This window comes from Dendrobium catenatum, unplaced genomic scaffold (genome assembly GCF_001605985.2).
Source record: "Dendrobium catenatum unplaced genomic scaffold, ASM160598v2 fragScaff_scaffold_1481, whole genome shotgun sequence".
In the NCBI taxonomy this organism is placed as follows: Eukaryota; Viridiplantae; Streptophyta; class Magnoliopsida; order Asparagales; family Orchidaceae; genus Dendrobium; species Dendrobium catenatum.
The window spans coordinates 210,172-282,260 of NW_021319943.1; the positions used below are offsets into that span (position 1 = coordinate 210,172).

At 33.9% G+C, this 72,089-nt stretch overlaps 2 protein-coding genes, 1 long non-coding RNA gene and 1 pseudogene across 3 annotated transcripts; all 4 read left to right on the top strand.

Annotated features, from left to right (window-relative positions):
* The first annotated feature begins 9,049 nt into the window (after positions 1-9,049).
* On the top strand, positions 9,050-14,980 carry LOC110097898 (annotated as a pseudogene).
* Positions 14,981-23,559: 8,579 nt separating this feature from the next.
* On the top strand, positions 23,560-24,378 carry LOC110097899 (disease resistance protein RGA2-like). Its single transcript, XM_020824535.2, has one exon. It carries the CDS (start codon positions 23,585-23,587, stop codon positions 24,302-24,304), a length of 720 nt encoding a protein of 239 aa, XP_020680194.1. The 5' UTR covers positions 23,560-23,584; the 3' UTR covers positions 24,305-24,378.
* LOC110097897 (putative disease resistance RPP13-like protein 1) lies at positions 24,310-28,039 on the top strand. The gene is made up of 5 exons (XM_020824533.1): positions 24,310-24,315; positions 24,371-26,350; positions 27,621-27,647; positions 27,881-27,920; positions 28,029-28,039. Exons 1-5 carry the CDS (start codon positions 24,310-24,312, stop codon positions 28,037-28,039), a joined length of 2,064 nt encoding a protein of 687 aa, XP_020680192.1.
* A 445-nt stretch (positions 28,040-28,484) lies between these two features.
* Positions 28,485-30,671, top strand: LOC114581018. The gene is made up of 4 exons (XR_003702823.1): positions 28,485-28,576; positions 28,810-28,836; positions 29,091-29,118; positions 30,573-30,671. It is a non-coding gene; the product is annotated as an uncharacterized LOC114581018 (long non-coding RNA).
* Positions 30,672-72,089: the final 41,418 nt, after the last annotated feature.

The window sequence follows — 72,089 nt, forward strand, 5'->3', positions numbered from 1 at the left end:
TCTCTCTCTCTCTCTCTCTCTTTCTAACTCAAGTTAGTGACCAATTTAAAAAATATTCTAAGCACTCTTAAAGTTTTGAATATATTTACAGTGACTGACTCAAGCCCGATCCAGATGAAGCTTTTGATTGTTCATTTGGAAGAATAGCATTTCAAAAAGGCATATAGATGTATGTACATGTCCAGAGACGATAGAGTGGTATCACCTATGAAGATAAGGTAGGTATAGATGAAATCATTCTAAAACAAAATTAAGTTATCTTCTCTCTTGCTCTATCTCCATTTCTATCTGAATGTTTGAACTAACAAATTAAATAATTTTTCGGGATTATATCATTTTTTCCATATTGAAATTAATTTCTTTTTTGGGCATTATAGCTGTGTATAGAAAATTTTAACACTAATTCAAAATAAATTCTAATAGTTGGCATGATTGGTACCACCAGTTGTTGAAATTAAATAAAGTTATCTCTTGCAATTCATTAACACTTTCATTTTGTCTTTTCCTCCTTCCCACAGTAATAGGCACTTATAAAAAAGTTTATTCAAAAACATTTATTTATGTAATAATTTTAATCTATTTTTTATATTTGTTTTCCCAGCCATAATAATTTATTTTTCAAATTAATAATTTTGTTTTGATCGATTATATTATTCTTTAAAATAAAATAGTCATACTTAAAAGCATAAAATTAAAATCAATGAGATTTAAAATTTTATTAATAATCAAAGTATAATTTAATAACTTCAATTAACCAAATTAATTAATGAATTCTTACATAATTTGATAGAAAGTGTAATAATGTTAGTATTGCTACTTCTTATTTATATTAACTATGGATAACAAATTCTAATATTGATTTTAATGATTTGAAGGATTTCGACAGCAGCCTTTTGTATTTGGATGAGCGTCTACGGACAACGATATATGCTAAAGTTCGCATCTTTATTCCATTTTTATTATTTTGATACAAACTAGATTTTCTTTTTAAGTAATAATCCATATATAATTGTACTTTGCTTTTGAAAAGGATGCAATGGCTATGAAGAAAAACAAAGAAGACAGAACATTTCCTTCATATATCATTATATGTATTTTCCTCTCTAAGGCTAAGGATGCAATGGCTATGTCTTCTCTATCCCAAAAAAGTTTTGAGGTTCTATTTTTGCTAATAACATTGACACTACTTAACATTAACAATACATATAATTTGGATCTTGTTTGACAGTGCAATCGTTGGCATTGGAAGGAGGATTCAAAAGATGAATTAGAAGAGGATCTATAATCAAAAACTCTTCATCTCGTTTCAGGTGATTTTAGCCACTTTACTACTTTTAATAATGCTATAACATAATTAAAAGCTTCCAGTAGCTGCCATTACCTTTGTATTGAAATAGTCGCTAGCAGTATGCATGATTTTATTACTCCTTTTTAATTCATGAGAAATGATTTGATCAATTTCAACCACCAAACAACAATATTCACTATCACAATGTAACCAACTAAATTATTTGTTTTAGTGTTTTTTAATCCAATAATGATGGTGGGACCAATGGCATGCTATCAATTATGAAAATAATGTACTGGTATGAAACCATTCTATTACAAAATCTAATCACATTAATTAAGCTTTTTTTTCTCTATCTTTCTCCACCTATATCTCTTAAAGTTTTGAAATTATTTATAGTGACCGACTCAAGCCCGATCTAGATTAAGCTTTTGATAATTCATTTGGAAGAGTTTCATTTCAAAAAGACTTTACAGATGCATACACACGTCGGGATGAGAGAGTGGTACCATTAATGGCAAGGTATAACCTATAAAGGTAAGGTACGTATCGATGAAATCATTCCAAAACAAATTTAAGATATTTTCTCTCTCTTTCTCCATCTCTTTCTCAATTTTTTATTTAACAAATTAAATAATTTTATGGGATTTTATCATTATTTCCATATTTAAAATAATTTCATTGTAGGGCATTACAGTTGTGTATAGAAAATTTTAACACTATTTCTAATATAATTTTTAAATAAGTTCTAATAATTGGCAAGATTGGTCCCATTGGTGATTGAAATTAAAAAAGTTATTTCTTACAATTGGTTGGCACTTTCATTTTGTCCTTTCTATCATAAGTCACCTTCCCATAATAATAGACCTTTTTTAAAAAGTTTATCTAAAAACATTTTTTATGTAATACTTTAATCTATTTCCTATATTTGTTTGCCCAGTCATAAAAATTTATTTCTGGAAAAAATGATTTTGTTTTGATCAATTACATTATTCTTTAAAATAAAATAATTATCCATAAAAGAATAAAATCAAGAAGATTTAAAACCTTACTAGTATTAAAAGTATAAATTAAAAACTTTAATTAATCAAATTAATTAATGAACCCTAACATAATTGTATAGAAAGTGTAATAATTTTAACTTTGCTATTTCTTGTTTATATTAACTATGGATAACAAATTCTAATATTGATTCTAATGATTTGAAGGATTTTGATAGCAGCCTTTTGTGTTTGGATGAGAGTCTACAAACAACGAGATACACTAAAGTTCGCATCGTCATTCAATTTTAAGTATTTTGATACAAATTAGATTTTCTTTTTAAGTAATAATCCATTGATGGTTGTGCTCAGTTTCTAAAAAGGTTGCAATGTCTTTGAAGAGAAACAAAGAAGAAAGAACATTTCCTGTCTATATCATGATATATATTTTCCTACCTATGGCTAAGGATGCAATGGCTGTCTTCTCTAACCAAAAAAGATTGTGAGGTACTATTTTTTGCTCACACAATTTGTTGAAATTAAAAAAAATTATTTCATTTTATCCTTTCTAGGATAAGCAGCCTTCCCATAATAATAGGCCTTCATTAAATAGTTCATTTAAAAAAATTTATTTCTATAATAATTTTAAAATATTTCTTATATTTTTTTACACAGCCCGAAAAAAAAATTATTTTTGGAAATAATTATTTTGTTTTGACCAATTATTTTATGTTTTAAAATAATATAATCATCCATATAACCATACAATCAATGAGATTTATAATTTTGTTAATATTTAAAAGTATAATTAATTTAAAAACTTCAATTAACCAAATTAAATATGTATTTTCCTATCTACGGCTATGTCTTCTCTATCCCAAAAAGGTTGCGAGGTACTTTTTTTGCTAATAACATTGCCACTATTTAACATTAACAATACATATAAACTGGATTTTTGTTTAACAGTGCAATCACTGTCATCGACAGGAGGTTTCAGAAGATGAATTAGAAGAAGATCCATAATCGTAAACTCTCCAGCTCGTTTCATGTAATTTTAGATACTTTACAAGTGCTTTTAATAATGTTATAACATATTTATTAGCTTTCAGCAGCCACCATTACTTTTGTAATTGTGTAGTAGCTAACATTATGATTTTATTAACCCCATTAATTCATGAGAAATGATCTGATCAATCTCAACCTTTCCAATACAAAATATAGTCACATTAATTAAGGTTCTCTCTCTCTCTCTCTCTCTCTCTCTCTCTCTCTCTAACTCAAGTTAGTGACCAATTTGAAAAATATTCTAAGCACTCTTAAAGTTTTGAATATATTTACAGTGACTGACTCAAGCCCGATCCAGATGATGCTTTTGATTGTTCATTTGGAAGAATATCATTTCAAAAAGGCATATAGATGTATGTACATGTCCAGAGATTACAGAGTGGTATCACCTATGAAGATAAGGTACGTATAGATGAAATCATTCTAAAACAAAATTAAGTTATCTTCGCTCTTGCTCTATCTCCATTTTTATCTCAATGTTTGAACTAACAAATTAAATAATTTTTCGGGATTATATCATTTTTTTCCATATTGAAATTAATTTCATTTTAGGGCAATATAGCTGTGTATAGAAAATTTTAACACAAATTCAAAATAAATTCTAATAGTGGCAAGATTGGTACCACTGGTTGTTGAAATTAAAAAAAAGTAATCTCTTGCAATTCATTGAAACTTTCATTTTGTCTTTTCCTCCTTCCAACAGTAATAGGCCTTTATAAAAAAGTTTATTCAAAAATATTTATTTATGTAATAATTTTAATCTATTTTTTATATTTGTTTTCCTAGCCATAAAAATTTATTTTTTAAAATAATAATTTTTTTTGATCGATTATATTATTATTTAAAATAAAATAGTCATCCTTAAAAGCATAAAATTAAAATCAATGAGATTTAAAATTTTATTAATAATCAAAGTATAATTTAATAACTTCAATTAACCAAATTAATTAATGAATCCTTACATAATTTGATAGAAAGTGTAATAATTTTAGTATTGCTACTTCTTGTTTATATTAACTATGGATAACAAATTCTAATTTTGATTTTAATGATTTGAAGGATTTTGACAGCAGCCTTTTGTATTTGGATGAGCGTCTACGGACAACTAGATATGCTAAAGTTTGCATTTAATTTATTCCATTTTTACTATTTTGATACGAACTAGATTTTCTTTTTAACTAATAATCCATATATGATTGTACTTTGCTTCTGAAAAGGATGCAATGGCTATGAAGAAAAACAAAGAAGACAGAACATTTCCTTCATATATCATTATATGTATTTTCCTCTCTATGGCTAAGGATGCAATGGCTATGTCTTCTCTATCCCAGAAAGGTTTTGACGTAATATTTTTGCTAATAACATTGACACTACTTAACATTAACAATACATATAATTTGGATCTTGTTTGACAGTGCAATCGTTGGCATTTGCAGGAGGATTCAAAAGATGAATTAGAAGAGGATCTATAATCGAAAACTCTTCATCTCGTTTCAGGTGATTTTAGCAACTTTACTACTTTTAATAATGCTATAACATAATTAAAAGCTTCCAGTAGCTGCCATTACCTTTGTATTGAAGTAGTTGCTATAGCAGTATTCATGATTTTATTACTCCTTTTTAATTCATGAGAAATGATTTGATCAATTTCAACCACCCAACAACAATATTCACGATCACAATGTAACCAACTAAATTATTTATTTTAGTATTTTTTAATCCAGTAATGATGGTGGGACCAATGGCATGCTATCAGTTATGAAAATAATGTACAAGTATGAAACCATTCTATTACAAAATCTAATCACATTAATTAAACTTTTTTTTTCTCTCTCTTTCTCCATCTATATCTCTTAAAGTTTTGAAATTTTTTATAGTGACCGACGCAAGCCCGATCTAGATGAAGCTTTTGATCATTCATTTGGAAGAGTTTCATTTCAAAAAGTCTTTACAGACGTATACACACGTCAGGATGAGAGAGTGGTACCATTAATGTCAAGGTATAACCTATAAAGGTAAGGTACATATCGATGAAATCATTTCAAAACAAAATTAAGATATTTTCTCTCTCTCTTTCTCCATCTCTTTCTCAAATTTTTATTTAACAAATTAAATAATTTTATGGGATCATATCATTATTTTCATATTTAAAATAATTTCATTTTAGGGCATTACAGTTGTGTATAGAAAATTTTAACACTAATTCTAATATAATTTTTAAATAAGTTCTAATAATTGGCATGATTGGTCCCATTGCTGAATGAAATTAAAAAAGTTATTTCTTACAATTGGTTGGCACTTTCCTTTTGTCCTTTCCATCATAAGTCACCTTCCCATAATAATAGACCTTTTTTAAAAAGTTTATCTAAAAACATTTTTTATGTAATACTTTAATCAATTTCCTATAATTGTTTGCCCAGTCATAAAAATTTATTTCTGGAAAAAATGATTTTGTATCAAAATTTCATCAATTATATTATTCTTTAAAATAAAATAATAATTCAGAAAAGCATAAAATCAATAAGATTTAAAACCTTACTAATATTCAAAGTATAATTTAAAAACTTTAATTAACCAAATTAATTAATGAACCCTAACATAATTGTATAGAAAGTGTAATAATTTTAACTTTCTATTTCTTGTTTATAATAACTATGGATAACAAATTCTAATATTTATTCTAATGATTTGAAGGATTTTGATAGCGGCCTTTGGTGTTAGGATGAGAGTCTACGAACAACTAGATACACTAAAGTTCGTACCGTCATTCAACTTTTAGTATTTTGATACAAATTATATTTTCTTTTTAAGTAATAATCCATTGATGGTTGTACTCAGTTTATAAAAAGGATGCAATGACTTTGAAGAGAAAAAAAGAAAAAAAGAATATTTCCTGCCTATATCATGATACGTATTTTCCTACCTATGGCTAAGGATGCAATGGCTATGTCTTCTCTAACCAAAAAAGGTTGCAAGGTACTATTTTTGGTCACACCATTTGTTGAAATTAAAAAAATTATTTCTTAATAGGCCTTCATTAAATAGTTCATTTAAAAATATTTATTTCTATAATAATTTTAAACTATTTCTTATATTTGTTTACACAGCCCGAAAAATTTTACTTTTGGAAATTATGATTTTGTTTTGACTGATTATTTTATGTTTTAAAATAATATAATCAGCCATATAACCGTAAAACTAATGAGAGTTATAATTTTGTTAATATTTCAAAGTATAATTTAAAAACTTCGATTAACCAAATTAATTATTGAACCCTTACATAATTTGATAGAAAGTGTAATAATTTTAACATTGCTACTTCTTGTTTATATTAACTATGGATAAAAAGTTCTAATATTGATTCCAAATGATTTGATGGATTTCGATAGCAGCCTTTGGTGTTTGGATGATTGTCTATAATGAACAACGAAATATGGTAAAGTTCTTATCTTCAATCCATTTTTAGTATTTTGATACAAATTTTTCTTCTTTTTATGTAATAATCCATTGATAGTTCTACTCAGCTTCTGAAAGGATGCAATGGCTTTGAAGAGAAACAAAGAAGAAAGAATATTTACTGCATATATCAATATATGTATTTTCCTATCTATGGCTATGCCTTCTCTATCCAAAAAAAGGTTGCAAGATACTTTTTATGCTAATGACATTTCCACTATTTAACATTAACAATACATAAAAATTGGACTATTGCTTAACGGTGCAATCCTTGTCATCAACAGGAGGTTTTAGAAGATGAATTAGAAGAAGATCCATAATTGTAAACTCTCCAACTCATTGCATGTGATTTTAGATACTTTACTAGTGCTTTTAATAATGTTATAACATATTTATTAGCTTTCAGCAGCCACAATTACGTTTGTAATTGTGTAGTCGCTAACATTATGATTTTATTAACCCCATTAATTCATGAGAAATGATCTGATCAATCTCAAACTTTCCAATACAAAATATAGTCAGATTAATTAAGCTACTCACTCTCTCTCTCTAATTCAAGTTAGTGACCAATTTGAAAAATATTCAAGTCACTCTTAAAGTTATTAACATATTTTCAGTGATTGACTCAAGCCCGTTCCAGATGAAAATTTTGATTATTCACTTGGAAGAATTTCAATTCAAAAAGGCATTATAGATGTATGCACATGTCCATAGATGACAGAGTGGTGCCAATGGAAAGATATCACCTATGAAGATAAGGTACGTATAGATGAAATCATTCTAAAAAAAAATTAAGTTATTTTCTCTCTTGCTTTATCTCCATTTCTATCTCAATGTTCGAGCTAATAAAATAAATAATTTTTCGGGATCATATCATTTTTTCCATATTGAAATTAATTTCATTTTAGGGCATTATAGCCGTGTATAACAAATTTTAACACTAATTCTAATGTAATTTCAAAATAAATTCTAATAGTTGGCAAGATTGGTACCACCGATTGTTGAAATTAAAAAAGTTATATCCTACAATTCATTGGCACTTTCATTTTGTCCTTTCCTCCTTCCCACAATAATAGGCCTTTATAAAAAGTTTATCTAAAAGCATTTATTTATGTAATAATTTTAATCTATTTCTTCTATTTGTTTTCCCAGCCATAAAATTTTATTTTTGAAATTAATTTTTTTTTATCGATTATGTTAAAAAAATAGTCATGCTTAAAAGCATAAAATTAAAATCAATGAGATTTACAAATTTATTATAATCAAAGTATAATTTAGAAACTTCAATTAACGAAATTAATTATGAATCCTTACATAATTTGATAGAAAGTGTAATAATGTTAACATTTCTACTTCTTGTTTATATTAACTATGGATAACAAATTCTAATATTGATTCTAATGATTTGAAGGATTTCGACAGCAGCCTTTTCTATTTGGAAGAGCGTCTATGGACAACGAGTTATGCTAAAGTTCGTACCTTTATTCAATTTTTAGTTTTTTGATACGAACTAGATTTTCTTTTTAGTAATAATCCATTGATGGTTGTACTTAGCTTCTAAAAAGGATGCAATCACTATGAAGAAAAACAAAGAAGACAGAACATTTTCTTCATATGTCATTATATGTATTTTTTTGTCTATGGCTAAGGATGCAATGACTATGTCTTCTCTATCCCAAAAAGGTTGTGAGGAACTATTTTTGCTAATAACATTGCCACTACTTAACATTAACAATACATATAATTTGGATCTTGTTTGAGAGTTCAATCGTTGTTATTGGCAGGAGGATTCAAAAGATGAATTAGAAGAGGATCTATAATCGAAAACTCTCCATCTCGTTTCAGGTGATTTTAGCCACTTTACTATTTTTAATAATGTTATAACATAATTAATAGCTTCCAGTAGCTGTCATTACCTTTGTATTGAAGTAGTCGCTAGCAGTATGCATGATTTTATTATCACTTTATAATTCAAAAGAAATGATTTGATCAATTTCAACCACCCAATAACAATATTCACGATCACAATGTAATCAACTAAATTATTTATTTTAATGTTTTTTAATGCAGTAATGGTGGTGAGACCAATGGCATGCTATCAATTATGAAAATAATGTACAGGTATGAAACCATTCCATTACAAAATCTAATCACATTAATTAAGCTTTTTTTCTTCCTTTCTCCATCTCGATCTAGATGAAGCTTTTGATCATTCATTTGGAAGAGTTTCATTTCAAAAAGGCTTTACAGATGTATACATATGCCCAAGGATGAAAGAGTTGTATTATTAACGACATGATATAACCTATGAAGATAAGGTATGTATCGATGAAATCATTCCAAAACAAAATTAAGATAGTTTCTCTCTCGCTCTTTCTCCATCTCTTTCTCAATTTTTTAGCTAACAAATTAAATAATTTTATGGGATTATATCATTATTTTCATATTTAAATTAATTTCATTTTAGGGCATTATAGTTGTGTATAGAAAATTTTAACACTAAATCAATTATAATTTTTAAATAAATTTTAATAGTTGGCAAGATTGGTCTCATTGCTTGTTGAAATTAAAAAAGTTATTTCTTGCAATTTGTTGGCACTTTCATTTTGTCCTTTCCACCATAAGCCTCCTTCCCATAATAATTGGCCTTTATAAAATAGTTTATTTAAAAATATTTATTTATGTAGTACTTTTAATCTATTTATTATATTTGTTTGCCCAACCATAAAAATTTATTTCTTGAAATAATGATTTTGTTTTGATCAATTATATTATTCTTTAAAAGAAAATAATCTTCCTTAAAAACATAAAATCAATGAAATTTAAAACCTTATTAATATTCAAAGTATAATTTAATAACCTTAATTAACCAAATTAATCAATGAACTCTAAAATAATTTGATAGAAAGTGTAATAAGTTTAACATTGTTACTTCTTATTTATATTAACTATGGATTACAAATTCTAATATTGATTCTATTGATTTGAACGATTTCAATCGTGGCCTTTGGTGCTTGGATAAGCATCTACGAACAATGAGATCGCTAAAGTTTGCACTTTATTCCATTTTTAGTATTTTGATATGAATTCTATTCTCTTTTTAAGTAACAATCCATGCATTGATGGTTGTACTCAGCTTATGAAAAGGATGCAATGGCTATGAAGAGAAATAAAGAAGGCAGAACATTCTCTGCATATATCATGATATGTATTTTCCTGTCTATGGCTATGGATGCAATTGCTATGTCTTCTCTATCCCAAAAAGAGTTTGAGGTACTATTTATGCTAATAACATTACCACTACTTAACATTAGCAATACATATAAAGTATAAAATGCGTTGCCTTAATCTACTTTAATTATATATTCATTCTCTTCTAATTTTTAAGAAAATTTTCTTCATTGTTATAATGATTTAAATAAAACCTTTCTTCCTCACATAATTTGATATAGACATAGTAGACAATCATCACTATTAAATAAAATTGTCCTATTAAGCCCAAAGGAGCTTCTTATTTTGTGGATCTGCCTAAATTTAAGTGGCTTGGACAACATTGTACTTTATTTAACAAATGATTATTTTTATATTGTAGAAGTTAAAAAAAGGTTAAAAGGTATTGGAAGACTTGACCACTTGCACTGATTAAAAAAAAAACCATGTTTAAGGAAGCGTAATTAGTGAGAAAATGTCAATAATATCGTCCTATTAAGCCCAAAAGAGCTTCCAATTTGAGTGGATCTTACTTTTAACTTCACTGGTGTGGACAACATTGCACTTTATTTAACAAATAATTTAAATCCATGCAAACATTATAAAAACTTGCTCAAATGATCGACCATAATAAAGGCAAATTAGAACTACAAATCAAAAAATGATTATATATATATATATATATATATATATTAAAAATTTTAATAGATAGGAATGAAATATGTAATTCATCATATGTATTAAAGATTGTTTTATAAATGTTGTTAGAATGCATTTGGACTATTATAATATTAAGAATATCTTCCAAACCACTCCAATATTTTTTATAATACCATTAAAACATTTAATGTAATATGTGATTAAATTTCTTCTTCTTTTGGCTCCTTCACAGCTGATTGGCAATCTTGCCGGCTGGCTGACCGCCGTGTAATGGCTATGGCGTTGTTTTCTTATCCGCGCCTACAAAATCCTCCTTCGTGTTTGCTTGAACATATGATCCAGTGAGTGAACAAGTAGAAGAATTCGCAATTAGCTCATGTCTCACTCTTATCTACAGTATAAACTTTTGTTCAGTCACAACTGCTGAGGGCCTAGGAAATGCTAAGGATGGCTTCCATTCTATTCACAAAAGGTTTTCTGGCTTTCATGCTTTGCAATGTGGATTCTGTACTCCTGGCATGTGCATGTCTCTTTACTCTGCTCTAGTAAAAGCTGAGAAAAGTGAAAGGCCAGCTCCTCCTTCTGGCTTCTCAAAACTCACTGTCACTGAAGCTCAGAAAACCATTTCGGGCAATCTTTGTAGATGTACAGGTTATCGGCCAATTGTTGATGCTTGCAAGAGTTTTGTTGCATATGTGGATTTAGAAGATCTTGGTCTCAATGCATTCTGGAAAATAGGGGAAAAATCTGCAAGTGTTGAGAAGTTGCCCTCTTTTACTGTTGCTTCTACTTTCCCAGAGTTCTTAAAGTCGGAAATCAAGTCCGTTTTGAATTGCAATTCAGCATTTCCAAATGGTTCAGTCAATGGAAGCAAAACGCAACTGGATATCTGTTTTAATGCTATGCCGGCAAGTTTGTCGGATGATTCTTGGCATTACCCTAAGACTGTTGATAATCTTTATAAGCTATTGAATTCAAAAGAATTTATTGGTGGAATGTTCAAAATGGTTGCTGGCAATACTGGTTCTGGTGTCTATAAGGAGGAAGACCTGTATGATAGATTCATTGATCTAAAAGGAATTTCTGAGCTTTCTTCAATCAAATGTGATGACAAAGGCATTCAAATTGGCGCAACTGTGACAATTTCAAGGGCTATTGAAGTTCTGAAAGAAGAAAGAAAAAAAAATTGTTTTTAATAAAATTACCGAGCACTTGACCAAGGTGGCCTCAGAATTTGTTCGCAATACTGCAAGTATAGGAGGAAATTTGATACTGGCACAAAGGAAGGGGCTCCCATCAGACATTGCCACCGCACTGATAGCTGTTGATTCAACTGTCTGTTTACGAACAGATTCAAAAAGGTTGGCCATTAAATTGGAGGATTTCTTAGAGACACCGCCCTCAATGAATTACACAACCCTTCTTCTGAGCTTCCACATTCCATCCTGGACTTCATGTCCCAATTCAAATTCAGACACCAATGGTTCTATTGAATCAAAACTGTTATTTGAAACCTACAGGGCAGCACCAAGACCCCTGGGAAATGTAGTTGCATATCTCAATTCTGCTTTCTTAGCTCACACTTTTGCAGATAAAAATTCTCATCATATTATAATAGATAATCTGAAGTTGGCCTTTGGTGCATACGGGAGCGCACACGCAATAAGGGCTAGGGATGTTGAAAAATTATTGATTGGCAAGCCTTGCACATTAGCCATTTTACTTGAAGCAATTATACTGCTTAAGAAGATTATTGTGCCTAAACAAGGCACTGCACATCGAGCTTATAGGTCAAGTTTAGCTGTTGCTTTCTTATTTGATTTTCTTCTTCCGCTTTGTAAAGACATGAAAGGAATTGAAGAATTAAGTTTAGCTAATGGTCCTGCGCCTGCAGAGAATTTTGATGATAGTAGTGGTGAACGCTTCGGCAATCATGATCTGCTTTTATCCTCAAAATAGCTATTGTCTTATGGGACACAACATCGCCCCATTGGTGGGCCAACAAAGAAAATTGGTGTGAGCTTCAATCTTCTGGTGAGGCATTCTATGTGGATTACATTCCTTCTTCGAAAGACTGTCTTTTTGGAGCTTTCATTATCAGTACAAGACAATTAGCTCGCATCAAAGACATTAGCTTCATAGCCACAAGGGCAACACAAAAAATTATCACTGTTATTTTGGCTGCAGACATCCCCAAAGGAGGGGGAAATAGTGGTTGTTGTAACTTGCTTGGAGTGGATCCATTATTTGCAGATTCTGTTGCTGAGCATGTTGGTCAGCCACTGGTGTTGTGATTGCAGAAACACAACGGTTTGCCAACATGGGAGCTAAACAAGTTCTTGTTGACTACAGCACAGATGGTTTGGAACCTCTTTGTTAAGCAAATTAAACAAAGTGGGACCACTCATGATAACATGAAGTTCTCCACTTCTCAAGACAGCTACAGAAAACAGAGTAGCCGCCCTTGCAGACTGCAAAAGGAAATTATGGATGCATCTCAACCGTTGATGGACACATCAATAGTTTAACTTTATTAATTACCTTTAGTCTTTAAAAGATCTGGGCTGATTGTAGTGTGGCAAGAGACTCTTGTAAAAAGCTGAATATCAAATGTAAGAAGTGTGAGGAAGACGGTAAGGTTGAAAACTAGATTTAATGCTCTCTGTTCATTCTTGATCGTTCCTTTCAGTCTTCTGGAAATGTATTAATGCTTGTTCTCAGATATTAAATGAAGAATTTATCACTCTTATTTTGTCCATGGGAGAGGCTGTGCAAAGATCCAGCTTCTTTGACGTTCCCCCCCCTTTTTTGTCCGGAGCAAGTTGGTGATTTCCCCAAAGGAATGCTTGAAGCTGATCACAAGATTCTCTCCGCTGAGATTACACTCCCTTCTCAATATTACTTCTACATGGAGACACAAACAGTTCTTGCAGTACCAGATGAGGATAATTGTGTCGTGGTGTACAGTTCTACTCAATTTCCAGAGGATACTGGTGTTATAATTGCCAAGTGCCTGGGTGTCCCCGTGAACAATATTCGTGTGATAACAAGAAGAGTTGGAGGGGTTTTTGGTGGCAAGGCAACAAAAGCTGTACCTGTTGCAACAGCTTGTGCTTTGGCAGCGTACAAGCTAAGGCGTCCTGTCCGCATGTATGTTGATCGTAAAACTGATATGATAATGAATGCAGGACGGCATCCAATGAATATAAAGTACGCAGTGGGTTTCAAGTCTGATGGAAAAATTACAGCTTTACGTATCGATCTGTTAATAGATGCTGGCATCTTTCTAGATTACAGCCCACTAATAAAACGTTCTGTAATTGAAGCTTTATTGAACATGTCGCATTAAGCCTCCATATTGACACATACCAGATTAGAAAGAAAAATCTTCACAGCATCGAGAGTCTCAGGTATTACTATAGAGAATTTGAAACATAAGCTTCTGAATACACATTGCCATCTTTGTTTGATAAACTGGTTACCTCTACAATTTATAGTCATCGTGCGGCAAAAATTCAAATTTTAAATAGCTCTTCTATGTGGAAGAAGCGGGGAATTTCATGCGTACCCATAGTTTATCCAGTAACAATTAGGCCAACCCCTGGAAAAGTTGGCATCCTCAAAGATGGTTCAGCTGTTGTGGAGGTTGGAGGAATTGAGTTGGGTCAAGGGCTATGGACAAATGTGAAGTAGATGGCTGCTTTTTCTCTCGGAGAATTATGGGGAAATGATATTCCAGATCTTCTTGAGAGAATAAGGGTTATTCAAGCTGATACTTTAAGTTTGATCCAGGGAGGATGGACTGCTGGGAGCACCACATCGGAGTCATGCTGTGAGGCTGTTCGTTGTGCTTGGAGTGTCTTGGTTGATAGGATGAAGCCTCTAAAGGACAGGTTACAAGAGCAAACGGGCTCAATATCTTGGAACAATTTGATTTTCCACGCAAGTCTTCAATCAGTGAACTTATCAGCAAGCACTCTTTGGGTTCCAGATGAAGGTTCTAAAAGGTACCTGAATTATGGTGCTGCTGTGAGTGAGGTGGAGGTTGGTTGATCTTCTTACTGGAGCCACTACCATTTTGCAGACTGATATAATCTATGACTGTGGACAGAGCCTAAATCCTGCTGTGGATCTGAGACAGATTGAAGGCGCTTTTGTTCAAGGAATTAGATCAGAAAAACCTAATATGGTTTTCCAGTTGCAGGTTCCTGCAACCATGCCGGTGGTCAAAGAATTATGTGGGCTGGACAATGTGGAGAGGTACTTGGAAGCTTCTATTGCAGCTCAGCAATCAGGACTAGAACAGCCAATAAGGTTTTGAATTCTGAAATGCTTCTACAGCAGTATATGAATCTTTCTTCCTCATTTTCCTTTCAGCTCAAGCAGTTCGGTTTGGTTATTTAGCTTGTCAACGCAGCTATAGAATGCAATTCTCCTTTTGTTTTGTTTTTCTTCCTTTTTCAGGCCCAGGGGCTTCATGAGTTTGATGTACTCTTAATAAATTGTGGCTACAAAATATATCAAAGTTTTTTTCCCAAAAAAAAAAAAATTAATGTAATATGTATTATCAATAACATAATACAATAATTTAATGAACATAAAAGAATAATCATATCGAAATATGAAGAAGCTGTGTAAAATTTTGTAAATTTAAATTTTTGTTTTAAAATTGTGTTATTTTTATTTTTATTTAATTTGAATGAAATTCAATTATTTTTTATTATAGATTAAATTATGGTTGGTCATTTAAAGAGAAGCATAAACTTAAGGTAAAGGTTGTAGAGATGAGCAAGGAGACGCTTTATAATTAGAGATATACTACAAAATCAGTATATGCATGAAAAGTTTGGAGTAGTTCATGTGGAAGAAAAAATTAGAAAGAGTTGCATTAGATGATTTGATATTATAAAACATCTTCCTTCTAATGAACTGATATATTTGTCTTATGTTAAAAAAAGTTGTAGACCAAAAAAAAACTAGACTTTAAAGTATTAGAAGTGATTTTCTTATTTTAAAAAAAAAGTGATTTTCTTATTAGATTTGAATGAGAAATTGAATCTTAATATGACATATATCCTAAGACCATACATTTGTGGTGACTTATACCTATGTTAGTCCCTTAGCATAAAATATTTACTGAACGTATTCGAACACTAATTATGAAGTGTATGAATTTTAACGTTGCTATTACTTCAACTATGACTAACATATTCTAACACTGATATTTTGATTCTAATGGTTTGCAGTTTTGACGTTGGCGCAGCAGAACAAAGAGGAAATAATCGGATGTGTTGGAGCTCACCAAGTCTTGCCGTCCTTCCTATAATAAGCCTTTCGAAAATATATCATTATAAAATATTTACTTTTGGTATGGTGGAAGTTGTTATTTTGTTATGTGAGACTGTAATTCCTCTTTATAAAGAGGTTTAAGGACATGTTATTATTTAGCAATAGCAATAGTTACAACAACTTAATTATATTAACATTATTTATGCTCTAAAATTCTTCTTCTCCATATTAGATTTGGTTGGGGGTTTGTCCTCAACTTGTTAGTTGTATCAATTTGGTGATTCCATAACAAATGCAGCTTCTTTTGCACCCATTTATTTATGCTCTAAAATTCTTCTTCTCTTTGCTTCGCTGAATAAAAAAATGTTAAAACAAGATAATAACTTCATTGATTTCTTCCATTCAGAATTTTTCATTTATAAGAAGTTTCATATTCTTTTCAAACTCTCACAATAAGTATTATGCTAGATTTTTGTTACCATTTCTATTTTTTATTTGCTCTCTTTAATTTTATTTATGTTTAGATATGAAATTAAAATTGATTTTTTGTCTTGCTACTATTTAGACAATAAAAATCTATAAAAATTTCAACCAATTTGCTATAAGATATAAAATAGTTTCTTCCTTTCATCCACGGATACATTCACAACAGACCACCGGCAAGATTCAAAGACTATGACTTGGGATTATAAATGAAAGCGCATTTTACTTATTTTTTTTATTTTTTTTATTTTTAGAGTACTTATTATCCATTGGAATAAGTGTCATAAATTTATTTGAGATGTTGATGAAGGATACTAGAGGTGCACATGTACCTTTCTTTTGTATTGTCAATATGAATATAAATATTGATGACAAAGCTCTCTTGGGTATATTGTTGAACTAATTTGAACCAAGCCAAACCAGGCCCACTTGAACCAAATTGATCTAAACGCTTTGTACGACCCAACCTACGTTCTCTTGAATTAGATGTTATCATTGTTTGAAACATGCTGCCTCTTCATTTCATTGTACTCATAATTATGAAGAACAAAAGTGTTGGGGGATCATAATCTTTCTCCTGTTTCTACCATTGCACTAGTCAAGCCCTTTCTCCTCATTCCTTTGGGTTCTCCCCACAATAACCTTTAGAAGATACTCCCTCTTGACCATCTTCTTTCTCCTTTGACTGAAAGCCTACAACTTAGAACTGCCTCAATTTTTTTGCTTTTTCTTTTTGATTGGTCAATAGTCAACGATTGCAAAGCTTTTTCTTTTTCCTTCCCTTTATTGAGAAAAACCTTTAAACCTCGTCTAATTTTTCATTTTTCTTCCTCCCTCTATCTCGTATACATCTTCTTCTTACATTTTGTTTTAATATTTTTTAACAAAATCATGAAAAAGGGCGTACTCGTTAAAAATAGCAAATGGAAGCACTTAAAGGATTTAAAGCCAAACTGAATAATAAAAAACTGTAGATAACGTAAGACAAACTAAAACAAGATTCCAATCAACAAAAGGAAAAATCAGAAAAGAACAAAAAAAATAGCCCATCACAGGTTGAATGAAAACCCAAAAGAGAGTAATAGCACTACTCAAAGTGAAGAATTTTAGTGGCTACCGGACTCAATAATGAGCCCACGCACACCCACAGCCAAGCTAAGCAAGTGCCATCCATTGTACGCCACAAACCATGAACCAACACTAAACTGCAATGAGGAATGACTACCAAGGTTGCCAACAAGCAAGGGCCAAGGAGAAGGCGCACAAAAACCTCCTCATCATTGTCTGAAACTAACCAGAAGCAAGAAAAGACAACCACCAACTCAACAAACATAACAAAATAACAGGCCGCAAACAGCCATAGATGAACCATTCTAAAAGAAAAGGAACAAGCATCCAACCCACATCCAAAAGGAGTAATCATTTCTTCTTCAATTTACATTTTTATGGTTCCTTTTTTTTGTAAAGAAACCAACGTCTGGAATTTGAAGAATACTTAGATCGAAGTTATCCCTATAGTCTAAAATATCCTCACTAAATTCCTCCCCATCCGCAGAGGAAATGTCATCATTTAATCGATCTCCATGCATAACCTCACAATCCCTCGTATTACAAGTTAGGTGAGCTATCAAAGCATCAATGGAAAGAACGGATATGGGAACATCAACGACACCATAATTTTTCGCCATAGGATCATCACCATTAAGAAAAGAAGCACATAACCGAGCTGGCGTCTCCAAAGAATTAGCGTCCTTACCACAATTAAGAGGCAAAATCCCACCCATGGTTGAAACACAAACACGATCCCCATGGTCTAAAGGGACAGAATCATCAAAAAACTCAGTTTCACCATCACTAACATCAACATTAGAATTAGGATATACAGTGGAACTAGCTACCACATTTAGTAACCAATGATTATGCTCGTAAGACTCAACACCATCATCATTAATACCACAAGAAGGAACCTTACAAGCTTTAACAACTACCTCATAATTTGCAAAGGAAGGTGGAACTAACAAAGCAATAGATAACGGCACATCACTTCCATTAACAACATGCATAGGAGGATAAAGCAAAACATCAACCTCCTGCACAAGAACCATTACCTCAAGAACATCATTAACCAAACCATCAGGAAGGAACCATAAGCTTAGGATAGCATGCAACCTCATCAATCTCAGGAAACACCATAGAAGTTACCTTAAGAACGGGCAAACTCAAACTACCACCATCAGGATTGCTTCTTAAATGATCAACCTGCTCCAACATCAACTAACTCCTTTATATGATCAAAATCCACAACACTCTCATTACCCACAAGAAGTTTTGAATGTGGAATATTGTTAAGGGAACAACATTCCAACTTCAAATGACCAAGAGATTTATTGTGCGTGCAATAAGAAGGAAATTCTTCATTGATAACAGCTTGAACATAACCCAAATTTTTATAACCAACCCACACCAAGTTCGGATAGTGTTTGGTCACATCTAGCTCAACTAGAACTAGAGTAATCGACGGCCTAGAACCACAAGCTATAGCATGGTCGGTTTTAAGAGGCCGGCCAAAGAGGGAGCCTAATCCATTAAGGATACAGGGTGAAAAATGGTGAGGTCTAGGATAGGGGAATGATACCCAAATGGGAATTAAGAGAAATTCCACCTCAACATAAAACATTGGAGAACACTTAAAAATCCTCATATAGCAATTGTTCACAAAATAAGACTGGTGAGCAAACACCCTATAATAATCCAAATTAGTAACCATCTTAATCAGAACATGCCTCATATTGAGAATGGTCATAAAAACTTCACTAATAAGTTTTAGATTGAAAAAAAAAAATTACGAATATGAATTACCTCAAGTGATTGACGTTGAGAAAAAAAATTACCAACATTGGCGAACGCAAAGGGTGCATCAAGAGCTAAGATTTTGCCTTCCGAAATCTAGAGTGACGCATGCCACAATGAGATGTAATTTTCAACTTAGGAAAACTCAAAGAATGAGAGTCATTAGATAATGAATCTTTGAAGGATGGACAGGAAGCTATCGCCATGAGATATTGGACATAGAATGCCAATTTAAAAAATGGAAAAAAAGGAGTAATCAGCCGTGACACGTTCACTAAAAAATTTTTTTTGTAGCTAATCATTTAGCGGGAAGAATTGAAAAACTCAACAGGAGGGAGGAGAAAGAAATCATAGTGACTTGGTCTCGGGCATCTACCATTATACCCACAATGATTGGCCTACATTTTTTTTTCTCACCAAAGACTTAGAACCATCATCAGGAACATTCTACTCAGGCATCCCGCACGGAGCAGCCACAAGTTTAGAAACATTTAGAGTGGGATGCAAAATAGGGCAGACATCCTTAGAATGACCTAAAGAATTACAAAGCATGCAGAAATGGGGAATATTATCAAAAATAACAGTTTGAACATAACCCGTTTCCACAGAACCAACCCAAATCTTTTCAGGATATTTCTTTGTAACATCCGATTCAACAAGAATACAAGCCATAGATGGACGGGAACCCAAAGAATCAGCCATATATGACTTGAGCGTGCGACCAAAGAGAGAACGCAAACCGAAGAGGATCCTAGGAGAAAAAAGATGGGGCCTAAGATGAGGGAAGGAAACACATATTGGCATAATAGGAGAATCCACCCCAACATCCAAATTGGGGGACCATTTCACCAGTTTCGTGTAATAATTTTGAACAAAATAAGATCTATGAGAGAAAATCTAGCAATAATCAAAGTCATTCACGAGTTTAATCAAAACATTCCTGGGGTTAAGAACATTGACTGAAATTCCCCCAACAGCTTCAAATTAAAGCAAAATTTACGAATGGCATCAACCGAAGGTCGTCTACCTAGAAAACGGCCAACCAAAGAAAACTCAAATGGTGCAGCAAGCGATTGAACCTCTTCCTCAGAAATTAACAGAGCCGGTAAACCCCGATGAGAAGATACACGTAAATCATGAAAAGAAGAAGAAGAAACACCAGATAAGGCTTCCTTGAATGAAAGAGGCGCAGAAGACCCATTCAGAAATTCAGGATCATGAAGGCGAGCAGACGTCATAAGCAGGAAAAAACAAACACAAAAATACCTAAGGATCTAGAGAAGAGAAACTTCCCCACAATGACAAACATCATTGAAGCGAATGGGAGGCGGAAACCCTAGCAGAGCAACGAAATAGGCGTCCATTATATACGACTGTAAGTTTATTAAATCAGAGTTAAGATGATCCCATATTTAATTTTTAAAGTTTCCAACTTGATTTTTGCCTCGAGATTCGTGCTTGATTAGGATAATTTATCAATTACTTAATTTTATTGTGGGCTTATTGGTGATGATATACATTGAAAATGGTGTGCATGTTGAACATTATCTTTGTTTGTGATGTTGGATGTCGATGTTCTTAGCAACATCAGTATTTGATTTTAGTGTCAACATTGGAGATTGGCCTTGTTCGCAATATTTGACATTAATTGAATAGATGTTCATGGTCGTTATCGATAATGGGTGTCGATGATGGTGTCAATGGTGAACTTCAACCTTGCTAATGACAATAAGTGTCGTTAGTGGCAATATAAGACATCAAAGTGCTGTTGAGGGGGAGCATTAGTCTTGTGGGCTATGTCGGACATCAACCTTGTTTGAGGTGGTACACATTAGTTTTGTTAGTGATGGAGAGCATTAGTATTGGTGGAAACAATGTATGTTGGCATTGGTTGTGATGAAAAGCTTTAGAGATGGTAATAATGCTAAGTGTTGGCATCATGTCGCAACATTGGGATTATATATTGTGTTTGAAAGTAATGTTTTTTATTAGTACTTTTATTGAAACCTTTTTGTGGCATCAATTAGTCTCATTAGGTGTGTTGAAGCTATGTCTACTAATAAATTTTTAGAAATGAATATTTTAATCATTTTGAAGAAAAAAACTACTTGATTGGACAATCCATATTATTATCCTTGATAATGTAATATTCTTTAAACATTTTATTTATTCAATAATATCAAAATCGAGCAATCATGAGCTCGTGATATATCTATCATCAAGATGCTCATTTTAATTATAAGCACATTATATTTAGTTATTATTTCATTCATCAAGGAATCTTATAAAAATTTAAAGTGCAATTTTGAGGTGTTAAATTAGGGTTGCAAATGAACCAAGCGTATGACGAGCTACTCCTGCCTCATCCGGCTCGGTAAGAGCTCGTTCATGTTCGTTTGATAAGGCAAACGAATGAGCTTGAACACTTTTGACAAATATTAAACGAGCTTGAACAACTTGGGGTTCGGTTCATTTACATTCATGAACAGTATCGTTCAACACTCGTGAAAAAGCTAGTTAAGATGCTTGATTAGAGATCAACTAAGAAGCTCGAATAGAATTGCATTAGACATTAAAAAAATAGATATAAATTATTAAATTATTGCTCTTTGAACTAATCTAATAAAAGCAATTGGAGACTTAGGCTTCGTTTGGGACGGCCTTTTTACTGCTTTCTAAAACGGAGTTTTAGTACAAAATTTTTTATTTTTGTACTAAAACTCCGTTTTAGGAAGCAATAAAAAAGCGGTCCCAAACGAAGCCTTAAAAAGCAATACTCTTCAATTTAAAAAGCAAAACTCTTCAATTGTTACTATATATAACTAAAGTTTAAAAGCAAAGATTCCATGTTTCTATCACTAAGACATTGATTGCAATATGTTATGCTGAACTTTAGTTAAAGCCACTAAATTATTCATATTAAATTTATCGAATTATAAACTTTCATCATCATCCCACTTAACGTTAAAGATATTGGAGGCTTAAAATCATGACTGATCGGTGGCTTTATTATTGAAGGTTTAAAACTATTAATTATAAAGAATAACATATCGAATATACTTGTATCCTCTCTCTCTCTCTCTCTCTCGAATTGAAATACATTTATTTTTATTTAAATTTACTTCATATTTATTTAATTATTATATATTTTAATATTTAAGAAATATTTCAATGATATGTATAATATAAGTCCATTCGTGTATTTTTTTTTTTATTATAGGCATATACAAGACTTTCTTTGGCGTGTCCCTTACAATTTGCTCATTTATGTTAAAAAATCATATTTTATAGGCTCATTAAAAAAATTAACTTTAAGCATGGAACAACCTTTTTTTAATTATTATTATTATACAGTTTTTTCGTCCATCTTTTCCTGATTATCTTTCTTTTCATTAAATCCTCTCAATTATTGATGATTAACTTTCTTTTTATTAATGCAACTAAACTTCTTTCCCAACTCCCAAAAAAAAAAAACAAGAAACATTTCGAAATCACTCAAAATGGTGTTTGATTTTGGAGAAATTATTACATACTTCAATCGAAATCGGCCACATCGTCTGTACACTGTATAAAATTTGCACAAAGTTTTTGTGCAAATTGTACATCGTAGTATGTGTACAGAATGATGTGGTATGGTCCTTTCATGATCTTGTTTTAATTCCCTTTTATCATCTACATCATTGGAGGTCTTAAGGTCTAATGAAAGACCTCTAAACTAACTTAGCATCTGCTAATCACTCAAAATTCATTATTTCTTCTTCTTTGAATCATCTCCAATCCACATTGAAGCTTCATCAATTATTCAGCTAAGGGTTTGGAAATGGCAGGAACAACCTCTTTGATCATCTCCAATCTATTGTCTTCCTTGGAAAGGTTGTCTCGTTTTATGCCTATGTTTATTTCATTGGGTGCATCTTCCTCATCATCCATAGCACAAGAAGAACTAAATGTTACTGAAGTTTATTCGATCCAAAAAATATTAATGGAGGATTTGAGCCGGTTGTCGAGGATGCTGCAAAGAATTCAGGCAGCCCTTTATGATGTCGAAGAGAGGGAGATCACTGAGAAGGCTATCCAGCTCTGGCTTAGCGAGCTTAGAGAAGTTGCTTATGACACTGAAGATATCTTGGATCAATATGATTATCAAGTTATCAAAACCCAATTGGAAGGAATGACAGTAGTAGTTGAAGCAGAGCCTTCTCTAAAGGGAAAACGAGTGGATGATAATGATGATGACGTTTAAGGCTACCAGGTATGTCTTGCACTCCTAATTTCAATTAAAATTCTAATTATTAAAAAGTGAATGGATATGTTTATCAATCTGTTGATCATGCATGAAAACTATGATCAGGTATCATTACCTCCCTTTAATTCAATTAAAATTCCAATTTCTTGTGATATGTCCATGAAGATCATTGAGGTCATAAAGAAATTTGATGAGATTACACATGATAGAAAAGCTCTTTATCTTAGAGAAGAAGATGCCCCTAGGCGACCTCGTTCCAATGATGCTATGAAGAGGCCACTAAGTAGTTCTCTTGTGCTTGAATCTGATGTTTTTGGAAGGGATGAGGAAAAAAGAAAGATAATTCAATTGTTAATGTCTCATTCTGAGAAGGAGAACATTGTTATTCCCGTTGTCGGCATGGGGGGTGTGGGAAAGACGACACTTACTCAACTTGTATACAATGATCCTGAGGTATGCCAGCATTTTAGCCTAAAGGTTTGGGTTTGTGTCTCTGAACAATTTGATGTTCTGAGAATAACAAAAGAAATTGTGTCATCCATTCTGGATTCATCCAAGTACAATGATAATAATAACTTGAATTATCTTCAATGTAAACTCAAGGATGCTTTGTTAAATAAAAAATTTCTTCTTATTCTTGATGATGTCTGCAATGAGAGAGTAGATATATGGGAAGCCTTACGAGCCCCCTTTTCTGGTACTGGAGTGAGAAAGATTATTATAACAACTCGATCTATATCAGTTGCTCACATTATGCAAACAGTGTCCCCACTTTAGCTTGAATGCTTGCATGAAGAGGAGTCATGGTTATTGTTCCAAAGACATGCTTTCCATGGTTGGAAGTTTGATCAACAACTTGGGAGGAGAATTGTTAAGAAATGTGGTGGATTGCCTTTGGCTTTAAAAGTTATTGGGGGGTTTCTACAAAATGAACTTAAGGAGCAAACATGGAATGATGTGTTTAATAATAATTTATGGGATCCCAAGGAAATTATTTTGTCTGCACTAAGGATAAGCTACAATCACTTGCCATCATACCTTAAACCATGCTTTTTATATGCATCTCTGTTCCCAAAGGATCATTACTTTGAGAAACTAGAATTGATAAGAATGTGGATCGATCAAGGTTATATTCAACTTACAGAAAGAAAATGTTTGTGGGAAGATATTGCAGTTGAATATTTTGAAGACTTGGTGAGAAGGTCATTCTTTCAATGCTCAAAACACAAACAATTCGTTTTACATGATATGGTGCATGATTTAGCTCAATCTATAACTAGAAATGAGATATGTTCTTCATTAGATTTTGATGAATTGAAGAATTTCCCCCAAAATGCAAAGCATGTATTCATAAAAGATGCAAAGTTTGATCAGGTTATTCCACATGGGAATATAAGAACACTTTACATTCATGAATTAGATCTTTTCTCTGCGGCGGTACATTATCAAAATTTTTGTTCCAAGATTGTATTCTCTCATTTGAGCTGCTTGCGTGTTTTGAGATTTTATGCACCTTATTTTAAATGCAGCTTTGAATGTATAAATTCGATAGGTTACTTGCAACAACTCCGTTACCTCTCTATCTGTGCAGTTGAAATCCATATGACAGAACACTCATTATGTAGCCTTTACAAGTTACAAACACTAATACTCCAATCTGAATTTATAAGTATGCCTCCCCATGCAATGGGAAAACTTATCAGCTTACGTCACTTGATGATTAGTGCAAGATGCAATCTAGTTGCGGTGCCTCAATCATATTTCGGGAGAAAAAATCTCCTTTCTTTTAGATTTAAACAAAAAGGATATGAGTTTTTGGGATCTGCAAGAGAAGAATTGTTTGAATCTACATTTGACGTAATAAGAGATGACCCCTATTCTAATATTAGATGGTTGAAACCCCTAACAAATTTACAAAAATGCCTGAAGCTTTATAGGCTTGAAAATTTTTTCGATCGTGAAGATGCAAAGAGTGCCAATTTACAAAGTAAGCCATATGTCGAGAGTCTATCACTTATATGGAAATGTCGTAAATATGATAAATGTGCAAGGAATGATAAAGCTATTCTTGAAGGCCTCCAACCCCACACAAACATTAAAGAGTTGACAATAAAAGGCTACAATAGTAGCAGCTTCCCAAGTTGGTTTGGAAATCCTCACTTCTCCAATTTAACAAAAATAAGGTTGAGAAAGTTCTACAACAATGAAGAATGCAAGTTTCTTCATTTGTCCAAGCTACCATCTCTCACATCACTTAAAATTAAAGTTAATGAAGGGATAACTAGAATTGGGCAAGATTTTTGGTGTTATAATTTTCCTCCTGATTGGCATGAGAATTACTCTATAGAGGCACATATGGATTTTCTTTCATTCGAATATCAGACACATAAAAGTTTGCATGAATGGAAAGAGCGGCCAATGGAGAGGAATGGAGATTTCTTGAGCCTTAAGTGTTTACACTTAATAAATTGCCACAAGCTGCAACTGATATCAAACCTCCCATCAAGACTTGAGACAATTTATGTGCGATCCTGTGAAAGCCTTGAATATATTAAACTTCCTTACAGCTCACGACATCTTTTTAGGCTTCAAAAAGTGAAAATTCATCATTGTCACAATCTCAAGTCAGTGATCAACTTGAATAATCTTCTTGGCACTCTTAAACTTTTGAAGTTAGATAGTTGTTACCGACTTAGGCCCGATCTTGATGAAGAATTTGATCATTCATTTAGAAGAGTTTCATTTGAAGAAGGCTTTGCACTTGTAATTGAATGTCCAAGGATGAGAGAGTGGTGCCAATGGCATGGTTTCACCTATGAAGAGGTATGTATAGGAAATCAATTCCAATATAAAATTTAGGCTTTGTTTGGGAGGACTTTCTTACTGCTTCTTAAAGCAGCTTTCTAGTATAAAACTTTTAACTTTTATACAAGAAAGCTGCTTTAAAAAAATAAAAAAACCTTCCCAAAGGAAGCCTTAGTCACATTAATTCAGCTATTTCAATATAATTTAGTCATCTCAATTTCAATATTTGTGCTAACAATTTAATTACTTTTGGGGGAATTATGTCATTGTTTTTTTATTTAAATTAAGAATCTTAATACTTCAAATATAATTTATAAACATTCTAAAGACATAGTTTGATATGAAATAAAGTATAGGAATTTTAATATTCCTACCTACTACTAATTATATTAATTCTTTATTAAAAAAGAAAACTCAAATGCAGATTCTAACAGTATTCTAACATTACTAATTATTACTGTTTATATTATATTAATTATGAATAAAAAAACTCTAACAGTATTCTAATTGTTTGCAGGGCGATTAAACGGCGGATGATAGGGCTTCGTTAAAGTCACTACCAAAAAACGAGAGTTTTCGCAGCGGTTATTTGCACCGGTTTTGAAAACCGCTGCGAAAACCAATTTTGCTAGTCTTTATCAGGTCGATTTCGCTAGTCTTTATCGCGGTTAAAACCGCCATAATTCTGTATATTCGCAGCGGTTAAGACCGCCGCAAAAAAATGCTAGACATAAACGCTACCCCGCCGGTCTTGAAACCGCTGCGGAAGGCCGTTGCAGCGGATAGCAAAAACAGCGGCTATGCAGCGGTTCGCCGACCGCTGCAAATTAAATTTTAGCGGGTATAACCGCCGGGAAAAGTCAAATATTATGCTGCGAAAACCCTATTTTTTGGTAGTGAGTATTTGGTTGGCACCTTCATTATCTCCTTTCTATAATAATCTTTCATAAAATAAATCATTTAGAAGTATTTTGTTCCCTTATATATTCGATAAGGATCTTCGGACTCATTTGATTGACTACATGGCAATAAAAAAATTTGTTTAAGAAAAAAATAACTTTGACTGATCATTTTAAGCTTTAAAATAAAACAATCATCCTAAAAAAATGTAATTAAAAATATAATTCCTAATTAACCTTCAATTAAAAAAATTAATTAAAGATTCTCTCTCTCTCTATATATATATATATATAGTTTGAGTATGAAATATAAGAATTTTAACATTACTACTACTTGTATTACTAAACTCTAAATAACAAAATCTAATACTAATTCTGATGGTTTGCAGGAATCTGATGACAGCTCTTCTGAGGAGGTATGTGTATGAATTTTAAGCCTCAAAATGAAATCGTCATCCTTGAAAATTAAAAATCATTAAGATCTGTATTTTAATTAATATTCAAAATATAATTTCTATCCACCAATTAATCAAATTAATTAATGAATCGTTACATATGTAGTTTGAATATAAAATATAAGAATTTTAACATTGCTATATTAATTAACAATGAATAACAAATTCTAACACTACCTCTCTATGGATTGCAGGTATCTGATGACAGCTCTTCCGACATATCTGACGAGGAATGTGTACGAATTTTAAATTTGAAAATGAAATAGTCAGCACCAGCCAAGGTCCGACAATGATATGGATAGCATATTCTAACACTAATACTTTCATTCTAATGGTTTGCAGATTCAATGTGAGCTCCAGCCCAGATTCGACGACTTTATGTGGAAAAGGTTATGTTGTAGTTCACTTAGCATTTCCAAAATAAATCAGCGTAAAATATTTATTTTCGATATTATGGTATGAATTTGATTTTCTTTAATTTAGTTTAATTAATTTCTTTTATTTTCTTTAGTTTAGCCAAATTTCTGAAGTGATGCTCTTAAGCTACTAGTAAATCTTGAAATTGCATGCTCGTTATAGAGGTCAAAGGCAGTGACATGAATTTATATTGGAATATATGTTGAACTCTTCTATTGAATGTTTTTTTTTTACCCGTATGATAAGCCTCCTTTCTATAATAAGCCTTTCTATTATGAAATGTAAGGAATTTAATTTTGCTATTACTTGTTTTAATTAATTATGAATAACAAATTCTAACACTAATAATTCTAATGATGTGCAGGAATCTAATGACGACGAGGAATGTGTATGAAAATGAAATCCTCATCCTCGAAAATTCTGACACTAATTCTAATGCCTTGCAGGATTTTGACGACAACCATGTCTACAAGGTATGTGTATGAATTTTAAGCTTGCAAATGAAATCGTGGTCCTTGAAATTAAAATCAATTAGATCTATATGTTAATTAATATTCAAAATATAAGTTCTAAGCACCAATTAACCAAATTAATTAACAAATCTTTACATAGTTTGATTATGAAGTGTAAGAATTTTAACATTGCCATTACATGTATAAATTAACTATGAATAACAAATTCTAACAATAATTCTATTGGTTTGCAGGAATCTAACGACAACTCTTCCGATAAGGTATTTGTATGAATTTTGAGCTTGAAAAAAGAAAACGTCATCCTTGAAAATTAAAAATCAATGAGATCTATATTTTAATTCATATTAAAATATAATTTCTAACCTTCAATTAAAAATTTTAATTAACAAATATATATATATATATATATATATATATAGTTTGAATGTGATGAGTAAGAATTTTAAAATTGCTACTACTTATATTAATTAAGTATGAATAATGAATTCTAATACTCATTCAAATGGCTTTGCAGGATTACGATGACATCTTTGGCTATAATGGTATGTGTATGAGTTTTAAGCTTGGAATTGAAATTGTTATCCTTGAAAATTAAAAAACAATGAGATCTATATTTTAACTAATATTCAAAATATAATTTCTAACCTTCAATTAACAAAATTATATATTGTTGCGTCTACGATGATTCACGGCGGTAGAGAGATATGAAGTTTAACATCTTAGCGTTGTACGAAAATCCTGCACGAAATCAGATAAGAGAGTGTGTAGCATTCATAGGAGACACCAAGATTTTTACGTGGAAAACCTCTGAAAAGGGGGAAAAACCACGAGGCCTAGCCCAGTTTGATTGAATCCACTAGTATTGCAGTTGATTACAAATGAGGCCCTTCCTTGGGAGAAGGCCTTAGCTTGATATACATTTTATAGAGTACATTACATGATGTGAATATAAAGAATCACTATTGACGTGCTCGTTTGGTTGGGAGGATCATAGTCTAGTGACGGAGGTCAGAAAGGCTGTAGTCTGCGGACGACGTAAGTCAGGAGGACCGTAGTCGACGGGCGACGGAGGTCGAAAAGACTGTAGTCGGCGGGCAACATAAGTCAGGAGGACCGTAGTCGGCTGGCGATGAAGGTCGAAAGGACCATTGTCTTGCGACGGAGGTTGGAAAGGACTGTGTCTGACGATGAAGGTCAGAAGGACGGCATCAGGTAGAAGTCCAACAATGGAAAGAAATTCATCTTCGGATATACGTCCAATGAAAGTCCGATAACCGGTAGAAGTCTGACATCGAGTAGAAACTTGGCGAAGAGTGAAGGTCCAGTGTCGGGTAGAAGTCCGACATCTGTTGGTGGCTGAGGAAAACTCCGGCATCACTTTGACTGTAAGTTTGCTGTAATCAGAGTTCATGTTATTCCGGATTTAATTTTTGAAGTTTATGGCTTGATTTTGCCTCGAGATTCGTGCCTGATCAAGATTATTTTATGATGACGTATCATATAGATTGAATATGAAATGTAAGAATTTTAACATTGCTACTACTTATATTAATTAAGTATGGGTAGGAAATTCTAATGGTTTATGAGCACCGATGAATTCTAGATTTCTTAGGGAAGTGATACATGTATGAATTTAAAATCAATGAGATTTATAATTTTATTAATATTTAAAATATGTATTTTGTATGCTTCAATATTCAACCAAATTAATTAAAGAACCCTTGGTTTGATATGAAATCAAGTGTAAGTATGTTAACATTGCTACTACTTTAGCTATGAATAACATATTATAACACTTATAGTTTTATGCTAATGGTTTGCAGATTTTGATCCGGAGCCAGCGATTGCGCTAGCGAAGTTATATTTTGGAAGAGGTTGTGTTGTTGTTCACTTAACCTTTCCAAAATAAATCATTGTAAAACATTTATATTCGATATTATAATATCAATTTGATTTTCCTTAATTTAGCCTAATTAATTTCTTTTATTTTCTTTAGATTAGCCAATTTCTGAAGTGCTGCTCTTAAGCTACAAGTAAATCAGGAACCTGCATGCTCGTTATGGAGGTCAAAGGCAGTGGCATGAATTTTATATTGGTATATATGAACTCTTCCATTTTTTTTTAACCCAAAACACAAATTTATTCATAGCAAATAAAAAGGAGATTACAACAGCTAAAGGCCATATGTTGAACTCTTCCATTGTTTTTTTTTTTTCCTCTCTTTTAGAAGGGCTTTGCCCATATGCATGTAGCCTTTCCATGATCATTTTCTGAAACTAATGCTCTGATTACTATTCAAAATTTTTTGTTAAAATGAAATGATATTATTATATAGAAAAATATTTGAATATTAATTAAATATTAATAGTTTGATTTTAATGCTTTGCAGTATTGACCGTGGAGCAGCAACTTTTGGAGCTCACTAAGTCTTGTCGTCCTTCCTATAATAAATCTTTCTAAAATATATAATTATAAAATATTTATTTTTGTTATTGTGGGAGGTCTTATTTTTTATGTGAGACTATAATTCCTCTTTATAAAGAGGATTAAGGACATATTATTTAGCTATATCAACAGTTAAAGCAACTTAATTAGAACATTAAATGGTGGTGTTGTGGATTTGGTTGATAATCATGCTCTGTGATTTCGTAACAAATGCAGCTTTTTTTGCACCCATTCATTTCCCTTCAACCTCTTCTGCTCTTTGCTTTATTGAATAACAAATGTTAAAACAAATTCATTGATTTTTTCAATTCAGAATTTTTTATTTATGAGAAGTTGCATAATATATAGATTGTATTCATTATAATATATATCCATCAAACCATATCTTATATAATTACGTGGGCCAATATTTGATTGGAAAGTTATCTCTTTGACTGAGCAATTTGAGATGGCCCTAAATCGGAGGAAAGAAGTTGGAGTTTTGATCCATTTGTCTCCCTCCCCTTCAATCATGTTATAAAATTTTTTTACTTCGGGCATTATAAAAACTCCCTTGCAAATCCATTTCAGAAAACTCATTTCATCATAGAGATAAAGAGAGGGAGTAGATAGAAAGGGAGGGGAGGAAGGCAATGGGGCCCGTCGACTCACCATCCCCAGCTCGCCTTCACACTTGCCCTTGCAGCCTCGTCCTTTTGCCTTCTCGTGCTTGCAAAGGTGCACTTGCACCACGGACTCTCCCTTCCCCGCTCGCGCTCGCACTTTCCCTTGCCCGCTCGCGCTCATACTTGGCCTCGCCCTTACTCTAACCATCACCCTCGCTCACTCATGCTTACACAATCGCTCTCAACCTCACACACTCACCCTTACCAGCTCGCACTCGCCCTCATTTTTGCATTATCCTCGCCCTCGCCATTACCCTCACGGCCTTTCCCTCACTCACTCATGCTCAAACAATTGCACTTTCCCTTGTGGCCTCTCCCTTTCCAACTCGTTTTTGCACTCGCTCTAGCCCTAGCCTTTAAGGCCATTCCATACACACTCATGCTTGCACAATCACACTTTCCCTCGAAGCCTAAGTAAGGGTAGGGTACATAGGTAAGGAGTAGGTGTAGGTAGGGGGATATGAGTAGTTGAAGGTATAGGTAGGTAAGAGTAGGTATGGGTTGGGGGATCGAGAGGTGGAGGGTGGAAGTAGGTATAGGTGAAAGGGGTATGTAGCTGTAGAGTTAGGTGTAGGTGCATGGTTGTGGTAGCTGTAAGTGTTAAGGGTAGGGTAGACAGTTGTATATGTGTAGGGGGTAGAGGTAAGAGGTAGAGTTAGGGATAGTGGTAGGGGGGTGGGGGTGGGGGTGAGGATAGAAGCACTACATAAAAATCATGTATTACCGACGAATTTTTCGGCGAATTTTGAAAGCTTACGGTGAATTTTCGGCGAAAAATTTTTCACCGGTAAAACACAGGTCTGAAAAAATTTTCGGCAAAAAAAAATTGTCGGATTTTCCGGTGGATTATTTCCACCGAAAATTTGTCCGATCGCGTGCCGGCGGAAAAGTCGAGGGAACAATTAAAAAGAAAATTTCAAAACTTGTCATCCCAGCCCAAACGCCAGCATGCCCGCAAGCCCACGCCTAAACCCACATGCTCCACACCGCTTATGCTGCCAGCAACATGAGTTGCGCTGCCCGCTAGCCCATCCCAGTTTTTGTGAGGAAACCAAGGATTGGCAGATGGAGATAAGGATGAGGATGGCACACAGCATGGACCATTAAGAAAAGCATTATAGTTAAGCTGATGACTTTAATGATGCTCTTATTATAAAATTTAAAAGTAATCTATTTATGGAGCATCCTGATCAACTTTAAATTTCATTTACACCTTCTTATGATCCTTTTTTTAGCAGCCCAGTGAGAGGGGTCATGATGATGATGAGGAAGACCCATATTCAGCTAGTTAAGAGTTTTTTTTTATTTGGCTTGATGAGAGAGAGAGATTGAATACTAATTTTATTTTGCTTTTTTTAGTTATTTTCTTGGGGGGATCTTAGTGACATATTGGAGTACTATTTTGGTGTTAACATGATTGGAGTTATGGCTATAACAGCCATTGTATTGTGATAATTAGAGTGGTGTCTTAAGTACTAGTTATCATGTACCCTTTATTAAGTTTTGTATATATTATTAAAACTTGTTCAATATGAATTAGGTTGTTAAACCTAAGCTTATGTCCCAGCGGCTAACCAAGAGGGGGAGCTTTTGATCATTCATTTGGAAGAGTTTCATTTCAAAAAGGCATAACACATGTATATAAAGATAAGGTACCTAGATGAAATCATTTCAAAATAAAATTCAAATATTTTCTCTATCTCTTTCTCCATCTCTATCTTAATCATTGAGCTAACAAATTAAATAACTTTTGAGGATTATATCAAATTTTTACCTATTTAAATTAGTTTTACTTTAGCATTATATAATAAATTTAATTTGTTATCAAAAAGGCATTATAGCATTATATAATAAATTTTACACTAATTCTAATCGAATTTCTAAATAATCTCTCTTATTCGGAAAGATTATTTATTTTAATTAAAAATAAAAAAAAGTTATTTCTTGCAATTGGTGGCACGCACTTTCATTTTGTCCTTTCTATGATAAGCAACCTTCCCATAATAATAGGCCTTCATAAAATAGTTCATTTAAAAATATTTATTTCAATAAAAATTTTAAACTATTTCTTATATTTGTTTGCTCATCGAGAAAAAATTTATTTTTGAAATAATGATTTTGTTTTGGCAGATTATTTTATGCTTTAAAAAAATATAATCATCCTTATAACCATAAAATCAATGAGATTTATAACACTATTAATATTCAAAGTATAATTTAAAAACTTCAATTAACTAAATTAATTAATGAATCCTTACATAATTTGATAGAAAGTGTAAAATTTTGAACATTCTACTTCTTGTTTATTTTAACTATGGATAACAAATTATAATATTGATCTAATGATTAGAAGGATTTTGATAGCAGCATCTAGTGTTTAGATGATCGTCTTCGAACAACAAGTTATGCTAAAGTTCTCACCTAGCTCATTCCATTTTTAGTATTTTGATACAAATTTTATTTTATTTTTAAGTTTTAATCCATGATGGGTATACTCAGCTCCTAAAAAAGATTCCATGTCTTTGAAGAGAAACAAAGAAGAAAGAACATTTCCTGCATATATTATGATATGTAGTTTCCTATCTATGGCTAAGGATGCAATTGCTATGTCTTCTCTATCCCAAAAAGATTGCGAGGTACTATTTTTGCTAATAACATTACCACTACATAATATTAACAATACATTTAAACTTGATCTTGTTTAACAGTGCAATCGTTGGCATCGGATTCGGCGGGAGGATTCACAAGATGAATTAGAAGATCTATAATTGAAAACTCTCCAGCTCGTTTCATGTGATTTTAGCTACTTTATTACTACTTTTAATAATGTTATAGTATAATTTTTAGCTTCCAGTAGTTTCCAATATGTTTGTATTCGTGAAGTTGCTAGTAGTATGGTTTTATTATCCCCATTAATTTATGAGAAATGATACGATCAATCTCAACCACCTAACAACAATATTCACAATCACAATTTAACTAACTAAAATCTTTTGTTTTAGTGTATTTGAATCCTGTAATGTATATTACTTCTTCTGTTCATTTTTTAATCTTTGTCTCTCTGATTAGTTGAATAGCAAATGCAAAAAGTTAAAATGAAGTAACACATAGCTTGCATTGTAATAACTCTCACAACAAGTATAATATTTTTATTTATGGTTATTTCAGAATTATTTCTATTTTTTAATTTATTTTATTTATGTTTTGATATGAAATTAATATAAAATTCTTTGTTTTAATTTTCTTTAATATTCTATTCATTCTATTCTAATTTTTTAAAAAAAATTTAAAAATAAATATATTTGTCATCTCATTTCCAGGTGGTCTTCATTTGAGGGCGAGATACATATATAAATTTAAAATTTAGAAATCTCTTTTCTAATTTCATATGTAATCAATCGCAACCCTTATAATACAAAATTTAGGCCTCGTTTGGGACGGCTTTCTTACCGCTTCTTGAAGCGGCTTCCTAGTACAAGAATTAAATTTTTTGTACTAGAAAGCCGTTTTAAGAAGCAGTAGGAAAGCCGTCCCAAACGAAGCCTTTGTGACATTAATTAAGCTTCTCTCTCTCTCTCTCTCTCTCTCTCTCTCTCTCTCTCTCTCTCAAGTTAGTGACCAATTTGAATAATATTAATCTTGGCACTCTTAAAGTTTTAATTTTTTTTACAGTGACCGACTCAAGACCGATCGAGATGAAGCTTTTGATCATTTATTTGGAAGAGTTTCATTTCAAAAGACATTGCACAAGTATATGAAGAAAATGTATGTATATGAAATCATTCAAAAAAAAAAATTAATATTTTCTTTGTCTTTCTCCATCTCTATCTTAATCATTGAGCAAACAAATTAAATATTTTTTGGGGGATTATATCATTTTTTTCCTTATTTAAATTAATTTAATTTTAAGGCATTATAGCATTGTATAGAAAATTTTTAACTAATTCTAATATAATTTCTAAAAAAATTCTAATAATTGGTATGATTGGTCCCACCGCCTGTTGAAATTAAAAAAAGATATTTCTTGCAATTGTTAGTACTTTCATTTTGTCCTTTCTATGATAAGCCGGCTTTTCATAATAATAGGCCTTCATTAAATAGTTCTTTTAAAAATATTTATTTCTATAATAATTTTGAACTGTTTCTTATATTTGTTTGTTCAGTCGGAAAAAAAAATTATTTTTGAAAATAATGATTTTTTTTTACAGATTATTTTATGCTTTAAAATAGTATAATCATCCCTATAACCATAAAATCAATGAGATTTATAATTTTATTAATAATCAAAGTATAATTTAAAAACTTCAGTTAACAAAATTAATTAATGAACCTTACATAATTTGATAGAATTTGTTAACATTTCTGCTTCTTGTTTATATTAACTATGGATAAAAAATTCTAATATTGATTCTAATAATTTGAAGGATTTCGATAGCAGCCTCTAGTGTTTGGATGATCGTCTACGAACAACGAGATATGCTAAAGTTCTCACCTAGCTCATTCCATTTTTAGTATTTTGATACAAATTTGATTTTCTTTTTAAGTAATAATCCATTGATGGTTATGTTCAGCTTCTGAAAAGGATGCAATGGCTTTGAAGAGAAACAAAGAAAAAAGAGCATTTCCTACATATATCATGATATGTATTTTCCTACCTATGGCTAAAGATGCAATGGCTATGTCTTCTCTAACCAAAAATGGTTGCGAGGTACTATTTTTTGGTCACACCACTTGTTGAAATTAAAAAAAAAAAGTTATTTCTTGCGATTGGTGGCACTTTCTTTTTGTTATTTCTTGCGATGATCGTCTATGAACAACGAGATATGCTAATATTCTTATCTTTAATCCATTTTTAGTATTTTGATACAAATTTTATTTTCTTTTAATGTAATAATCCTTTGATAGTTGTACTCTGCTTTTGAAATGATGCAATGGCTTTGAAGAGAAACAAAGAAGAAAGAACATTTATTGCATATATCAATATATGTATTTTCCTATCTATGATTATGTCTTCTCTATCCCAAAAAGATTGCGAGGTACTATTTTTCCTAACATTGCTACTACTTAACATAAGCAATACACATATAAACGTTATCTTGTTTAACAGTGCAGTTATTGCCATCGGCGAGAGGATTCATAAGAGAAGTTAGAAGAAGATCCATAATCGAAAACTCTCCAGCTCGTTCCAGGTGATTTTAGCTACTTTACTACTACTTTTAATAATGTAATAGCATAATAATTAGTTTTCAGTAGCTGCCATTACATTTGTATTAGTGTAGTCTAGCAGTATGATTTCATTGTCCCCATTAATTCATGAGAAATGATCTCATTAATCTCAACCATTCCAATAAAATATTTAGTCACATTAATTAAGTCTCTCTCTCTCTCTCTCTCTCTCTCTCTCTCTCTCTCTCTCTCCATCTCTATCTCAAGTTAGTTACAAATTTTAATAATATTCTAGGCACTCTTAAGGTTTCGAATTTGTTTACAGCGACTGACTCAAGCCTGATCCAGATGATGCTTTTGATCATTCATTTGAAAGAGTTTCATTTCAAAAATGCATTACGGTAACTGAGTCAAGCCTGATCCAGGGATGAGAGAGTGGTGCTAAAGGCATATGAAGATAAGGTACATTTAGATGAAATTATTCGAAAAAAAAATTAAGTTATTTTCTCTCTCACTCTATCTCCATCTCTTTCTCAATGTTTGAGCTAACAAATAAAATAATTTTTTGGGATTATATCATTTTACCATATTAAAAGTAATTTCATTTTAGGGCATTATAGCTATGTATAGAAAATTTTAGACTAATTCTAATATAATTTCAAAATAAATTCTAATAGTTGGCACCACCACTACCAAAAAATAAGCCTTTCCCAGCACAAATTTCACCTTTTCCTGGAGGTTTTACCCGCCATGAATTATTTTGCAGCGGTTTTATGACCGCTGGATGGCAAACATGTATGCAAAATTTAGGGCACAAATAATTTCTAAGAATCATTCAATAATTTAGTAAATTTAAGAATTGCTATAAAATGGCGACCGGATTATCAAAATTAGGGCAGATGAGAAGAGTTGGAAATTACCTAAGTCCGATACACCGAATGGCAACCCGGAATTTGTTGGTGATGATTGATTCAGTGACAGGAATGGGATCGACGTCAACGCTGGTGTATTCGGTCGTCGATGGCGATTTGGAGGCGACGATGAAGGGTTTCGACGAGCGAGCGAATTGAACGAGTAGTCAATTGAGCAAAATCGGTCGAATGACTATGTTAGGGCAAATGGGGGCGAATATATCCCGGTTATAGCGCTGTTAAAATTGCAGTTATAATATTAATATAGCATCGGTTAAAAACCACTGCCTATACCCTTCTATAGCACCGGTTTTCCGACCGCTGCTAGTAAGGGCTGCAAAATCTACAGTATTTTGGTAGTGCACCGGTTCTTGAAATTAAAAAAGTTATCTCTTGCAATTTGTTGGCACTTTCATTTTGTCGTTTCCTCCTTCGCACTATAATAGGCCTTTATAAAATATTTTATTTAAAAACATTTATTTATGTAATAATTTTAATCTATTTCTTATATTTGTTTGCCCAGCCATAAAAATTTAATTTTGAAAATAATAATTTTGGTTTGATCGATTTTATTATTCTTTAAATAAAATAATCAACCTTAAAAGCAAAAAATCAATGAGATTTAAAATTTTATTAATATTCAAAGTATAATTTAAAAACTTCAATTAACCAAATTAATTAATGAACCCTTAAATAATTTGATAGAAAGTGTAATAATTTTAACATTGCTCTTTCTTGTTTATATTAATTATGGATAACTAATTCTAATATTGATTCTAATGATTTGAAGGATTTCGACAGCAACATTTGGTGTTTGGATGAGCATCTACGGACAACGAGACATGCTAAAGTTTGCACCTTCATTCCAATTTAAATATTTTGATACGAGATAGATTTTCTTTTAAGTAATAATTTACTGATGGTTGTACTTAGCTTCTGAAAAGGATGCAAAGGCTATGAAGAAAAATAAAGAAGATAGAACATTTCCTTCATATATTATTATATGTATTTTCTTGTTTATGGCTAAGGATGCAATGGCTATGTCTTCTCTATCCCAAAAAGGTTTTGAGGTACTATTTTTGCTAATAACATTGCCACTACTTAACAGTTAACAATACAAATAAACTGGATCTTGTTTAATAGTGTATTCGTTGGCATTGGCGGGAGGATTTAGAAGATGAATTAGAAGAAGATTCATAATCGAAAACTTTCAAGCTCATTTCATGTGATTTTAGGTACTTTACTACTACTTTTAATAATGTTATAGCATTGTTAATAGCTTCCAGTAGCTACCATTACCTTTGTATTGAAGTAGTCGCTAGCAGTATGCAAGATTTTATTATTCCTTTTAATTCATGAGAAATAATTTGATCAATTTCAATCACACAACAATAATATTCACGATCACGATGTAACCAGCTAAAATGATTTGTTTTAATGTATTTGAATCCAGTAACGGGGATGGGACCAATGGCATGATATCAATAATGAAGATAATGTACAGGTATGAAACTATTCCAATACAAAATCTAATCACACTAATTAAGCTATATTTTTTTCTCTCTCTACCTTTCTCCTTCCCTATCTCTTAAAGTTTTGAATTTATTTGCAGTGACCGTCTCAAACCCAATCTAGATGAAGCTTTCGATCTTTCATTTGGAAGAGTTTCATTTCAAAAAGGCTTTACAGATGTATACACATGTCCAAAGATGAGACAGTGGTGCCATTAATGGCATGGTATAGCCTATGAAGATAAGGTACGTACCGACGAAATCATTCCAAAACAAAATTAAGATATGTTCTCTCTCACTCTTTCTCTATTTTTGAGTTAAGAAATTAAATAATTTTAGGAGATTATATCATTATTTCCATATTTAAATTAATTTCATTTTAGGGCATTATATCGGTGCATATAAAATTTTAAGACTAATTCTAATATAATTTTTAAATATACTCTAATAGTTGGCAAGATTGGTCCTATTGCTTATTGAAATTAAAAAAGTTATTTCTTGAAATTGGTTGGCAGTTTCATTTTGTCCTATCCATCATAAGCCTCCTTCTCATAATAATAGGCCTTTATAAAATAGTTTATTTAAAAACATCTATTTATTTAATACTTTTAATCTATTTCTTATATTAGTTTATCCAGCCATTAAAATTTATTTTTGAAAATACTGATTTTGTTTTGATTAATTATATTATTCTTTAAAATAAAATAATCATCTTCAAAAGCATAAAATCAATGAGATTTAAAACCTTATTAATATTCAAAGTATGATTTAAAAACTTTAATTAACCAAATTAATTAATGAACCATAACATAATTTGATAGAAACTGTAATAATTTTAACATTGCTACTTCTTGTTTATATTAAATATGAATAACAAATTCTAATTTTGATTCTAATGATTTGAAGGATTTCGATATCAGACTTTGATGTTTGCATTAGCATCTACGGACAATGAGAGATGCTAAAGTTTGTACCTTCATTCCATTTTTACTACTATGAAACAAATTAGATTTCCTTTTTAAGTAATAATCCCTTGATGGTTGCTCAGCTTCTGAAATGGATACAATGCTTTGAAGAGTAACAAAGAAGAAAGAACATCCCTTTTATATATCAATATTTGTATTTTCTTATCTATGGCTAAGGATCTCTACCCCAAAAGGGTTGCAAGGTACTCTTTTTGCTAATATCATTGCCACTATTTAACATTAACAATACGTATAAACTAGATCATGTTTAACAGGGAAATCGATGGCATCGACGAGAGGATTCAGAAGATTAATTAGAAGAAGATCCATAATCGAAAACTCTCCAGCTCGGTTCATGTGATTGTAGATATAGTATATTACTGCTTCCAGTACAGTTATAGCATAATTATTAGCTTCCAACAAGTTCAATCTTTCTCTCTCTCTCTCTCTCTCTCTCTCTCTCTCTCTCTCTCTCTCTCTCTCTCTCTCTCTCTTCTATCTCTCACAATTTAGAGACCAATTTAGATAATATTCTAAGCACTCTAAAGTTTTGAATTTATTTGCAGTGACCGACTCAAGCCCGATCCATATAAAGCTTTTGACCATTCATTTGGAAGAGTTCATTTCAAAAAGTCTTTACACATGCATATAAAGATATGGTACGTAAATGAAATCATTCCAAAATAAAATTCAAATATTTTCTCTATCTCTATCTCCATCTCTATCTTAATTATTGAGCTAAGAAAATAAATAATTTTTGGGGATTTTATCAATTTTTTACGTATTTAAATTAATTTTAATTTAGGGCATTATAGCATTTTATAATAAATTTTACACTAATTCTAATAGAATTTCTAAATAATCTCAGATATTTGGCAAGATTGGTCATACCGCTTGTTGAAATTAAAAAAAGTTGTTTCTTACGATTGGTGGCACTTTCATTTTGTCCTTTCTATGATAAGCAACCTTCCCATAATAATAGGATCATAAAACAGTTCATTTAAAATTTTATTTCTATAATAATTTTAAAGTATTTCTTATATTTGTTAGCTTAGCCAAAAAAAATTATATTTGACATAATGATTTTGTTTTGTCCGATTATTTTATGCTTTAAAATAATATAATCATCATTATTACCATAAAATCAATGAGATTTATAATATTATTAATAATCAAAGTATAATTTAAAAACTTCAATTAACCAAATTATCTAATTTGATAGATAGTGTAATAATATTAACATTGCTATTTTTTGTTTATATTAACCGTGGATAAAAAATTCTAATATTGATTTTAATGATTTGAAGGATTTCGATAGCAGCCTTTGGGGTTTGGATGAGCATCTACGAACAATGAGATATGCTAAACTTCTCACCTAGCTCATTCCATTTTTAGTATTTTGATGCAAATTTCATTTTATATTTAAGTATTAATCAATTGATGATTGTACTCAACTTCTAAAAAGGATTTCATGGCTTTGAAGAGAAACAAAGAAGAAACAACATTTCCTGCATATATTATGATATATATTTTCCTATCTATGGATAAGGATGCAATGGATATGACTTCTCTACCCCAAAAAGGCTGCAAGGTACTCTTTTTGTTAATAACATTGCCACTATTTAACATTAAGAATACATAAACACTAGATCCTGTTTAACAGGGCAATCGTTGGTATCAGCGGGAGGATTCAGAAGATTAATTAGAAGACAATCCATAATCAAAAACTCTCCAGCTCGTTTCATGTGATTGTAGACACTATACTACTGCTTACAGTAATGTTAGCCCAACCAGAAAATTTTTTTTTGAAAAAAATGATTTTATTTTGCCCAATTATTTTATGCTTTAAAATAAAATAATCATCCTTGAAACCATAAAATCAATGAGAATTAAAATTTCATTAGTATTCAAAGTTTAATTTAAAAACTTCAATTAACCAAATTAATTAATGAACCCTTATATAATTTGATAGAAAGTGTAAAAATTTTAACATTGCTATTTCTTGTTTATATTAACTAGGGATAGCAAATTCAAATATTTTTTCTAATTATTTAAAGGATTTTGACAGCAGCCTTTGGTGTTTGGATGAGCATGTACGGACAACGAGATATGCTAAAGTTCGCACCTTCATTCTAGTTTTAGTATTTTGATATGAACTGAATTTTCTTTTAAGTAATAATCTATTGATGGTTGTACTTAGCTTCTGAAAATGATGCAATGGCTATGAAGAAAAACAAAGAAGACATAACATTTCTTGCATATATGTATTTTCCTCACTCTGGCTAAGGATGCAATGGCTGTCTTCTCTATCTCAAAAAGGTTGTGAGGTACTATTTTTGCTAATAACATTGACACTGCTTAACATTAACAATACCTCTAAACTATATCTTGTTTAACAGTGCATTCGTTGGCATTGGCGGGAGGATTCATAAGATGAATTAGATGAAGATCCAAAATTTAAAACTCTCCAACTCATTTCATGTGATTTTTGACACTTTACTACTACTTCTAATAATGTTATAGCATAATTAATAGCTTATTACATGTGATTTTAGACACTTTACTACTAATTTTTGTATTGAAGTAGTCGCTAGCAGTATGCATAGTTTATTATTCCTTTTAATTCATGAGAAATGATTTGATCAATTTCAACCAGCCAACAATAATATTCACAGTCACAATGTAACCAGCTAAAATGATTTGTTTTAGAGTATTTGAATCCAATAACGGGGATGGGACCAATGGTATGCTATAAATTATGAAGATAATGTACAGGTATGAATCCATTCCAATACAAAATCTAATCACATTAATTAAGCTTTTTTTTTTCTCTCTCTCTCTCTCCCTTTCTCCTTCTCTATCTCTTAAAGTTTTGAATTTATTTATAGTGACCTTCTCAAACCCAATCTAGACGAAGCTTTTGATCATTCATTTGGAAGAGTTTCATTTCAAAAAGGCTTTACAGATGTATGCACATGCTCAGGGATGAGAGAGTGGTGCCATTAATGGCATGGTATAACCTATGAAGATAAGGTACGTATCGATGAAATCATTCCAAAACAAAATTAAGATATTTTCTCTCTCGCTCTTTCTCTATTTTTGAGTTAACAAATTAAATAATTTAAGGATATTTTATCATTATTTCCATATTTAAATTAATTTTATTTTAGGGCATTATATCAATGCATAGAAAATTTTAACACTAATTCTAATATAATTTTTAAATAGACTCTAATAGTTGGCAAGATTGGTCCCATTGCTTATTGAAATTAAAAAAGTTATTTCTTGCAATTGGTTGGCAGTTTCATTTTGTCCTATCCATCATAAGCCTCCTTCTCATAATAATAGGCCTTTATAAAATAGTTTATTTAAAAACATCTCTTTATTTAATTATTTTAATCTATTTCTTATATTTGTTTATCCAGCCATTAAAATTTATTTTTGAAAATAATGATTTTGTTTTGATCAATTATATTATTCCTTAAAATAAAATCATCATCCTTAAAAGCATAAAATCAATTAGATTTAAAACCTTATTAATATTCAAAGTATAATTTAAAAACTTTAATTAACCAAATTAATTAATGAACCCTAACATAATTTGATAGAAACTGCAATAATTTTAACATTGCTACTTCTTGTTTATATTAAATATGGATAACAAATTCTAATATTGATTCTAATGATTTGAAGGATTTCGATAGCAGCCTTTGATGTTTGCATTAGCTTCTACGGACAATGACACATGCTAAAGTTTGTACCTTCATTCCATTTTTACTACTATGAAATAAATTAGATTTCCTTTTTAAGTACTAATCCCTTGATGGTTGTACTCAGCTTTTGAAATGGATGCAATGCTTTGAAGAGTAACAAAGAAGAAAGAACATATGTTTTATATATCAATATATGTATTTTCCTATCTATGGCTAAGGATCTCTACCCCAAAAAGGTTGCAAGGTAATCTTTTTGCTAATAACATTTCCACTATTTAACATTAACAATACGTATAAACAAGATCATGTTTAACAGGGCAATCGTTGGCATCAGCGGGAGGATTCAAAAGATTAATTAGAAGAAGATCCATTATTGAAAATTCTCCAGGTCGTTTCATGTGATTTTAGATACTATACTTTTGCTTCCAGTAATGTTATAGCATAATTATTAGCTTCCAACAAGTTCAATCTCTCTCTCTCTCTATCTCTCTCTCTCTCTCTCTCTCCCTCTCTCTCTCTCTCTCTTCTCTCTCTCACAATTTAGTGACCAATTTGGATAATATTCTAAGATTTCTAAAGTTTTGAATTTATTTGCAGTGACCCACTCAAGCCCGATCCAGATGAAGCTTTGATCATTCATTTGGAAGAGTTTCATTTAAAAAAGGCATTACACATGCATATAAAGATATGATAAGTAAATGAAATCATTCCAAAATAAAATTCAAATATTTTCTCTATGTCTTTCTCCAGCTCTATCTTAATCATTGAGCTAACAAATTAAATAATTTTTGGGGATTTTATCAATATTTGACTTATTTAAATTAATTTTAATTTAGGGCATTATAGCATTTATAATAAATTTTACACAAATTCTAATAGAATTTCTAAATAATCTCAGATATTTGGCAAGATTGGTCACACCGCTTGTTGAAATTAAAAAAATTATTTCTAACGATTGGTGGCAATTTTATTTGGTCCTTTCTATGGTAAGCAACCTTCCCATAATAATAGGATCATAAAACAGTTCATTTAAAAATTTATTTCTATAATAATTTTAAAGTAATTCTTATATTTGTTTGCTCAGCCAAAAAAAATTATATTTGACATAATGATTTTGTTTTGTCTGATTATTTTATGCTTTAAAATAATATAATCATCCTTATTACCATAAAATAATTGAGATTTATAATATTATTAATAATCAAAGTATAATTTAAAAACTTCAATTAACCAAATTATCTAATTTGATAGATAGTGTAATAATTTTAACATTGCTATTTTTTGTTTATATTAACCGTGGATAACAAATTCTTATATTGATTTTAATGATTTGAAGGATTTCGATAGCAGCCATTGGTGTTTGGATGAGCATCTACGAACAACGAGATATGCTAAAGTTCTCACCTAGCTCATTCCATTTTTAGGATTTTGATACAAATTTTATTTTATTTTTAAGTATTAATCCATTGATGGTTGTACTCAACTTCTAAAAAGGATTTCATGGCTTTGAAGAGAAACAAAGAAGAAACAACATTTCCTGCATATATTATGATATATATTTTCCTATCTATGGCTACGGATGCAATGGATATGTCTTCTCTACCCCAAAAAGGTTGCAAGGTACTCTTTTTGTTAATAACATTGCCACTATTTAACATTAACAATACATAAACACTAGATCTTGTTTAACAGGGCAATCGTTGCCATCAGCGGGAGGATTCAGAAGATTAATTAGAAGACGATCAATAATAAAAAACTCTCCAGCTCGTTTCATATGATTTTAGATACTATACTACTGCTTCCAGTAATGTTAGCCCAACCAGAAATTTTTTTTTTTTTTGAAAAAAATGATTTATTTTGACCAATTATTTTATGCTTTAAAATAAAATAATCATCCTTGAAACCATAAAATCAATGAGAATTATAATTTCATAAGTATTCAAAGTTTAATTTAAAAACTTCAATTAACCAAATTAATTAATGAGCCCTTACATAATTTGATAGAAAGTATAATAATTTTAACAATGCTATTTCGTGTTTATATAAACTAGGGATAACAAATTTTAATATTGTTTCTAATTATTTGAAGGATTTCGACAGCAGCCTTTGGTGTTTGGATGAGCGTCTACTGACAACGAGATATGCTAAAGTTTGCACCTTCATTCCAGTTTTAGTATTTTGATATGAACTGAATTTACTTTTAAGTAATAATCTATTGATGGTTGTACTTAGCTTCTGAAAAGGAAGAAATGGCTATGAAGAAAAACAAAGAAGACATAACTTTTCTTGCATATATGTATTTTCCTCTCTATGGCTAAGGATGCAAAGGCTGTCTTCTCTATCTCAAAAAAGTTGTGAGGTACTATTTTTGCTAATAACATTGCCACAACTTAACATTAACAATACCTCTAAACTATATCTTGTTTAACAGTGCATTCGTTGGCATTGGCGGGAGGATTCATAAGATGAGTTAGATGAAGATCCGAAATTTAAAACTCTCCTGCTTATTTCATGTGATTTTTGACACTTTACTACTACTTCTAATAATGTTATAGCATAATTAATAGCTTATTTCATTTGATTTTACACACTTTACTACTAATTTTCGTATTGAAGTAATCACTAGCAGTATGCATGGTTTATTATTCCTTTAAATTCATGAGAAATGATTTGATCAATTTCAACCAGCCAACAATAATATTCACGGTCACAATATAACCAACAAAAATTATTTGTTTTAGTGTATTTGAATCCAGTAACGGGGATGGGAACAATGGCATGCTATCAATTATGAAGATAATGTACAGGTATGAATCCATTCCAATACAAAATCTAATCACATTAATCAAGCTTTTTTCTCTCTCTCTCTCCCTTTCTCCTTCTCTATCTCTTAAAGTTTTGAATTTATTTATAGTGACAGTCTCAAACCCAATCTAGATGAAGCTTTTGATCATTCATTTGGAAGAGTTTCATTTCAAAAAGGCTTTACAGATGTATGCACATGTCCAGGGATGAGAGAGTGGTGCCATTAATGGCATGGTATAACCTATGAAGATAAGGTACGTATCGATGAAATCATTTCAAAACAAAATTAAGATATTTTCTCTCTCGCTCTTTCTCTATTTTTGAGTTTAAAAATTAAATAATTTTAGGATTTTTTATCATTATTTCCATATTTAAATTAATTTCATTTTAGGGCATTATATCAGTGCATAGAAAATTTTAACACTAATTCTAATATAATTTTTAAATATACTCTAGTAGTTGGCAAGATTGGTCCCATTGCTTATTGAAATTAAAAAAGATATTTCTTGCAATTGGTTGGCAGTTTCATTTTGTCCTATCCATCATAAGCCTCCTTCTCATAATAATAGGCCTTTATAAAATAGTTTATTTAAAAACATCTATTTATTTAATACTTTTAATCTATTTCTTATATTTGTTTATCCAGCCATTAAAATTTATTTTGGAAAATAATGATTTTTTTTTTTATGAATTATATGATTCTTTAAAATAAAATAATCATCCTTAAAAGCATAAAATCAATGAGATTTAAAACCTTATTAATATTCAAAGTATAATTTAAAAACTTTAATTAACCAAATTAATTAATGAACCCTAACATAATTTGATAGAAACTGTAATAATTTTAACATTGCTGCTTCTTGTTTATAATAAATATAGATAACAAATTCTAATATTGATTCTAATGATTTGAAGGATTTCGATAGCAGCCTTTGATGTTTGCATTAGCATCTACGGACAATGAGACATGCTAAAGTTTGTACCTTCATTCCATTTTTACTACTATGAAACAAATTAGATTTCCTTTTTAAGTAATAATCCCTTGATGGTTGTACTCAGCTTCTGAAATGGATGCAATGCTTTGCAGAGTAACAAAGAAGAAAGAACATTTCTTTTATATATCAATATATGTATTTTCCTATCTATGGCTAAGGATCTCTACCCCAAAAAGGTTGCAAGGTACTCTTTTTGCTAATAACATTTCCACTATTTAACATTAACAATACGTATAAACTAGATCATGTTTAACAGGGCAATCGTTGGCATCGGCGGGAGGATTCAGAAGATTAATTAGAAGAAGATCCATAAGCGAAAATTCTCCAGCTCGTTTCATGTTATTTTAGATACTATACTACTGCTTCCAGTAATGTTATAGCATAATTATTAGCTTCCAACAAGTTCAATCTTTCTCTCTCCCTCTCTCTCTCTCTCTCTCTCTCTCTCTCTCTCTATCTCTCACAATTTAGTGACCAATTTGGATAGAATTCTAAGCATTCTAAAGTTATGAATTTATTTGCAGTGACCGACTCAAGCCCGATCCAGATGAAGCTTTTGATCATTCATTTGGAAGAGTTTCATTTCAAAAAGGCATTACAAATGCATATAAAGATATGGTACGTAAATGAAATCATTCCAAAATAAAATTCAATTATTTTCTCTATCTCTTTCTCCATCACTATCTTAATCATTGAGCTAACAAATTAAATAATTTTGGGGGATTTTATCAATTTTTGACATATTTAAATTAATTTTAATTTAGGGCATTATAGCATTTTATAATAAATTTTACACTAATTCTAATAGAATTTCTAAATAATATCAGATATTTGGCAAGATTGGTCACACCGCTTGTTGAAATTAAAAAAAGTTATTTCGTAAGATTGGTGGCACTTTCATTTATTTCTATAATAATTTTAAAATAGGATCATAATAATAGGATCATAAAACAGTTCATTTAAAAATTTATTTCTATAATAATTTTAAAATATTTCTTATATTTGTTTGCTCAGCAAAAAAAAAAATTATATTTGACATAATGATTTTGTTTTGTCCGATTATTTTATGCTTTAAAATAATATAATCATCCTTATTACCATAAAATCAATGAGATTTATAATATTATTAATAATCAAAGTATAATTTAAAAACTTTAATTAAACAAATTATCTAATTTGATAGATAGTGTAATAATTTTAACATTGCTATTTTTTGTTTATATTAATCGTGGATAACAAATTCTAATATTGATTTTAATGATTTGAAGTATTTCGATAGCAACCTTTGGTGTTTGGATGAGCGTCTACGAACAACGAGATATGATAAAGTTCTCACCTAGCTCATTCCATTTTTAGTATTTTGATACAAATTTTATTTTGTTTTTAAGTATTAATCCATTGATGGTTGTACTCAGCTTCTAAAAAGGATTTCATGGCTTTGAAAAGAAACAAAGAAGAAACAACATTTCCTGCATATATTATGATATGTATTTTCCTATCTATGGCTAAGGATGCAATGGATATGTCTTCTCTACCCCAAATGATTTCTTTTAGTGTAACCAACTAAAATGATTTCTTTTAGTGTATTTGAATCCAGTAACAGGGATGGGACCATTGGCATGCTATCAATTATGAAGATAATGTACAGGTATGAAACCATTTCAATACAAAATCTAATCACATAAATTAATCTTTTTTCTCTCTCTCTTTCCCTTTCTCCTTCTCTATCTCTTAAAGTTTTGAATTTATTTATAGTGACTATCTCAAACCCAATCTAGATGAAGCTTTTGATCCTTCATTTGGAAGAGTTTCATTTCAAAAAGGCTTTACAGATGTATGCACATGTCCAGGGATGAGAGAGTGGTGCCATTAATGGCATGGTATAACTTATGAAGATAAGGTATGTATCGATGAAATCATTCCAAAACAAAATTAAGATATTTTCTCTCTCGCTCTTTCTCTATTTTTGAGTTAACAAATTAAATAATTTTAGGAGATTATATCATTATTTCCATATTTAAATTAATTTTTCATTTTAGGGTATTATATCGGTGCATAGAAAATTTTAACACTAATTCTAATATAATTTTTAAATATACTCTAATAGTTGGCAAGATTGGTCCCATTGCTTATTGAAATTAAAAAAGTTATTTCTTGTAATTGGTTGGAAGTTTCATTTTGTCCTATCCATCATAAGCCTCCTTCTCATAATAATAGGCCTTTATAAAATAGTTTATTTAAAAACATCTATTTATTTAAAACTTTTAATCTATTTCTTATATTTATTTATCCAGCCATTAAAATTTATTTTTGAAAATAATGATTTTGTTTTTATCAATTATATTATTCTTTAAAATAAAATAATCATCCTTAAAAGCATAAAATCAATGAGATTTAAAAACTTTAATTAACCAAATTAATTAATGAACCCTAACATAATTTGATAGAAAGTGTAATAATTTTAACATTGATACTTCTAGTTTATATTTACTATGGATAACAAATTCTAATATTGATTCTAATGATTTGAAGGATTTCAACAGCGGCCTTTGGTGTTTGGATGAGCATCTACGAACAATGAGATCGCTAAAGTTTGCACTTTATTCCATTTTTAGTCTTTGTATATGAATTATATTTTGTTTTTAAGTAACAATCCATTGATGGTTGTACTCAGCTTCTGAAAATGATGCAATGGCTATGAAGAGAAATAAAGAAGGCAGAACATTCCCTGCATGCATATATCATGATATGTAATTTCCTGTCTATGGCTATGGATGCAATGATTATGTCTTCTCTATACCAAAAAGGTTGCGAGGTACTATTTATGCTAATAACATTGCCACTACTTAACATTAGCAATACATATAAACTGGATATTGTTTAACAGTGCAATCGTTGCTGGAATTGGCTGGAGGATTCAGAAGATGAATTAGAAGAAGATCCATAATCGAAAACTCTCCGACTCGTTTCATGTGATTCTAGCTTTTTTAGTCCTACTTTTAATGATGTTATAGCAAAATTATTATCTTCCAACAGCTGCCATTACCTTTGTATTGGAGTAGTCGTTAGCAATATGGTTGTATTATACACATTAATTCATTAGAAATGTTCTAATCAATTTCAACATCCCAACAACAATATTTACCAACTAAATTGATTTGTTTTAGTACGTCCAGCAATTGCTTCTTCATTTTATTTTTTTATTCTTCTACTCTCTGATTTGCTGAAAAGCAAATGCAAAAAGTTAAAATGAAGTAATACATAGCTTGCATTGTGCTAACTCTCACAATAAGTACAATATTTATATTAATGGTTAATTTAGAATTATTTCTATTTTTAATTTACGTTTTGATATGAAATTAATATAAAATACTTTGTCTTAATTTACTTTAATTATATTTTCATTTTCTTCTAATTAGTTAGTCTTGATGCGGCTTAAAAATGAAAATGCAATTTACTTATTTTATTTATTTTTTCTATTTTTAAAAGGTTATTTTATTTAGAAAATGCTAAGGAACAAGTTAGTCATTTATATGAGAAAAAATATTTTGACACTTACTCTAATTTAAAAAATATATATCCAGGCGTGGACAACATTGTACTTTATTTAACAAATAATTTAAATCCATGCAAACATTATAAAAACTTACACAAATGATCGACCATAATGTAAGGGCAAATTAGAACTACAAATCAATATATATATATATATATATATATATATATTTGACGCTTTGCATATGAATTGAGTGCTGGTTGTTTTTGCTACCTGTTGTAGCTTTTCTGTGATGCTTTTCCGTGATGTTTTTTCTGCTCTTTTCTTTTCTGCACTGTTGTTGTGAGCGTTAGAATACCCATAGGTTAGGCACGCTTTTCCATACTAATGCTGTCTTCCTGTAGGTGGCCGTGCTTGCACAACGCTAAAAAAGGGGGCTAAAATTAATAATAATTGTATAACTGCTTTAGGTACCTGCTTCAGCTGCTTAGCCACCAATAATCAGAGCACAGCCAAGTGTGATTTCTTTTTCTGCATTTTCATTCATATATAACTGCGTGGATGATTTTTTTTTGGGATGAATTTTTATAACTGCTTAGGATAACCCCTGCAGGAGAGTCTAGATTTTCTCTTTTTGTGGATGTAATGTATTTGATAGTAATTATTGTGAAGATCTAAAAATAAGGCATTTAAAAAAAAAAGAAATAGGAATCCAAAGGGAAAAGTAAACCCCTACAGAGAGTTTTCTTTTTCATTTGGATATCCTTTTGGGAGCATTCACTACGAGGAGTCCAAAGGGAAAAGTAAACCCCTACAGGGGGTTTCCTTTTTCATTTGGGCATCCTTTTGGAGGACATACTACGAGGAGCCCAAAGAGATAAAGATGATCCAAAGACGAATCAAGAAAGTGAAGAAGATTGAAGATGTAAAAATGTCTTATTTTAAGATTTGCGTCATTCCGGGGTTGTTGTCGGTGGAGCCCGACCACCCTTATTTTTCTGTACTTTGTGATGTAATATTATATGGCACTTGCCATGGACTCTCTTTTCCGTGGGATTTTGTTACTTTGTTGTGTTTTCTTTACTTTGTTTGCGTAGTAAAACCAGCATGCTTTTCATAGGTTTCTTTCTTGCATGTGCTTGTGCCTGACCGTTAGGCTCTTTTAGGGATAAAAATTCTTCTACTCATATTTAGTAATAAAATTCTTAGATTAATTCACATAGAAACATAACGATTTTAGGGAATAGCCGAAATCTTCCGGGGGCACATGCACACATTCTTTCTTCTTTTAGACAAACTTCCCCGCATACGGGTAGAGTCCGGATAATCTGGCCTATGAGGATGAAGTGCCGGACCTGGGGAAGTTTAGTCATTCAAAAATTATTTTTATAAGCCTTTTTTAAAAATTCATACATTTCTGATTTGGAGACTTTGACCAGCATAAATTACATTAGTAATTAATTAAAATCAAAATTTAATTGCATTAGTTTTAGGAGCATTATACCACTCATAAGTATAGGATCACTTAAGAATTTCTCTAGTCGATCCCAAATTCCAATGTCTAAACTACCCTCCTATCTTTCATATGGATTTGACAACATGGATTTTATACGATTAGGTGGTTTTAGCTGGCTTCCTTTGTCAGACAAGGAATAAGTCCAGGATTGCATTAGCTAGGTCTTAGATATTAGTGTTGTGTGTACAATACTATATCTTTTATAGATTTAGGGTCTAAAGGTGAGTGGCACAGGTGTACCACTATACACCTTATTGGTGGGTAAGCTCTCCATCCTCTCGGAAGCTATAAATCCTACCCATTCGCGTCACACAGATGACGCCACCTCCTTCCTTCTCTCGTGCATGTTTGAGTGCAATGTCTTCTCTCTTTTTCTCCAGTTTCCACTTCTTCGAGCCGACCGGATGTTGACTGAACCACGCGTGTTGATTAAAGCCAAATTGGGACATTCTTCCCCTTTGATTAGGAAAGCCTAGAAATTCCCTCGCGCTAAACCCACTTCTTAGAGAAGATAATCTAACATCCCTAATCGAGAGATTTCTTAGACTGAGGTCTAAGATATAATTAACTATGGGGGCTTGCGCCCGTAGGAAATTGATCCCCATAATCAAATAAATCCCATTCGAGCTGATGCATTGAATAGGGGAAACCTCGTGAACTTTTGGGTTATAGATATTATTATCCATCAAGGTTGGTAGGTAAAAGCCGCTATCCTCCATGGCTAATCGTATCTATAACTCCATCAGCTCTTCCATCGGCCTGCTTGTGTCGATTGTAAAGGTCTACGACCACTTTGTCCTATGGGATAGTGCGATCGTACTCTTTGCATTAGAACCACACGAGCAGAATCCTTTCGGAGACCCATAGATTTCTGGCAGCCATGGTGGGACAGGTTTCTCTTTCCATCTTCGGATGTTAAATTATCGTCTCTTGTGTGCACTCCAAGTTTAGCGCTCTTTAGTTAGGTTATTCCTCTTCTAGCCTTTTGTGGGCTATTCCGTTCCTTTCTTTCTCGTTCCTTCCAGTGATTTTGTTTACGCTAATTGTTGCAGTTTGTGTTAGCAGACAGTGCAATGGCGTACTCCGACCCTTTAGTTACTTTCTATTTTTGCTCTGACTCACGGGTGACACTCCCTGAGTCCCTGCTGTCGAGCCCACCTGTGGGGGGAATCACCTTTGGTTCTTTTACCAACTCGACGTACGTCACTTTGGGCGGGCCGCCCCCTCCGAGGCTACTGCCTTCTCTCCCCCTCAGAGGAGAGGACGTGCAGCCATGCAACCGTTTGGATGACCAGTTGCTCGGCAGCCTACACGGGCACCTGCTCGTCTTATTGCCGTTCGTACGCAGCCAGTGCGCCCGGTGGCTAGGCAGCCAGTCCCTAGGCCGCTCCCTGTTCACCCGGTTCGTCCAGCGGTTAGGCGGCCAGCGCCTATCGCTCCTGTTGTTCGTGTAGCCCCGGCCCCTCAGCGCCGGCAGCCAGTAGCAGTTCCTTTACCTGTTGTTCTTGTAGAGGCTGCTCGTGCTCGGGTCTCTTCTCCTCCTTCCATTTCAAGGAAGAGGGTTGCTCAGGCCGAGCTTCCTCCACTTCCTACTCGTCGGGTTTCTATTTTCACCCGGTTGTCTCACCCTAGATGGCCGAGCAGACCCCGACACCCCCTCAGTCAGTAGTTCCTGTTCCTTCAGTACAACTCATGTGTACTGATGTAGCTTCTTCCTCCACCTCCGGCCTTGGGAGAAGGGCTAGGAGGAATAGGAACAGGAGATTGCACTTAGCAGCATCCGATGCAGCAGTTCAGCGGATGGCAGATTCTGTGGCTCAGTTGGAACCGGTTCAGCAGAGGATGGTTCCCTTACAGCAGGAGCCACGTAGACGAGTAGTTACCCCAGTCTCGGATGTTGTAGTTGCCCCTGAGATCGACGCAGTCCAGGGAGGATGCTTCTCTTCGCTAGTACATAGTGGTGACGAGGAGGATGTTGTTCGCATTGCGGCGGTTCCTCTTATCCCCATTACTCTTCCTCGCGCTCGAGTCCCTAGGGATACTATTGCTAGGACCCTCACCCAGAGGATCCAAGGCATTATCCGTTAAGCGCGCAGTAGGGGTCATGTTAGCGAGGAGAGGTTACTCCGCCAGATCTCTTAGGTGCACGCCTAGTTGCAGCGACAGTCAGTTAGATAGAGTTACCAGTGGAAGAGAGGACATCCACCATGATAGCAGACCAGAGTAGTTCCTATTATTAGACCTCAGGCAGGTGCCCCTGCTGTTGGATGACGCCCTCGTCGTCATGGATGTCGCCCACAGTTAGAGCCTGTCCGATCCAAGCTTGGTTCAGTTGTCGTTGCCCCCTCCACTCAGTTAGATGTTCATACCGGGTCCCGTCGTAGTAGATGGGTTTGCAGACGTCGGCAGGTGGATGAGCCTATCGAGATGGAGCAGACAGTTGGTACGATTCGATGAGTTGATACAGTCCCTTCAGTGTCAGTACCAGTTCAGATGAGTCATGATGCGATAGATGTTGAGGATAGTGCCCCACCTCGAGTGGAGCCAGCTCCTGTTTCTAGTCCCCATAGGATTTCTTCTCCTTTGAGTCTGTACATCAATGCTCTTTGTCAGACCCTCTCCTATGAGGACTTGCTCGGAGAGGAGTCAGATGAAGACATCCCCGTTCACCGTGTTTGTGTTTTCACGAGACGAGGCACGTCAGATGATCAACGTGAGCAGTACGATGATTTAGAGGAGCAAGGGGAAGCCGATGTACCTTCCACCTCAGCACAGGGTGGACCTCCCCGTTTAGTAGACACGGATGTCACAGTTTTGCAGTTGCAGACTCAGATGGCTGAGATGGCTAGAGCCATGGCGGCAATGACTGCCCAGTTGACAGCATTGTGGGCTACACCCCATGTCATGGATGTAGGTACTCCTACTACATCCAGAGACGAGCCAGCAGCATAACAGTCGTCAGCCCCAGAGCCTGTTAGAGTTGATAGAGTTCAGAGGACAATTTCGATGTCTCCCCCAGCAGTACCTTTGAGTGTGCTAGTCCAGAGTCAGTCAGTACAGTTATCACCAGTTCAGATTCATGACATGATTGCACAGAGGGTTGATCAGGCTATTACTTCTAGAAAGTCTGGAGATTTTGTTAGTAGAGGTCTCCACTACCCGATAGAGTACGAGCGGGAGCCCTACCCCGCTGGTTTTATTCCTCCCCATTTCCGAGTGTTTTATGGGTTTGGGAACCCAAGACAACATGTGGCTCAATATCGGGCCATATGTTGTGACATTGGAAGAAATGATGTATTGATGCTCAGATTGTTTGTTAGTAGCTTAGGGGGAGTGGCATTTGAGTGGTATGCCGACCTCCCTAATGATTCATTTTGTACTTTTGCTGAGATGGAGTAGTTGTTTGTTCAGAGGTTCATTAGTACAGAGTATAGAGTGACTGTTGGTGAGTTGGTAGTGACCAGGCAGTGCCCCCATGAGTCTCTACCTAACTATATAGTTAGGTGGAGTAATCATAGTCTTCAGTGTGAACCTCAACTACAAGAGCAGCATGCAGTTGAGATTTTGTTAAAGAACATTGATGGTCCTATTGCTCCTTATTTGAAAGGTTTCAGCATCCAAACCTTTCAGAAATTGTTAACCAAAGTCACTAGCATGTAGGACAGCATACCCACTGCAGTCCCTCCTAAGGTTGAGAGTCAACCCCCGCGTAGACCTCAATGTTTGGAGTTTTCTGGGGTACCACCTTCTAGGAAGGGGGAGGTGCATAGTACTTCTGATGCTCATGATAGGGGCAAGAAGCCCATGGTTAGTTCAGTACCACAGTGTCCATCACAACCTCGACCTCAGTTTTAGCCCCGACCTCAGTTACCACCACCAGCACAGCCTCCTGTTTAGTCTCAGCTATGACCATAAAGTCAGCAGCCTAGGCCCTCTTATAGAACTCCAGAAAACCAACAGTACTTGCAAGAGAGGCTTAGCAAAGAGCATCCCTTTAAAAGGGAGAGTGTAAAGAAGATTTTCAAATTTTTGGTCAAAAAGAACATTTTGACATTTCCACCCAACATGAGAGTGGAGGAGGAGGGGCAGACAGAGCATCCTTTGTATTATCCATTTCATAGGCATATTGGTCATGCTATTGAAGATTGCTATGTGTTCAAGGACAGAGTGTAGAGCCTTATGGCTAGGGGTGAGATTCACTTGCAGGACAGTAACCTAGTGAATCCTCAAGGCAAAGTTGATCAGGTTGTTCAGCTGATTACTAGCTCCAGTCTGTGTGATAGTCAGTGTGGTGTTTAGAGCAGTGACAGTAGAGCACCTCTTAGTTCTGGGGAGGAGTGCCAGCTTTCTATCTCTCGCAAGACAAGGGATATGATCAGACGGGCAGTTCAGAGTTCAGAGACAGTTGAGAGGAGGCCCCCACAGGCCAAGTCGATAGTTTCCAGCCTAGTTCCTTTGCCAGTTTTTTTTCTTCTTATGTTGTAGTGCCTACTGAGCATATTTCTTCTAATTCTACTTGTACTAGAAAGATGTATGAAAGAGAGAAATTTGTTATAACTTCTGAGGGGAAGACAGAATCTCTTACAGCACTTACGCTGAAGGATTTTGTTCCCCCTTCAACTAATGATGAATTAATGGAAGAAAATAATTCTGGCTACTTTTGGTGTCTTGCTCCTTCTAGTTTTACTTTTCCTAGCACTTTTTCTTCTCATGTTTTATTTATTTTTGAAAATGATGATGGTCTTTCTTATGGAGAAGAGTTTGAGTGTGAGGAAGAGCCTGTATTTGCTATTCCTGAGGGAGGTTGTTACATGGATTCTGAAGATGAATCCGAGAACACTTCCCTATCACTTTTTGTTGAACCAACACAAGCCATGTCACCTGAACCAAATGAGTCCTCTATTGAGTATGACTCGATACAAGAGATACAATTGCGTTCAGGTAAGGTCCTTCCACCTAAAATGGCTAAGAATAATAAAGAGAAAGATAGAAATATCATTACCCAACAAGATGATCCTATCCCTCTTCCCCAAGCACAGACTAAGGAGAAGGGAAAGGGTCCTCAGATGGATGTTGATTATAATGTGTTGGCTCATTTGAGAAAGATCCCTTCACTTCTTAGTGTTTATGATGCCTTCTGACTTGAGAGAGAATTTGGTGAAAGCTTTGCTTGAACCAGAGTCTTATCAAGCCTTCTTTGCCACTGAGTTAGTTAAGGATGCATGCTATTTGAGAGAGATGACATGCATTACTTTTTCAGACCAGAATCTTCTCCTAAGGACTCCTAATCACAACCGTCCCTTGTACGTCACTACTGAAGTGAATGATTATGAGTTGAACAGGGTCCTCATTGACCATGGAGCTTCAGTTAATCATTCCACCCTACAGAGTCTCTCCCTTGGTCACTTTAAACTCACTTCAGATAAGATTATGCTGAAGGGTTTTAATAATCAAGGTCAGCGAGCTCTATGTTCCATCACTTTGCCTTTGCGTTTTGGAGATCTTTTGACTGAGGCAAAGTTTCATGTTATTGAGGCAGATACCTCATACAAAGCTCTCTTAGGAAGGCCTTGGATACATGAATATAGAATGGTGCCCTCTACACTACACCAGTGCATGAAGTATATGAGGAATGATGTAGAGTTTTCCATCCTTGGAGATACTCAACCTTTTGCCATGCATGAGGTCTCTATTTATGATGATGCCGAGCATTACATGCCTCGAAAAGCTCGTAGACCTCCCCCTGCCCAGTCACCATGGATACCCACTAGTGTTGTACAGGGTCATATGCAGTCACTTGCACAGGGTCCTATACAACCTCTAGCACAGGGTCCATCACAGGTTAGGATTGGGGCAGATGTTTCCACTACAGACCTTGATGAATCTTTACAGTTTGTAGTCAGGCGTGATGGTCCCCCCCCAGCAGAGGTAGGGGATTGCATGGTAGAGGTTGAGGTAGAGAGTCAGTTCACTCTCCGAGGAACTTTGATACTCGAATCCCTCCTCCTTCGTACTTATACAGTTCCCATTTGACTGTTGAGTATGACTCTTATGATGAGATGATTGATGTTCCTCATCATTCAGTTCCTTTGCCTGCCTTCAGTGTTGATCACAATTTCTATCCCACATTCCATAGGAGTTTGATACCTCAGGGTGGTTTAGTTGTTGATAGTGATTCAGACGATGACGAAGATGTCGGACATCAGACTACTAGTCAACAATCCCTTTCTCGCCAGATGTATGGGATGAGAATTGAGAAATCTCCTCCTCAACCTTCCCCTACACCTTCTACCAGTGTTCGTGGTGCACTACCCTTAGATAGGTGCTCTGTACAAGAGCTGCACACTCTCTATGTGCCACCGCAATCTGCTTGGCATTCATCAATGTTCCATAGTGTAGGTGTTTCACAGAGTACTGACATACAGGATCCTGTGGAATCCACTGTGGACGATGAGATCATGCCAGTTCCCCGATACTTTTTCCCTGGTGTGGATAATTTTGTTGAGCGAGGCATTATCCCTTCGACTTGGTCAGGTAGACAGGCCCAACAGCAGGCCCGTATTTGGTGAACTGATTTTCCTCGAACTGGGCTGGGTATAGGCTATTCTCAAGAGAATCAGTCCCCTTCCGCCGACATTCATGTTATTTCTCATTCTTATCCGGTCATTTCCATCCCTGATGATTAAGACCCAGAGGAGAATGAGGAGAGGGTCCTTGAAGCACCACGTGAATTTGAAGATTGCGCCAGTTCTGCCATGGATGAATTGCGTGAGATCAATTTGGGAACTGAATCGGATCCTCGGCCTATCTTTCATAGTGCTTTGCTATCCGAATCAGAGGCTCAAGAGTACGTTGCACTCATTTCTGAGTTTAAAGATTGCTTTTCCTGGAACTATACAGAGATGTCCGGTTTAGATCCAGAAGTAGCAGTCCACAGGTTAGCTATTAGTCCTGATGCAGTCCCTGTTAAGCAGTCACCTTGTCGAATGAGGTTAGAGATTGAACAATAGGTGATCGCCGAGACTAAGAAGCTTATAGAAGCTGGTTTCATTCGTGAAGAGAAGTATCCCACTTGGCTTGCCAATATTTTTCCAGTCCGGAAGAAGAGTGGTCAGATCCGTGTCTGTATAGACTTTCGTGATTTGAATAAGGCATGTCCTAAGGATGATTTTTCTCTTCCTATCCCTGAACTCATGGTTGATATTGCTTCATCCCATAGCATTTTCTTCTTCATGGATGGTTCATCTGGTTACAATTATATTAAGATGGCCCCTGAAGACGAGAAATTCACTGCCTTTCGCACCCCCATAGGTGTGTTTTATTACAAGGTGATGCCCTTTGGCCTCAAGAATGCCGGGGCCACCTATCAGCGTACCATGACTATCATTTTTGATGAGTTGATTCATGAGCAGGTTGAGTGCTATATGGATGATTTAGTGGTCAAAAGCAAGGTCTGTAGTGATCACCTCCGAGACCTACGAATCATTTTTGAGCGCTTAAGAAAGCATGATTTGAAAATGAATCCTTTAAAGTGCTCATTCGGCGTCACTGCGGGGAAGTTTCTTGGTTTCATTATTCGCTATCGTGGCATTGAGATTGATCCGTCTATGATTAAGGCCATAGTGGACTTGAAACCCTCTAAGAGTCTTACCTAGTTGAGATCTTTTCAGGGGAAACTTGCTTTCTTGCGGAGATTTATCTCCAATCTAGCCGGTAGATGTCATCCTTTTCATGCTCTAGCAAAGAAGGATGCCCGCTTCCATTGGGACAAGAACTGTCAGGAGGCCTTCGAGAGCATAAAGCGCTACCTGATGAGTCCCCCAGTTTTAGCTGCACCCATCCCTGGTAGGCCGTTGATCCTCTACACTACGGCTTTGGATGAGTCACTTGGTGCACTTTTAGCTCAAAAAAATGAGGAAGGCAAAGAGAATGCCTTGTACTACCTTAGCAGACGTTTGATTCCTGCAGAGCTAAAATACCCGGCAATGGAAAAGCAGTGTTTGGCTTTGATCTTTGCTGTGCAGAAGCTTAGACAATACATGCTCTCACACAAGATCAGTTTGATTTCTCGAGTCAACCCTTTGCAGTACCTGATGACCCGTCCGACTTTGTCAGGTCATTTAGCACGTTGGTCTATGATCTTACTGCAGTTCAACATTACCTTTGTCCCTTAGCGGGCCGTCGAAAGACAGGCTCTAGCTGACTTTCTTACCTCTCACCCGATCCCTTCAGATTCCCCACTTAGTGACGATTTGCTCGATGAATTAGTCATGAGTGTGGAAGAGCAGGAGTCCACTACCTAGGAGTTTTATTTTGATGGAGCCTCTTCCATCAAATCACTATGGCCTTACGAAACTCCTATGGTTAGGGAAGGTTTGGGGCTTATTTTTGTGTCTCCTGAAGGCCATACCCTTCGTTACTCTTATAGTCTTTTAGAATCTCGTACTAATAATGAAGCTGAGTACGAAGCCCTAATTGTACGACTTGAGTTAGCCATTTAGATGAGCATCGTGCGGGTGAAAATCTTTGAAGATTCCCAACCAATCAATAATCAAGTAGCCAGAATTTTCAAAGTTCTTAAACCTAAGCTCTTGTCTTATCACAACAAGGAAATGGAGCTCTTGTGTTTGATCCCCGAAGTAACTTTAGTTAGAGTCCCTCGAACGGAGAATGGTAGAGCAGATGCACTAGCTAAACTTGCTAAGGAGTTGGCTGACCCTACTGGAAATTCGGTGTCAATTGTCATCATGTATCGGCAAGCCTTGTGTCCCGCGGACTTATCTTCTCCCGATCAGACCCTCGCAGTGTGCGCTGTTGAGGAAGAGTCAGATTGGAGAGTCCCCTTTGTTGAGTACTTGAAGCATGGAAAGCTTTCCGATGACCGCTCTCTTACCACTCATATTAGAAAGAGAGCTTTGTCCTTCTCCTATGTGAATGAAACCCTGTACCGACGCTCTTTTGACCAGAAGTGGTTGCGTTGCCTCAACAACGAGGAGGCTCGTAAGGTCATGGGTGAGGTACATGAGGGACTTTGTGGTGCTCATCAGTCTGGACCTAAGATGAAGGTCAGAATTAAACGCCTTGGTTACTACTGGCCGACGATGATCCGTGATTGCATGGAGCACGCTAGGAAGTGCCACCAATGTCAGATTCATAATACTATTATTCACCAACCTCCTAATCCGTTGCACTCCACTGTGTCTTCTTGGCCTTTTGAGAGTTCGGGCACAGATGTAGTGGGTCCTATTGACCCTCCTTCCTCTAAGGGTCATAGGTTTATTCTGGTTGCTACTGATTACTTCTCTAAGTGGACAGAAGCTATCCCGCTTAAGGAAGTTAAATCGGAAGATGTGATGCGTTTCTTATGCGATCATGTGGTCTATCGTTTTGGTGTTCCACGCCGTATAATTTTTTATAATGGCCCATCTTTTAGAAGCATCAAAATTGCTAGATTTGCCTGCCGCCATAACATAAATTGGCGGTATTCTTCAATTTACTATCCTAGGGCTAATGATTTGGCTGAAGCATTCAATAAGACCTTAGTCCAATTGATAAGAAAAATACTTGTGGAAAATAAAAGAGAATGGCACGACAAATTGCCTGAAGCATTATGGGCCTATAGGACTACGTACCGTATTCCTACTCAGTGTACACAATATGCTTTAGCTTTTGGGGTTGAACCCGTCCTCCCTCTTGAGATCGAGCTCCCTTCGTTGCGTGTAGTAGTTAGCCACAATCTGTCCCACGACGATAATGCCCGACTACGATTGGAAGAACTTGATGGTTTAGAAGAGCTCCGTTTGCAAGCTCATCAGAACCTTAAGTTGTATCAGGCTCGTATGGCCCAGGCACATGATCGCCTTGTCCGACCCCGTGCTTTTCAGGTCGGAGAATTAGTCCTTGTCTTGCGTAGGCCTATCATCTCGCGTCGTCGTCGAGGTGGTAAGTTCAACCCCATTTGGGAAGGCCCATTTGTTGTAGAGTAAGTATACGAGGGTGGATCTTATTTGTTAGTTGATGCGAATAGTGTTCATCCCATGCCCGTCATTAATGGGCAATACTTGAGAAAGTACTACGCTTGAATTTGCACATCGCAAGCGGCATCTCCCGTCACTTATAAATATCCTTCTGTATAGAAATAACTCTAAAGGATTTCTCTTACTTTCCGGCAGTCCGTGGCCACGATGATTTGTCCTCTACCACGTGATGTTCGTCATGTAAAATATGGGATCATCCTTAAGGGTTGTGTGTAAATACGCCGTAGGGATGTTTGTGCTTACGTTCACATTCACTAATCACTTTGGTGTTGTTGCACAAGACCACCTTTTTAGTCCCCTTCGAGGTTTGGCTTTCCCTAGTTTCACTTGTCACCTTCAAGTGTGGTCTGGGATATCAAAACTACTAACTCGAATTTCTATGAAATGTGATACTGGGTCCATCCTTGATCTATATTTGTCAAATATAGTGATGTTGATACATTGTCACTTTGTGAATTTCTCTACAAATTGTTGTTGTAATTTTTCTCTCTCCCTAGTTTTATTCATGTGGCGAATATGACCTGGGTTATCAAAGCCAACAATTTTTTCCTCTTTAAAAAAAAAAAAGAAGAAGAAAGAAAGAGGGAAGCTCTTAATTGAGTAGAATCGGATGCCCTTGTCACAGGTGGAACCCGGTTCTACGCTCCAAGAGCCCAAAGTCTCTCCAAATTCTCTCCTTTTTATCTCCTTAAAGCATTTTGTTGAATGCTTAGGAGATAACCATGTGTTCATTTCTTCTATTATGATTATTCACATATAACAGATATGTTTTCCCTCTCCTATGATGTGGTACATCTTGCCTTAGATGTTAACATCATTTCTTAGTGAATTTTTGATCTTCTAGTAGAAAGTCAATCCATTTCCTCCTTTAGTAACATAATTTCTCATTGAGACCTTACTTTTAACTATAAAAGTAATCTCTTTGAATGCATGAACATTGCTTGTACTTCTCACAGGGTCCCATGAGTTATTATGGGTGTTATCACTGTGATTTCTTTTAGTAATCATTGATCCTTAATATAATTATTATCTTTTGTGGCATGTGTGTCCTCTCGCCACTTCTTTCTGTAATGTGAGATTATCCTTTCTACTCAACTGTTGGTATGTTCCTCTTTTTAGAGAGATATGCATCAGTCGATTGTTTCAAGTTGCATGATTTTAATTTTACCTAAAGAAATTCTACTTGTATTTTGATTACTCATGGCCACGACGATTTGTCCTCTACCATGTGGTAACTAGATTATAAGTTTGGATTTCTTAAATGATGGATTACTTACTTTTCTTTCCCTCACAGCACCACGCACTTGTGTGTTAGGTAGTTGTAGAGGTGACTTTTACTCTTTGTTTCGTTGTTTCGAATATGGTCAGGCAGACATTGAGTCATCCTCATTCAATTTTGCGATCTGGTCAGGTGAATGTTGGATTTTGTCTTTTATCCTACTGTAGCGATTTGGTCAGGCAGACATTAGACCTCTTGGAAAGCTCTTTATTCACTGTTGTGAATATGGTCAGGTGGATATTGAGCTGTTCTCATTCGCCATTGCGAATATGGTCAGGCGAATGCTGAACTCCCATTCTCTTTCCCCTTTGTCTCGCTGTTGCGATCTGGTCAGGAAGACATTGGGTTGTCCTCATTCACTGTTGCGATCTGGTCAGGTGGATGTTGGACTTTCTTCTTTTGTCCCACCGTTGTGATTTTGGTCAGGTGGATATTAGACTTTCGGGAGGGCTCATTATTCGCTGTTGCAAATATGATCAGGTGGATTTTGAGCCATTTCACTCGCTGTTGCGATCTAGTCAGGCGAATGTTGACTCCCCTTTTTGGTTGGGTGCCCGACAGAGTCTCTAGGAGGCATACTTCACCACCTCATCATTCCCCCTATTTTATTTCCTGTTTGGGGGTTATTGAGTTTTCTTCCGATTCTTTGTTTCGCCATTTTGAATAAGGTCAGGCAAACATTGAGTCATCCTCATTCACTGTTGCGATCTGGTCAGGTGAATGTTGGATTTTGTCTTTTGTCCTGTTGTTGCGATCTGGTCAGGCAGGCATTGGACCTTTTGGGAAGCTCTTTATTCGTTGTTGCGAATATGGTCAGATGAATAATGAGTTGTTCTCATTCGCTGTTGCGATCTGGTCAGGCGAATGTTGAACCCCTTTTCTTTCACCCTTTGTCTCGCTGTTGCGATCTGGTCAGGCAGACATCGGGTTGTCCTCATTCACTGTTGCGATCTGGTAAGGTGAATGTTGGACTTCTTTCTTTTGTTCCACTGTTGCGATTTTGGTCAGGTGGACATTAGACTTTTGGGCAGTTCTTTATTCGCTGTTGCGAATATGGTCAGGCGAATGTAGAACTCCCTCCCTTTTTTTACTCTTGGTTTTGCTGTTTTGAATATGGTCAGGCAAACCTGGAGTTGTCCCCATTCGCTGTTGCGAATATGGTCAGGTGAACGTGGGACCCCCTGAGGAACGTCGTTCAACAGGATGTTTGATATTTGGTGGAGCTCGAGACGTTTCGTCGTCACCACCTGCATTTGGAAATGATAGATCGCTGATTTTTTCTGGGTTAAAAGCTGCTTCAATTGGAAATAAACCATTAACCATTAATGAAGGTGGGAAAATGATGAAGAAACAAGTTCTGGAAGTACCTGGAAAAGGGAAAGGTAAAATCATGGAGGACAATATGGAGAAGACGGAATGGCCGGTCAAACTGTTTAATGTGAAGAACAACTCTATGGTGACCAGAACAATATCAGAGAACAACCGCAAGGAAGAAGGTATGTTGAATGAAGACAAAGGAAAATTAAATGAAAAGATAAGGGATCCTGTGGAAGTTATTGGTTCTGAGCAATACGACAAGAATGAAGGTAAAACAAATGAGGTGATTAAAAAGAAAACAGATCTGGATGAAGTCCGAGATTGTCCTGCTGGAGACCTAGCAACATGTCAAGAGGTTACTGAAGAAATGTCCAAGAGACCAAATTCTGGATCTGTTCAAAATGTATGGTCTAAAAGCAAAAACATTAATGTATCATAATTGGATTATGGTTGCTGCATAGCTAATGATGGTAGAACAGTGAAACTGTAAGTGGATAAAGCTGCTGAAAATTCTAAGAAGCTGAATAAATCTCTGGTAGTTAAAATATTTGGAGGAGAAGCCTCACTTTCTTCAATTAGCTATGAATTGAGGAAGCAATGGGAACAATATGGCAAATTTCATATTACTGTTTTGGGAAAAGGATGGATATTATGCTCTTTTTTTGAAGAAGAACACATGGAAGCCGTTCTAACCGATGGACCTTGGTTTGTCAATGGCAATATAGTTGGGATGGATAGATGGTCTCAAAGGTTTGATCCTAATTCACTAAAAGGTCTATCAGCTCCTATATGGATTAGATTACCAAATCTACCACTCTTTTGTTGGGATGAAGTAAATATATGTCGTATAACATCCATGGTGGGGAAACCTTATCTTATAGATGGTAACATGTTCCAATGGTCAAGAAGGGAATTTGGACGTGTGTGTGTCCGTATTGACCTTGATGCCAAGCTTCCTACAGGAGTTTGGGTAGAAGGATAAGAAAACAAATTTTTTCAGAAAATAGAGTATGAAAGACTTCCCAATCTTTGCTTTGATTGTGGGAAGATTGGCCATCTAAACAATTTCTGTCCTTGTAACAGATTAATGAATGTAGAGCCAGCAATTCAACAAGAAAAAGAGCTTCCTAAAAACAATGTGGAGAAGAATAAAGAGGATGGAGAAACACCTGTTGAGAATGAAGAATATGGTCTATGGATGATAGTGAACTATGGGAGGAAATTTGTCAATAAAACCTGGAATAACAAAGCAGTAACTACAAATGATGAGAGGAGGAAAGCAGTAATACCAAAACAGTTTGTGGCCATTGGAAATAAAGCACAGGAAGAAAAAGCTGAAGACAACCAGAGAATGGAGAATCAAAATTTTTCTGGAAAAACTACTTTAGAAGGAGTTACAAAAGAAATTACGGGAACTGTTGTTGAACACAACAGTTTTCAAGCACTAGCTGATATAGAAGAAGGAGAAATACAACAAACAGCTATAGAAGATGTATTGAACGGAGGTAAAGCTGAAGATGAAGGTATCAAAGAGCTAGAGAAAGATACTATCAACTCAGAATTGGAAGGAGCTGCTTCCGCGTCAACAGAAAAAGGAAAAGCTGAGAACAATGTGAATGTGAATGTGGATTCTGCTACCCAAATCAAGAAAAAAAGATCAAAACAACTAAAGGAATTGGGACCAATCAACTCTTCTACTAGAAGCCGTAGATTGAAGATAGAAGGGAAAGGTACTTTGGGGAGTAATCCTCAAAATCTTTTTTAATGTTTACAATCGCTTTTTGGAATTGTAGGGGAGCAAGGAAAAGGAATGCTTCCTTATATCTTAAAGAAATTGTAAAGAGTAATGGAATTTGTTTTATCGGTTTAGTTGAAACCAAACTAACTGAAATTGATAGAAGTATGGTTGATGACATGATTGGGAGTAATTGGGATTATTTTTATATCCCGTCCAATGGGCTTTCCGGTGGTATTATACTTTTATGGAATTCTGCTACAACTTTGTTCACGATGAAAGATTCATCCTCTCAAATGGTGATTGGAGATTTGATAGTTAATAATAATGAAAAGTGGAAGGTAGCTACTATCTATGGGAGTACGGAAGTACAAAAAAGAAGGGAATTATGGAATATGTTGGATAAGCATTCCAAGAGTGATTTTCCAATGGCAATTGGTGGAGACTTCAATTGTTTATTGAGTAAAGAAGACAAATTGGGTGGTAGAAAATTCATCTTTTCTCAAGGATCTAGAGAGATGGAGGAATGTTTGCTCAATAATGATTTGCATGAAATTGGGTACATTGGTCCTAAATTTACTTGGTGTAACAATAAAGTTGGAAGTGCTAGAATCCTTGAAAGATTGGATAGATGTTTTGTAAATTCTATGGCTTTGAATTCTCCATTTCAGTTGATAGAAAGGCATTTGGCTAGAATTTCCTTGGATCATTGTCCAATCCTTTTACAATTCAAAAATTTCAATACTAATCCTAGAAAGATGATCAAATTTGAAAATTGCTGGGCTTCTTATCATGCTTCGTATGGGATAGTAAGGAAGGAATGGAGCAAGAACTATCAAGGAAGCTTATCTCAAGTTCTCAAAAAAAAATTTAAAAGGTCTCTTAAATATTTATTCTATTGGAGCAAGGCAAAACATAAAGAGCTAAATAATTTAAAAGAAGTCCTGATCCAAGAAATCACGAAGATGCAATGCAAAGAAACTTCTTTAGGGAGTCTTTCGGAGCAAGAACAATGGAATCTCAAAGCAAAGGTGATGGAACTTAATGCTACTATGGCAAGGCTTAACATGTGGTGGAAACAAAGGGCCAAAGTTAAATGGTTAAGTGAAGGAGATGGAAATTCTAATTTCTTCCATTCTTATGCTAGTGGAAGAAGGAATGCTAACAAAATAATCAAAGTCAAAGACGAAGATGGAATGATTATAGAAGATCAACTGCAAATGGAGGAAGTATTTTATCATTTCTTTCAAAAAAAGTGGGAAGCTAGAGAAAGCAACTTGGAAGGTTGGCCAACAAACAATAATTCCTTAAATTCTATGTAAAGAAGTCATCTGGAAACTGAAGTATCCTTGGAAGAAATAGAAGAAGTTGTGCAACATCTAGAAGGGAACACTTCTCCGGGCAAAGATGGAATATCTCATACTTATGTGAAAGCATATTGGGATATTATAAAAGAAGACTTTTGTAAAGGTATAAAATTCTTTTTTAGATATGGAGAGCTTGATAAGGCTTGGAAAGAAACGTTGATTGTTCTTATTCCAAAGGTTTCTAATCCCATTATTCCTTCCAATTATAGACCTATAAGTCTATGCAACACGGTTTACAAAGTGGTAGCCAGGATTCTGTTGAATAGAGTGAATTGTGTCATTCCTAAACTCATTTCTATGGAGCAAGCGGCATTCATCAAAGGGAGATCTCTATCCGATCATATCATTGTGGCTCATGAAGCTATTCATAAGCTTCGGGTTTCTAAATCATCAAAAGGCCTAGTCTCTTTCAAAGTTGATATGGAGCAAGCTTATGACTCCATGGCTTGGTCTTCTCTAAATAAGGTATTGGAGTACTTCAACTTTCCTCACAAATTTTCAAAATTAATCTTGGAATGTGTAGTAGAGCCCAAGTTCTCTATTATCATCAATGGTAATTGCTCAAATTGGATTCATGCTAGAAGCGGGTTTCGGCAAGGATGTCCATTATCTCCCATCCTTTTTATTCTTTGTTCTCAACTTCTATCCAATGCTTTTCATCAAAGCTCTTGTGGAATAAAGGTAAATTCGGAAGGTCCTAGAATTTCTCATTTGTTATATGCTGATGATGTGGTCATATTTTCTAAAGCTATGAGAAAAGAAGTGTTGGAAGTGAAGCAAATCCTTCACAATTTCTGTGAATGGACAAGACATAAAATAAACTATGAGAAATCTATGTGTTTATTTGGGAAATATGTGAATAGAAGATATAAAAGAAGAATTTCTACAATCATGGGTTTCAAACAAGTGAAGGAGTTCAAATATCTTGGTTTGAAGATGACTTTGAGAAGACCTAGAAGAGATGATTTCCAATTTATCATTGATAATGCCATGAAGAAACTCAATCAATGGGGTAGAAAAAATGTATCTCTTCCAGGGAAGATTACTTTGGCAAATTCTGTTTTACTAGCTCTTCCAATGTACCATTCAACTCACTCTTTGGCAAATTCTGTTAGAAGAACTGGATAAAATCTGTAAAAATTTTATATGGAACAAAACAAATGGAGAAAGGGGAATGCATTATGTGAGCTGGCCAGATTTATGCAAACCTATTGATCTTGGAGGACATGGTTAACATTCCAACAAATCCAAAACTCCTGCTTTAAGAGCTAGATTAGCTTGGAGATTCATAAATGATAAACATTCCTTGTTACACAAAGTCATGGCTTCAAAATACGGTGAAAATCTGGATAAAGGCTATCCCAGTGGCTGTTAATCTACAGCTTTTAAATTGTTGAGAGAAGGTTTAAAAAAGCTCAAACCAATTGTAAGATGGAGAATAGCTAATGGAGATTCAATAGATGCGTCTGAAGATACTTGGATAATGGACAATTGCATTAACAAATGGCCAACATTTGTTGTTCCGTATGATAGCAACTCTGTTCGAGTAAACAAATTTATTCTGGATTGTCATTGGAATGATCAAGAACTAAGCAAATATTTTGGCACAGAACTTATAACCTTGATCAATCAAATTGAAATAAAGAAGGATAGTAATGAAGATTACATGGAATTGACAAAACAAAATTCTGGAATGACTATATCAGGATTAATCAGCAAATATGAATCTTTACAAATGGAAGAGGATTTCAATTGGAAATGGATCAGAAAAGCTAAATTGAACTCTTGGGTGGAGGTTCTCTGGTGGAGAATGAATAGAGAAGCATTACCATCTTTCCAATTCCTATGTTATAGAAGATTAATACAAAATCCTAATTGTCCAAGAGGATGTAATGATATAGAAGATACAGAACATATTATTTGCAAATGCAGGAAATTAAGGGAAATATTCCAGATTTTACACGAATGGGGATTCTATATTCCTATGTTTGATACAAAGGAACGTACTATCAATTAGATTGAGTCCAACATTAAGGAGAAAGGGATGTTGATAAACTTATATTGCAACACAGTGTTTCTAGCTTGGAAAAGTAGAAACAAGTTAATTCATGATGGTGTTGAAAGCAATTCAAGTTATATAGCTTCTAATGCTATTTGCCAATCTGTAATTTCCCTTAATTTTAGTCAATTTAATTTGGGCTTTTGGGATGTTAATCAGTCGTTAAGACTGTCAAAATCTTGGCATCCTCCTCCACCCAATTGGCTAAAGGTTAATGTTGATGCTTCACTTCTTTCTTCACATAAAGCTGGAATAGCTGCAGTTTTCCGAGATAGCAAAGGAAGGTTCTTGTTTGCTTATGGAAAGTCACTTCAACATTGGGATATAGCTCAATTGGAGATGCTTGCTATACAATCTCTAAAGGAGGTGATAAAGGATTGGATGTTCAAATACAAGGGTATTATCATAGAAGGAGACAATTCAAATATCATTTCATACTTCAAAAATGCTTGGAAAACAGGGAGGTTCAAGGATGATGGTATGGAATTTCTTACTAGTTTCAATTTTGTCTTATTTAATTGTATTAATAGAGAATACAATAAGTTAGCAAACCTATGTGCTAACTATGCTCTTATTAGTAGTTTTGAGTGGGTGGACTGTTTAGAAAATAAGATTCCTCCTTTATTCTTTAAAATTTTGAAGGAGGAATCTAGTTTGTAATTGCTTCTTTTTTATTAATCATAAGCTATTGCTTTCTTTCAAAAAAAGAACGTGGGACCCCCTTTCTTTTCTCTATTCTGCTGTTGCGATGTGGTCAGGCAGATAGATGATTACATTACTTTTGATTACTATTATTTTCCTATGATTGTTACTCTGATTATTTCTTTCCTTTTATTATTTCTTTTTTATATTTCCTTTTAACTTCCAAGTTGTTATTATTTCCCTTCTTTCCGTATCATCTTAGATATTTGTCGTACGTGATCGTTGAATTCTACTTGGTTCTTTGAGACTTTCCTTTTCCTATCCTCCCACTTTGGTGGGAAAGATGATTGACTTGTTCTCTCTCTTTATTGATTTGGTTCTCATTAGCTGATTACATTTTCTTAAGCACTTTCTTTGGTCGACCTTAAGGTTGTATCTTCCTAAAGTTAGGAAGGTCAACGCCAACATATACGGTTCACCCGTTGTTCTCCACATACGTTGGGGGTCCTTTTGTTGACCTCGATTTTGGCTCGATCATGCTCGAGCACCTTTGATCGATTTAATCGAACATCGTCGAGTCCAATTTGAGCTCGAATCGACCCGACCCGAGTCGGATCAGACTCGAATGCGTTCAATTAGACTCGATTAGTTTGTTTTCGTCGTGTCGTTCTTGATTTAATTTGAATTGATTATTATTTTGAGCTCAATTTTGTGTGATTAATTTGAGTGAGCCGGCTCGAGCCCGAATCAACTCAAATCGAGTAAAATTCGGACTCGAGTCTAACCCGATTCGAGCCAATTCAGTTCAATTTAATTCCATTAAAATCCATTTAACTTTCTATGCATTTTGAATTTACTTCCTAAATCAAGAGATCATCTCAACGGCTTC

Excerpts from the sequence above, each read along its gene's own strand:
- LOC110097899 (XM_020824535.2), top strand. The coding sequence starts at position 23,585 with ATGGATATGTTTATCAATCTGTTGATCATGCATGAAAACTATGATCAG.
- LOC110097897 (XM_020824533.1), top strand. Across the intron at positions 26,351-27,620 it reads ATGGTTTCACCTATGAAGAG|GAATCTGATGACAGCTCTTC; the intron begins GTATGTATAGGA and ends GATGGTTTGCAG. Across the intron at positions 27,648-27,880 it reads ATGACAGCTCTTCTGAGGAG|GTATCTGATGACAGCTCTTC; the intron begins GTATGTGTATGA and ends TATGGATTGCAG.